Source organism: Nuphar pumila, chromosome 13 (assembly GCF_984573655.1).
Source record: "Nuphar pumila chromosome 13, dmNupPumi1.hap1.1, whole genome shotgun sequence".
Lineage (NCBI taxonomy): Eukaryota > Viridiplantae > Streptophyta > Magnoliopsida > Nymphaeales > Nymphaeaceae > Nuphar > Nuphar pumila.
In genome coordinates, this window is record NC_143261.1 from 75,052,836 (window position 1) to 75,124,924 (window position 72,089).

Sequence of the window (72,089 nt, forward strand, 5' to 3'; positions counted from 1 at the left end):
GCGGTTGCGGTTTTTCCGCGGGACACTGAGAACATGGCGTCCGCCGGGACAGCAAGCAGGGGGATCAGACCAGGTGATACTTCAGAAAAGCAATTTGTTTTTTGAAATCACCGCCGTCCCTTGATCTGACATCATCACTTTGGTAGGCTCCAACTCTTTGTACAATGAACGGTAGTGATGAAGGCTATGGACGGTGACGATTTCGAAACACAAAAAAATTCAGGTTTAAAATCCACGGGACGAAGGAATAAAACAGACTGTACTGCATCCAACGTTTGTATCGATTGTAAGCTAAAGCTGTGTTTCAAAGTTCAACGGTTGTTTTTGGTTGCGCGGAAAGCGTGGATACACATGTATATTGGATAGCAAAGCAGGTTATATGTTTCCCCCGAACAGGGCAGTTAGCTACATCTAATATCGGGGTCCCAAAGAGCACCACTTATGTAAGCATCTGCGTCTCGTATCCCCATGTTTGTCAGCATTAATTAGCGTTGGAGTTTGATGCGATTGCAAAGACTTAAGTACCCTCTCCTCCATTGGTGCAAAAAAAAAATGACGGTTCTTGAAAAGGAGTGGTTGTAAAGACTTAAGTGCCCCGAAGATGATTATTTAAGACCCAGTCTCTGCACTGCAGGATTATCCGAGAAAGAAATCTCCCCTGGAGGAGGCCATGAACATCAACTCTCTTACTCTCTCTCTCTCTTTTCTATTTCTGCTTCTGTGCACATCCATTAGAAGATCATACATTGCTCCATCAAGCACCGACTGACCTGCACAGGAAGAGGGTCTGGGGGCTCCTCTCAGCGTGGGTAGCATCACCAGTGTGGGTAGCATCATTCAACTTGAAGAGTTATGGAGTCTGATTCAGAGCTTTTACCCTTACAGAAGGGGGGTCTGAGGGCTCCTCCCAGCGTGTTCATGGCCTTTTGCCCTTACAGGAGGGGGGATTTACATTTCGTAGAACACCCGTTACCGGAACGATGGCTCCGCTGAGACCTTCTCGCTAGGGAGAGGAAGACGACGTGGTGGAGCTTCTGCTGGCCATCCTCAGCGCGACTGCACCGACTGGGTTGCTGTCAAGAAGGAGGGCGAGAACGGTGACTCTTAGCTTGGGCAATCTTTCTTTTGATGATTGTGGTTGTAATGTATCGTTGAAGTTAAAATGGGGAATGAAATGACAATAAAATTTGCTGAAAATTTACAAAAATAAACTAGACTCAATAACGAAGACCCCGCTTTTTACGGATTTGGAACATGACCTCTGGTTAGGGAGATATGGCCCTGACAAGTTGGTCCTAATTCGAGTAGCGATTTACAACGATTTGCTTACTGAATAACATTACAAATCGCTATAGCGATTTGCGGAAACACTACAAATCGCTATAGCGATTTGCGAAAGAATCTACAAATCGCTATAGCGATTCACGGAAGACACTACAAATCGCTATAGCGATTTGCGAAAGAATCTACAAATCGCTATAGCGATTCACGGAAGACACTACAAATCGCTATAGCGATTTGCGATTTGTAGTGTCTTCCGTAAATCGCTATAGCGATTTATAGTGTCTTCTGCAAATCACTATAGCGTTTCGTTGGAGACCCAAAAATACTACAAATTGTTGTAGGAAAGCCCGATAATACTACAAATCATTGTTGGAGATCCGCGCCGGGGGGGAGCCCCCGGACCCCCCTCCTGTAAGGGCAAAAACTCTAAATCAGACACATAAGTAAAGAGAGAAGGGAGAGAGAGTGAGAGGGTTGGTGTTCATGGCTTTCTCCAGGAGGAACCCTTTACCTCCCTTGATTTCTTCTCTAGAGAAAGAGAGGGTTTTACAGTGTTTTACGGAGAAGGAAGAAGAAGAAGATGACGATGGAGCAATGTAGGATCGTCTGTTGGATGTGCACAGAAGTAGAGAGAGAAGGGAGAGAGAGTGAGAGGGTTGATGTTCATGGCCTTCTGCAGGAAGAACTCTTTGTTTCCCTTGATTTCTTCTCTAGAGAGAGAGAGGGTTTTACAGTGTTTTACGGAGAAAGAAGAAGACATGTTTGTCCTTTTTTTGAACAGAAAAAGAAGAAGACTTTGAAGAGTCAATATCATCCTCGACTTTCTGGATGGAGGACATGTTTGTCCTTTTTTTGAACTGTTTGTTTTTTCTTTTTTGAATGAAGGGCATTTTTGTCATTTTCTCAAATCATTACTTTATGAGAAGAATAGCAAGAAAGGGTACTTAAGTCTTTGCAACAACACCAGAGTCTGATGCAAAGTTATGTCAACATACACGGGAATACGAGCCCCATGTGCTTGTATACGTGGTGCTCATTCAAAGCCCCGAACACAGACGTGGGATTCAGTGAATCATCGGGGGCGAACATACACAACCCTCTCATTGGATAGCATAACTTCCTTTTAGATTGTATGACTAGATTAGCTCAACCATACGAGTGTTTAACATGTTTATTATGAATTGTAATGTTAAAGATATAGATTTAGGATTGGATCTAAAAACTAAAAAAATATTTAAAATTCAAGTAATTTAAAAAAATTAAGAATTGATATTTTTTGATATATAAATGTTTTAATGGGTGTCATTGGATCTAATTATAAAAGTTTATAAAAAATATGGATTTTAGTCCCAAATATGGATCTCAAACTAGATCCAAGTATAAAAAAAGTTTAAATTTTGGGTAATTTGAGAAAAAATCATAATTTTTATATGTAAATACAAAAATCATAAATAAACCATAATTAAATTATAAGACCCTAAAATACAAGAAAATAAATCATAAATAAACCAAAAAACCTCTAAACTATAAGAACAATAAACTATAAATAAGTCATAAACTTAAAGAAATTATAAATAAATAATAATAATAGATATAAAAAATCTCAATAAAAAATAGCCCTAATCAAATACAAGAAAATCCTTAATCAAATTAACTATAAAAAACCATAAGTAAACCAAAAAAGCCTAAATTCAAACCCTAATCAAAGAAATTCAAAGAAAAATATCCATTATCAAATACAAGAAAATCCATAAACAAATTAACTATAAGAATTTCTAATTAAAAAATATATGATTCAAGCTCTAATCAAAGAAAATATTTGATTCAGGGTCCTAAGGCCATGTTAATTCGAATAGCATAATAAAAACAATCAATAATGTAGTAGTAAACAGGAAAATACACAATGGTATCACTACAAGAAAAATGCTAATTAGCGACGGATATTTGCGACGGAAAAAATCTGTCGCAAAGTAGCGACGGATTAGCGAAAGAAAACTATTTGTCGCTAACATTTGAAATATTTGCAAACGTAGCGACGGAAATATTTCCCTCGCTAAATCCGTCGCTACTTAGCGATGAATTAGCGACAAAAATTTTCTGTCGCCAAAACACTACAAAAAATACTAATTAGCGACGGATTTAGCGAGGGAATTTTTCCGTCGCTAATCCGTCGCTATTTAGCGATGGATTAGCGACGGAAAAATTCCCTCGCTAAATCCGTCGCTAATTTTCAATTTAAACCATCCCGCCTGAGGCGCGAAATTTTCCCTCCCTCCTTCCCCCCCGTTTGATTTAAATCGCCCTTCCTCTGACGATGCGCAACAACCCTCCGAGCGTCCTCCTCCTCCCGCTACCTCTCCCTCGCGCCGTCCTCCTCCTCCTCCCGGCGGTGCCCCTCGCCGGTCTCCACTGCCCGTCCTACCTCTCCCTCGCCTGAGGCCCTCCGAGCGTGACTGGCGTCGGCCCCCGAACCGTCCTCCTCCTCCCGCTACCTCTCCTCTGCGCGCCATCCTCCTCCTCCCGGCGGTGCCCCCTCGTCGGTCTCCATCGCCCGTCCTGCCTCTCCCTCACCTGAGGCCTTCCGATCGTGATTGGCGTTGGCCCCCGGACCGTCCTCCTCCTCCCGCTACCTCTCCCCCGCGTCGTTCTCTTCCTCCCGGCGGTGCCCCTCGTCGGTCTCCTCCTCCTCACGCTACCTCTCCCCCGTGCCATCCTCCTCCTCCCGGCGGTGTCCCTCGCCGGTCTCCTCCTCCTCACGCTACCTCTCCCCTGTGCCATCCTCCTCCTCCCGGCGGTGTCCCTCGCCGGTCTCCACCGCCCGTCCTGCCGCTTCCTCGCCTGAGGTCGTCCGCCGTGATTGGCTCGCTGCGGAAGAGCATCTCGACGCCGGAACCCGCCTGTGCAAAAAAAATTGTTTCCTGCCGGAGAACACGCCGGCAGAGAGCAATTTTTTTTTTAATTTTTTTTAAAAATTTAACGACGGATTAGCGACGGAAATTATCCATCGCTAATTTAAAATAGCGAAGGACTCGCGATGGATCATGACCGTCGCTAATCCGTCGCAAATTAGCGACGACAGTAGCGACGGATAAGTTCTGTCACTACTTAGCGTCGAAAAAATCGCGATGAAAGTTATTCATCGCTAATCCGACGCTAATCCGTCGCTAAACCGTTTAGCGACGAATTAGCGTCGGATTAGCGACGGATTTAGGTTGTCGCTAATCCACCGGTTTCTTGTAGTGTATGTCCATCAATTACAAAAAAATACAAATGAAAACATCACAATGGTTGGCAATCTTTTAGATGATTGGATTGAGCAATCCACATGCGCACAAGCAAATGGTGATGTTATTATACATCCATAATAGAGATAAGGCAATGCGAGCATATATGTATATCACATTCTGGTAGTATGAAATTTACAACTTTATAGTTTTTAAAATATCAACAACAATAAGAATAACTTACATGTACAAAAGAAGGTTGACAACAAAGCATATCTTACAAGAAATGATACAACCACAAAAGGCCCATCAACATCTCATAAGGATACGCCGAAACATTCCATGAAAAATCTCACAAAAGGAGGTTAACAACAATCCAATGAAACAATGCATAATAACTTCAAAAAGTAAGGAGAAAGTGCAAAATAACACTGACTAGAAGGGAACAATGGTAAGAGAAACATGTTTGAATAGTTGATGATAATGACTTGGGAGAAACCCATTGCAATAAAGCGGCAAAAGGCATAAGGACACAAAACCGGTAAAGCGTGCCTCCACAAAAACTAGTGTGTAGCTAACCAAAAGAGCAACTTTTTAAATTCTACTTTTATAAAAAAGGAGTTTCACCAAAAATATAGTTCTGCAGAAATTGAGTTTCTCTAAGGGCTGCAAGAGTTTCTCTCAAAATGAGTTCTGCTCAAAAGCTTACATTCATTGAAAAATTAAACATTGGAGAGTTCCGCTAAGTGGTGACTAAAAAAAAAGAGATTTGTTATTTCTACGTAAAGGCAAAGCTCATATCCACATAAAAGTAGAGCTTAACTTGTTTGTGACACCAAAAGCCACTGTATATATTTCAGTAGAAGGATGTCACCGTGATGATCCATAGTTTTGCTTTTTTATTCCCAAGATGAATCTTAGTTTCACTAGAAAGGAGTTTCATAAGAAAAGTTTAGGGGCGGAAGGATAAAATCGTTAGAAATACCCCCAACTTCAACGGAAATCAAGTTGGTGGTATTCGAGGAATATTGCAATATCTCGAGGCTATTCTATGAAATAATACTATTCTTACTGGTAGTATGGTTATTTTCTAAAAGCTTTTTTTTCACATTTTTCTTAAATATGGCTATATAGATGTGTTCTACATGCTTGAATTTATGTTAATCAACTCTTGGATCATCTGATTTTGACACACATATAGGTTTTTATAAGGTTTAAAATCATCGGTTTAAGATTTATCAAAATATCCATGGCTTAAAAAAACTTATTTTTTATCAAAAAAGCATGATCCAAGTATTGTTTCCTCAAATCGACCATGCCAAACACCTCTGTAGGGTCAGATTTATAAAAATCAACCTAAAAACATGCCCTTGTTGGTAGTAGGCTAGAAAAGTGGTGGGCAGGTACCACTTTTCCTATATATATATATATATATATATATATATATATATATATATATATATATATATATATATATATATATATATATGCCTGGCAGCTCAATAGGCCAAGCCAACCTAGCCCGCCATGCACTAGGTTTGGGTCAAGGTTTTAGGCCTAGGCCTGTTAGCTATCGGGCCAAAACCCAGCCCGTTATATAGTTGGCCACATTCGAGTCGGCCCACGGGTTACTGGGCTGGCCTGACGGGCATGAGCTATATATTAATTTTTAATAATAATAAAATACTTAATTGCATAGTAACTATTATTATTTACCTAATTAGTGGCATTAATTTTATGAAAACTAGAAAGATAATTAGTTGGGTACATAGGAACTTGTTATTTACCTAATTAGTTGCACTAATTAGTTGGGTTTGGACCGGTCCTGACCCGGTCCACTTCACATTGCCCATTGGGCTAATGGGTAGGGTCATGCTCTTCAAACCCGATCCCGTTAAGAACCGGGCCAAAGCCCAACCCATTAGTAAATGGGTTGGGCCATATCTGGGTCGGGCCACACTTAAAGCCTGGCGAGCCGAGCTCTAAATGGGTTTGGGCCAGCCTGATGCCCTCCCCTATGGTAAAGGGAAAGTACACATTGTCCAACCACTTTCAAAAATAGATTTCAAGTGTTTTTTGACAAATATTACCATATGAATGAGGGTTTCACCTGTGTGGTCAGTAGGGTGGTTGTGAGGGTGTTGAGATGAAGACATTGAATCAAACCCCAGTGGCGCATGGGTGTGTCCGTAGCTTTTAGAGGTGGGCCACATAAGGCAGGGTAGTCATGGGGCCGCACTCTGGGTTTTCCTCACTTCAAATAGGGGTTCCTCGTCATTTAAAAAAAGACAAATATTACCGTATCGATATGATCTCCATGGTAAAAAATCCTAAGTACTACTTCTAGCAAAATTTTTTGAACGTAGGATTTTATGATGTGCTAAGAGTCAACGGTGTGAAAATTTTGAAGTTTTCTAATTCACAAAAATCCAATCTATGCATCTAAAAAGTACACAATAGAAGTCAATACTTAGGTTTTTTATTATGTAAGATCACATTCATGTGGTCGGATTTGCCAAAAAAAAATATAATTTTTAAAAGTAGTTTGGACGGTTTTGGTTGGACGGTCCCTTTTCCGAATATATATATATATATATATATATATTACAAAATGAAAATAGTAAATAGTTTTTTGGAGAGTATTTTGTTTCTTTCTTAAATTCCGACCATACAGATGCAATCAACATGCTGGATTTCATGTGGATCTGTTCTTGAATTTTTCGATTCCTACACACTAATAGGTTTTTATAGAGTTTGAAAAATCAATGGCCTGAATCTTCGTAAATTTATGATGCTTAAAATATAAGTTTTTCACCAAAAAAATATGATCTAGGTGTTTATTCATTTGCAAATTTTCCTTGCTCAACACATCTATGAGGTTAGAATTGCCAAAAATGTGTGCATATATAGATAACTCCCATACCATTTATCTCTCCGACTATCCCAAACCCTTCTAAAAATGTGCTTGCATGTGTCCTTTTGCTTAGTCCAAACCTGTAGGTGTGTTTATCATTATTTATTCATTAAAAACCATGTTTTGGATAACATTCGTATGTTTGGATTGATTAAAATGCAGGTATTTTAAAAGGTGTTTCATAGAGAGATAAATGGTATAGAAGTTCTCTCTCCCATATATATATAGCGGTGGCAAAATCTGACACGACCCGCCAACCCGCTTCTTAGTCGGGTTCGGGTTTGGCTTAAACGAGTTCATGTCGTAAACGGGTCGACCCGCCTAACCCGTTTATTAAATGGGTCGGGTTTGTGTTAGGGGTATGCCAACCTACCCGGCTGACCCATTTAATAAACGGGTTAGGCGAGCGGGACCCAACCCGCCAAGCCGTTTACCCGATTCACCCACCAACCCATTTACTCAAACCCGACCCACCAACCTGTTTACCTGAACCCGACCCGCCAACCCGTTTACCCGACCCGTTTATTAAACGGGTTAACCGTGTCGTGTCGGGTTACCCGTTTAATAAATAGGTCGGGTTTGTGTTTGCCACAGCCGACCCGTTTAATAAGCGGATCGGGTTCGTGTTGAGGTAGCTGACCCGCCAACTCGACACGATTGCCACCCCTATATATATATATATATTTGGCTACTAATGAAGGAAAGGACTCTTTTCTTAAAAAATTTCTAGTTTTTTATAAATCTATGTTATGGATATGATCTACATGGTTTGTTTATTAGAAAACTTGTTATGAATTATAAAGGAGTCCAAAAATGAATGACCCACAAATGTGCCAACATTTCAAAACTCAAAAGATCACATTTTTACAACAGAAAAGCACGATCCAAGGTTTGATCATTAGCAAACAATCCATGTAGGATGCATTTATGTGGTCAGATTGAGTTGATGCAGTTTGAAACTATGATTTCTAATTCATAGTTTTGTACCGTCATTAATACCACATGGGTTAATATTGGGTTTTATTGAAAGCACATAATTATATGGAACTATTGAGCTGAAAATCACTGGGTTTTTATTTCTTTTGTAGATTAAATCCTATAAATGTGATTTATAAGTTTTGTTTTGTGGGAGATGAGTTTTGAATCATATGATTGCAACAGGTAATCAAGAATTGTAAGGGCTTCAAAAAATTTAGATAGGCAAACTGGGGTTAAGCAGACGCCCCCCCCTCCCCACCCCCCCACCCCCCAACTAGTTATACAACCATAACATTGGAATTTGAACCTGCAATGTGTGAAACACAAGGTGACATGCACTCATTGCTCCTACAAAACAAGCAGAGCCCCCATTGGTAAGGGCTTTAAAATTTAATGATCCACAATTTACTAAAATTTCATGACTTAAAAAGTCATTTTTTTATCAAAATAACACAATCCAAGGTTTGATCCTTAGCAAACAACCCATCTTGACCACATCTATTTGGACACATTGAGTTGATAAAGTTTGAACTTATGATTTCCACCTCTATAGTTTCATATAATTTTATGCTTTAAAATTTTTGAAATTCGTCCATTGTCCAAAACCGTAAATAAAAAACTTTGTAGGGCCTTTTTACCCTTCACACAAGCGAACCTCACAAAGTTCGTGCGATATATTTTTTTGCGGCATTTGTCCATCATCCAAGGAAAATCCTCACTTAAATGTATATTCGTACATTTTTATGCTATCATTAAGAAGCGCAAAAAATTATGTTATTTATGTGGTATTCTCTATTAATTGTAAAATTATAAATATCTTCAAAAAATCACATATTTTATACCAAAGTCATGGAAAACCTTGCGAACATCTTTTATCCTTTCTTTAACCATCACTTAAATATATGTGTGTACCTATTGTTTTGTGGTATTCATGAAGCACATAAATATAACTTATGTGAATCTTCTTATGATCGTAACTTCATAAATACCTTAGTAAAATCATATATTTTATACCAAAGTTGTTGGATACCATGTGAACCTCTTTTTTCCTTTTTATAACCCTTACTTAAATGTATGTTCTCACATTTTTTTTTTGTCTTCACGAAGTGTACAAATATAACTTATGTGAACCTCTTTTAATCATAACTTTATTGATTCAGCAACTATTTTATGCCACTCTTTTTTTACGATTCTTCAATGACACTTTATCATTGCATTCCAACGAGGTTACGACATCCTTCACATTGTCTTTTCTAGTTAGTTCAAAAGGTGAGTTTCATATTATGCATATTCTTTTATTTTTATTCTAAACTTTTTTTCTTTTCTGTAGAAATAGACATTATATAGGCTCATGTGTATTTGTGTGTGGTTGTTTTCTTATCTTGTGTTTTATTTAATATTTTTTACATGATTTATCGTTTAGGGTTTACTATGTTGTAAATGATTTATATGTATTTGTTTGTCCTTTAATTAATTTTTAGTGTTTATGTATTGATGTTATAGGGCTAGAATTGACTTTGTTGGTATAATGCATATTTGTTTTCTGTTTAGGTAGTTAATGATGGTCTCAATATTTGTTAAAGTATACTACCGCCTCACTGATAATAGTAACGGGTGATCTTTAGTGGACCCAAAAAACATTAGCTTTAAGGAATTTGTGGCTATGTTGTCTCATAAAACCAGATTTAATGAAGACAACCCCAAGTATACCTATTCTCTAAAGACAAGTGACGTAGAGATGTGGGTAAATATTTTTGAGGATGATGTAAAAGTGGTGTTATTTTCAAGGTTAATATTGAAAGTTATATTTGCACGCTTCATAAAAACCGTAAAAGAATAAGTACAAACATACATTTAAGTGAGAGTTATAGAAAGGAGAGAGAAGGTTTGCATGATATCCAATAACTTTGATATAAAATATGTGATTTTACTAAGGTATTTGCGAAGTTACAATCATAGATTCACATAACTTATATTTGCACTCATTATAAAGATTGCAAAAAATAGTTGTAAACATGCATTTAAGTGACGGTTAAAGAAAGAAGATAGTAGGTTCGCATGCTAAGATATTTATGATTTTACTATTAATAGAGAAGACCACATAAATAACATAAGTTTTTGTGCACTTCTTGAGGACTACAAAAAATATGTGCAAATATACATTTAGGTGAGGTTTTGCCTTGAACGACAAGCAGAATGATATATCGCACGAACTTTGTGAGGTTAGCTTTTGTGAAAGATAAGAAAAGTCCTGAAAAGTTTTTTATTTATGGCTTTGAATAGTGGACAAATCTCAAAAAATTTAAGTTATTTGGGAAAATGTGTCATATTTGTCGTACAATACGATTATTTATGCTTTTAACTAGGGATGCACACAGGCCGGACACTACCCGGGCTTGGCATGTACAAGCTTGGCTCGCCTAACCAATCCAATATACAAGCTTGACTCAAGTTCGGGCCGAGCCTGAAGTCTAGTGTTTAGGCTTGACTCGTGCTGAGTATCGAGCCGAGCTCTATGAGAGAGAGAGAGAGAGAACATTTGGGCCAGGGTAGGCAGTTTTGGCCTTGTCCCAAACCCTCTTTTTGTGGATTTCAAGGCCAGGGTAGAAAAAACAGTACGTGGTTCCACCGTTGCTTGCCCACTAGGGAGTACACTCAGCTTCAACCTTGGGGCAAGGGATGCCAACCTTGGGGCAAGGGATGCCATGGGTTTCAAATTTGTGACCTCTTGGGAGAACACGGATCCCATCATTTGAAATAGGATGGGTTCCATCCTACATTCAATCCTAGCCATCCAATCAACAGCTAGATGATTCTGCTGAATGGCTATAAGTCTCGAATAGTACGCCTATGAGGAAGTCTCGAACATCACAAACTCTTTCCAAAAACCAATAGCTGCCCTACTTCTATGACCAACAAGCGTGTTGCAAGTTCGAATCCCAATGACATTTGTTGTATAACTGGTAAGGGTCCGCCTAACCCCAGTTTTCCTTGAGGAGCATAAATTGTTCACCACATGATGCAGTTGGGACTTGAATAAAAGGAAAATATTTCCCCCGACAATGTTGAACTTGGATAATAATCCATATATGGTGGCCTATTGACTTAGGATCTGGATCTATGAAGAATCCAAAATGGCAGCCTGACCTGGATGGTTGAACCCACAAGTAGACCTCTCAGGCATCTTTGGATCATGGGTAAGTTCCAAGTTTAGTTAAGCCGAGAAAACATACATGGGCGAATAAATTCCGACAGCCTTCTTTCGTTTGTTGGGTTAAGAAAAATCCTGGTTTTGAGCTAGTAGAGAAGGGTTTGACCCGGACCCGACCCGTACATAGGGTCAAGGTTTGGTGACAAACAAGAAGGTCCAATTAGAATCCGGGTTCTACCCGAAGGGTTCGATTAATATATGGATCTGGGTATGGTTTGTGAAATTTCATACCAGACCCAGGCCCGACCCAAGTTCTGACTAAGATCTACAAATTTTCAATTTTAAAAAGATAAAAAAACATTATTTTACAAGATATGGTCCACATCTGGTTCATGGAATCCTTATATGGATCTGGGTATGGTTTGTAAAATTTCATACCAGACCCGGGCCCAACCCAAGTTCCGAATAAGATCCACAGATTTTCAATTTTAAAAAGATAAAAAAACATTATTTTACCAGATATGGTCTAGGTCTGGTTTCATGGAATCCTTATAGAACCCTGGTATGGTTTCTCTTACGGTGAGTCCAATTAGACCTGGTACCATAATCTCAAATCAGGTCTGGGTTTGGTTTCACCTGGATCCGAAACTGTTGACACCCCTACTTATATGTTATTTTTTGGAGCTTTGAAAGTAGAAGAGAGGAATTCCTAAATCCAAGTCATATTTTATAATATATTTAACGTATAATTTAATTGATATATGTATAACCATATTTTTATATATAATATACATAATATTTATATTAATATATTTCATATAATATATATAATTATATACAAAATATTATATATATATATATATATATATATATATATATATGACTCGGCCGAGTCAGCAAATGTTGAGAAATGAAAACATGAAACAACGCCTTATTTTCATCCATGTGAATGTAATGATATTTTGTTATTTTATCATTTTAGCATTAAAGTTAAGTAAGAACAACATTTTTCAGAAAAAGTAATTAAAATTTTTAAATTACACATACCTCAATTTAACAAAAAAGATTTCTTATCTAAAGGAAATGTATGGGAACCATGTTTTCATTAAAGTAGGATTCTCACTTGATGAGAAATGCGTGTCCTTTCACTAATTAATAGAATATCATTTTCACTTCATATTTCTCTCATTTTTTATTAAAAAATCTTAAAATCTGAAATCTAATTTCAAACCAGCTACAACCTACTCCACTAGCCTACGTTAACCCAGTTCAACCGAGCCCAACCTAGTCCACATTCTCTCAAACTAACTGTGCTTGGTTAGAAACTAACTTAGCTTGGTTAGTCTAACCAAGCACAGTTAGTCCAAGCCTCACCTACGTCCTTACCCCTCTAATCATAGAAGAACCCAAGCTTGAAACTGATGCACCTAACTAGCCTAGCCCATCTCAACAGCATGACTGACCTATCCTAGCTAGCCAACCTAACCTAACCAGCTTAGTGAACTTAGCTCCCTTTCTCTTAACCTACCCCTAACCCACCACGTCTCGCACTATCTCCTCTTGACTACCTAAGCAGCAGGGTAACACACTGTCACAAGAATAGACCATTTTGGCTATATATATCTATTATGACATGATAACATCGACACTTATCACGTATTAGTATCATTTTGAGTATTTTTAATAATTATAAAAGCTTAGTTTTATTAAAAATAAAAATATATGTCCTCATGTCCTATTTTTCAAGAATATTCGAATTTGTGCATCAAAACCCACATCCCGCGCATGTTGGGTGATGCCCACGTTCTCGTGGCCATAGTGACAAAAGATGAAAATGGCAAAATATCGGCAGTCAAAAACTTGCGAGAATTTGAACTTTTTTATAATCTTGCATTTTTTGGCAATAAAAAAAAGTAAAAATCTAAAATTAATTTTTATAAGAAAATATAAAGTAAAAATATTTAAAAGCAAGAACCTCACGTTTTTTCATGATGAACAGACACTAAAAACATAAATATCGTGTTTAAAATGTGATATTCATGTTTTTAACAATAAACTCATGAGAATTTGAAAATATCGTAAGAAACTACCACTTTTAACTTTCAAGTAATTTCTCGCAATATTTCATGATTTTTTCATAAATCTGGCAAGATTTGTTACTATTCTCGTAGTATAGGATCTACATTGTTTTTTATTTTAAACCATCTTTTGAATCGTGAGACTGAATCCTGTGCCCAAGCATTTTAAGAGCCTAAAGAATCGATGGCCCACAATATATCAAATTTTACTATTAAAACCACATTTTTACATTCATAAAAAAATAATTAATGGTGAAGCAAACAAAATCATGCTACCATGTGTTGAGTTAAAGTGAGTCAATAAAACTGACCAGCACACTGGGCTCCTGAAAGTTTGTTTGTTTGTTTTTCTCAAATTTGTGTTCTATATGATTAATTTTATAGGAATGAACTCTTGAATAGTCCAATTCTGACAGGTGAGTAGGTTTTTTTTTTTATAAAGTTTGAAAATCGGCAGTGTATAATTTTTATAAATATTCAAAATAAAAAGTTCATGTTTTTTCATAAAAATCATGATGCAAGTATCATTTTTAACAAATTAACCCTGCCAAACACATCTCATATATATATATATATATATATATATATATATATATATATATAGAGAGAGAGAGAGAGAGAGAGAGAGAGAGAGAGAAATGGGTGGGTGCCTGATGCTTTTTGTGACTACCACCAGTGGATAGGGGTTTCCTATTGTTTTTAAAAAAATTGACCTTATAGATGTGTTATGCATGATCTATTTGCTAGGAAATCACACTTGGATCATGTTTTTTGAGAAAAAGATGATTTTTAAGCATTATATTTTTTAAAATTGTACACCATTGATTTTTGAATCTTATAAAACCTAACTTGGTGCTGGAATTGGACGATCCAAAAGTCGATTCCTATAAAATTAAGCATGTAGATCACATCTGTATGGTCAGATTTTAGAAAAAATAGAAACAATCTTTCCAAAGCTTGATATATATATATATATATATATATATATATATATATATATATATATATATATATAGAGAGAGAGAGAGAGAGAGAGAGGTAGGTGAGAGGGATGCAAGCTTTTGGCAATCTCATACCAATACATTCACATTCGTGGCACATATTAGTATTACAGTTCTATTACAAACCATAGGCTCTGCCAGTGTTCTTACACATTAATGCCACACTGCTACTTTAGAGCCCTTGTCCCACTCCCCTCCCCTTTGGGGGATGAAGAACTCAACTATCAATTATTCAAGAGAGAGAGAGAGCATGGGATACCTTTGTATTCCAACGGGTACCCCCCTCTCCCTCAAAGGACCACCTACAACGACACATGCAATTACTAAAATACCCCGAGATTCTAAATCAAAGACAGGAATAGATTTCCCATCTGAAATTCCCAAACTAACCAAACGACCCCTTCAACTTTGTTGAGGGTCCAAACTTTAGGTAGGTGGGAGTATGACTCAAAGAAGAGAGGTGAACATAAAGCAGGTAAGCCAAGGTATTAGGGAAAGTTGGGGGTCAGAGGAAATTGAGGCGTGAGGTGTAGGTGGCCTTGGGAGACCAATTCCTGGGAATGACATCCCTAGCTGAGAGGGTCCTGTTGGTACTCAAAGTCTTGAGCTTCACTGAAAATGGACCCTGCAAAGGACCCCCAATAATGCACCAAATTGCTCCCCACAGGTGGTTCATCTGCAGCCACTCGCCCGAAGCAGCCTGTAATTAAAGGACAAAAGGGGGGATTAATGAAAATATCCTTTAAGACTCAAGGGTTCACTCAATTCAGTATCCAACTGCTTGTGCTGTAATTTTATGTACTTGCTACTAGATGAAGAACTCTCTTCACAGAAAAATCATGCACCCAACCCTAATTTTTTAAATTTCTTCAGGTTTTTTGGCCGATCAAGCACTGCAAGAATGATGTAATGGACCATGTCACTTGTGACATACATATAAGTTTTTTAAAATCTTTAAAATTCAAAAGCCGAGTACAAAAATTTCAAGACTTGAAAAAGCTTATTTTTACATCCAAAAATGATGATCTAAATCATGACACCTGTCAAATAAACTATGTTAATACATCTATAAAGTTTTACTGAGAAGATGCAACCTACATCCATGGTGTAGGTGTCTACATGCTCTTAGAGCAACTTATATATAGGGTGAATATCAGCTACTAATGATGGTACAAAACTAATGAGTTGAAATCACTTTTTTTTTTCAAAAAATTCTGATTTTTTTGTATATCAAATGTTACTTCTACATGGTTTTCTTTTGTAAAAAAATTATTTTGAATCATATGATCATGATAGGTAATTAGGTTTTTAAAGGGTTTCAAAAATCAATGGCCAACATTGTGTCAAAATTTCATAACTCAAAAGATCATATTTTTACTTCAGAAAAGCACAATTCAAGGCTTGATCCTTAACAAACCATGTTGAACATATTTATGTGGTTAGATTGAGTCTATACAACTTGCACCTGTAATTTCTAGCTCATTAGTTAGGTACCTTCATTAGTAGCTAATATATAAAGATAAATATTGGCTACTAATGAAGGTAAGAAACTAATAAGTAGAAATCACTCTTTCCTTCAAAAGTTTTTAATTTTTTCTAGATCAAATGTCACATATGTGATATAAACTTATTCTGAATCATGTGATTACAACGACTAATTAGGTTTTTAAAGGGGTCCAAAATCAACAGCTCACAATATGCCAAAATTTCATTGCTCAAAAGATCACATTTTTACATCAGAAAAGCATGATCGAACGCTTAATCCTTAGCAAACAAAATATGCTGAACACAACTTGCACCTATGATTTTTAGCTCCATTACCTTCATTAGTAGCAAAAAAAATCATATATATATATATATATATGAAAGCACTTAGGTGCATGATCACTTTTGAACATGACAAAAATGAACTCGTGCGGAGTGTACCATAGCACGCATGATGGATGCTCCAGGTGTGGTTCTGCCAAAGAAGACCTTTAGCGGTGATAAAAGTTGCCGCTAAAGGCCTTTACAAGACTTTTGTTGCGTATGAGACATTTAGTGGTGACTTTTGTTGCCGCTAAAGTTCTTGTCCAGCATCCATCACGCGTGCGATGGACGCTCCACGCGAGTTCGTTTTGGTCATGTTCAAAAGTGATTATATATATATATATATATAAACACTGCTATGTCAAACAAAACAAGTATACCATTTTGTTTATCCTATCTGAATTCAAAATAGCCTTATAAATCCACATATTTGCTTCTAACTGAACCTAAAGACTAGTTCTTTTAACGAGGAAAACCACCGAAGTTTTGTGCCTTTCAAAAAAAAAAACACTAAGTTTTGTGAACGTGCCAAACTTCGCCACTTACTCGGAGCTATTGTTCTCTTGGGATCATCACATGGGTCTTGATATGTGACTCAACGGGTCGGGTTTACCCAGACCAAACCCTATAACTACGTAATTGTTTTTAAATATGACACATTTAGAAATTTTTATTATTTTATTGATTAAAAATAATTTTTAGTATTGATCATATAAAGATAATATATATTACTAAAAACATTACAAAAATTACTAAAGAATGCCATGTTTTGTGCTTATACCTATAGGGGTGTCAATGGATCAGATTTGGTTCCGACCTAGATGGAACCAAATCCAGACCTGATTCGAGATGATGGTACCGGGTCCGGAATAGAACCCACCATAAGAGAAACCATACTTGGATTCTATAAGGATTACATGAACCAGACCTGGACCATACCCGATAAAATAATAATTTTTATCTTTTTACATTGAAAATTTGCAAATCTTAGATGGAACTCGGGTCAGGCCAGAGTCTAGTACAAAATTTCACAAACCATACATGGCTCCATATATTTAACGGACCCTTCAGGTCTGACCCGAATTCTAATCGGACCTTCTTATTTATCACCAAACCATGACCATATAGGGTTTGATATATACGGGTAGGGTACAAGTCAAAACCTAACCCATTGACACCGCTACCTATACCCAAGAGAAAAATGGCGTGGTCATGTGACATAGGTCTACGTTCAGAAATTATTGCTAGTTTCGCATTGTGGCTTTCCAGAAACTAGAATTGGGAAAGCAAGGATAGAATAAACCCAACAAAAAAGTACCGGTCTGATTTGCATGGATCCAAGGTCTCCATCTCCATCTTCGAACTCGACCAGAAGAGACAGCCAGTAATCCGTGGAACCCTCGTTCACATGGAAGGCTATGTTCTTGCCTGGGTACTTGCAAAGAGTCCTGCACACACATATTTCTTGTTAGAAACCTCAATAACACTATTTCTTGACAAAACTCATAGAATATCTTTCTTTTTTTAATAATCCAAGGGAAAACTACCCATCACCTACTGGTTGATAAAACCCTTAAGGTTTCCACTGGAGTACACCCAGCTTGGACCTTGTGGCAAAGGATGCCGCCATTAGGTTTCGAACTTGTGACGTCCCCTCAACTTAGTGACATTCACAAGTCTGCCCCTACATGATGAGCAAAGCCCTGGTGGGCAACTCATAGAATATCTTAAGTGTTACTTTCTTAAACAAATCAGAACGTATCATTAAGTCCAGAGTAGTGGGTAGGTGCCTGACCACGGACTCGTGCTGAGCGTCCATCACGTGCGCATGATGGACGTGCAGCGCTCGAGTGTTGTGTGTTCTTCCTCGAAGATGTGTTTACTACAGTGCATGTTCGGGGGTCCGAATGAGTGCTACATATATAAGCACATGGGGCTCGTATTCCCGTGTGTGTCGGCATCACTTAGCATCGGAGTTTGGTACGGTTGCAAAGACTTAAGTACCCTTTCTTGCTATTTTCGCCAAGAAATGACGGTTCAAGAAAATGACAAAAATATCTTCCATTCAAAAAAAGATAAATGACAATTCAAAAAAAAGTCAAAAATATCCTTCATCCAGAAAGTCAAGGATGATGTTAACTCTTCAAAGCCCAAACAGCGAAACAAACTTGAAACACTCTCTCTTTCTTTTCCATTTGAACTTTCTGTCGTTATCTTCTTCTTCTTCCTTCTCCGTGAACCACTGTAACCCCCCCCCCTCTCTCTCTCTCTCTCTCTAGAAGAAATTAAGGGAGGCAAAGAGCCGACGATCCGATGGTGATCGTTGTCCTCTTTATGCTAGCAGTGGTCGAAATGCTGCCTTCGTCCAGTGGGCAACCGACTGCGGCAGCCCCTCTGACGCCTTCGAGGGACACCTACAACGGAATTGTCCTCCAGTACACCTACAATGAAGTCTTTCAAAGTACAATCCATCTACCCCTACGTTGGCAATACTTTCGATGAGGGCTATGCCTTCCAGGCCACCCTGACGTTGCTCAACATGGGTGTTCGCACCCTCAAGTCTTGACGAGAATTCATCAGGTTTTGGCACCGCAAGGTCCTCATCTCGACCTCCGGCGTCGTGCTCTCCGACCGGACCCACCTCTCTGCCAACGTCGAGAATGACACATTCCTCTCTGACTTCCCCATTACGGACCTTAAGACTGCCATCGAGACAGTTGGTGACTACAACCTGATCATGGCGAAAATCGTGCTCAAGGAGGCGAAGTTTGGCATTGTGATTTACGAAAATCGCATAGCGAAAAAAAATGGCAAATCTCTAAATCGAGTAGCGATTTATGAAAATCGCGTAGCGAAAAAAAATAAATGGCAAATTGCTATGCGATTTTCGTAAATCGCTATATCGAGTAGCGATTTACAAAAATCGCATAGCGAAAAAAAATGACAAATCGCTAAATCGAGTAGCGATTTATGAAAACCGTGTAGCAAAAAAAATATAAAATCGTTAAATCGAATAGCGATTTATGAAAATCGCGTAGCAAAAAAAAATAATAAAAAATCACGGGAAAGGGTGTTTCAAAAAACGCAAGCAAGAAACAACCGAAGGAAACAATAAACAAGAACGATCAAACAAAACATTTTATTGCTCTTTTTCGACAATTACAAGAGAGAAAGAAAAGAAACAATTTATACAAGGCCCAAGAAAAAATCTTTCGAGGGGCGCTGCCCCCCTACGAACCCCCGTCAGGGGCGGCCCCCCGGAGCGAGACCCGCACCGGGGGGAGCCCTCGATCCCTTCTCCTGTAAGGGCAAAAACTCTGAATCAGGCTCCACAGCTCATCAAGTTAAACCATGCTACAGTCAGTGTGCAGGTCAGCCGGTGCTTGATGGAGCAGTGTAGGATCGTTTGCTGGATGTGCACAGAGGCAGAAAGAGAAGGGAGAGAGAGAGAGGGTTGATGTTCATGGCCTTCTTAAGGGGGATTCCTTTCTCGGATAATCTTGTAGTGCAGGGACTGGGTCTTAAATAACCATCTTTGGGGTACTTAAGTCTTTGCAACCACTCTTTTTCTAGAATCGTCATTTTATGGCACCAATGACGGGAAGGGTACTTAAGTCTTTGCAACCGCACTGGACTCCAATGCTAATGGAAGATACTGACAAACATGGGGATACGAGCCCCACGAGCTTATATATGTGATGTTCATTGGAACCCCGAACACGCATTGTGGCTAACGGTCGTCTTCAGGAAAAGGGCATATAACTTGCTTCGCTCATCCAACATACAAAATGGCCTTTAACGACACTTTTGAAGCACCGCTAAAGGTCTGGGTGAAAAAGTTGGCCTTTAGCTAAAGATCTTGGTGGAAAAATGACCTTTGACAGTGCTTCAAAACCGCCATGCAAAAGCACGCTGAGCATCCATCACACGTGGGCGATGGACACTCAGTGGCCGTCCGTTTTGGTCAGGCTCAAAAGTGGTCTGGCACTAATACATTAGCAAACAAATCAATCGAACCGAACATGGCATGTTTGAGCTTAGCTCGTTTACCAGTGAACTGAGCTCGTGACTCGGCTCATACTCGTGTTTAGCCGAGCCGATTGCAAGGTTGGCTTGTCCTTGAATGATATGAGCTAAACTAAAGCTGACTCGTATAAAAACTTCCATGTCATTTATACATGAAATATATACATATTTTTCATGTATTACACTTAGACGTATACATTTTATATATTATATGTATATGAACCGTTCACAGATGAGTTTATGGCAAGTCAAATCGAGCCGAGTCACAAGCTGCTCGTTCGTATACCAGCCTTTGCTATGCGGGGTCACTCATGAAAGGCCAATTGAAGAAAAAAAATCGAATCCAAAATACGTGTATCTATACCAAGAGACATGCGTTGTCATTATTTTTCTTCGGAAGCAGATCAGGTAATGCTGAACATGAGCGTTTTTGCTCATGCCGACATCGTGGCCGTCTGTTTACATTTTGGATGAATGCCACGTGGTTTTGTTGACTTTTGAGCTTTTTAAAATGCAAATCGGATGGCCACGATGTGGGCATGAGCAAAAACGCTCATATTCAGCATGACCTGATCTGCTTCCTTTTCCCATCTTCATGAAAAAAAAAAACAAGCAGGGAGGAGGTCAAACTCCTTAAAAAAATACTGCAAGACAATTAAAATATACCAAGTGTATGGTTTATTTATCCTTCCAATAAGGGTCCAAGCTAATGGCCCCTAAGCGTCTAGGAACAGCATTGCCTATTGTGATCCTTAAGTGAGCTCCTAGGGTCCACGGTAGGGATGCAAACTGTGGACGGTCGGAACAGCTAAATACACGAGGGAGTCCAATCCGATCCGTTTCAAAACAGCCAAAAATTTGCAAAACCTCCATCCTGGATCAGACCCATTTGCATCCCCTAGTTCACAGCCATGAAGTACCAAAATAGGAAACTTCATCAACCAATCCGTACAGAAAAATGTGCCCAACGTGGACCATATGTCAATGGAACTAATGGATCCTGGATCTAAAATGAAGCACATGCAGGATGCATCAGCAAATTATTTTCCTAATTTGACAACATGCTAAGATTCTGTCAATCAAAACCAACCAAAAAACTAAAAAATATGATCTATGATCCAAGTCCAAACATTGATCCAACATAGAAATATGATTTAAATCAAATACCAACTAAAATGTCCGATTTGATGAATCCAACTCCCATCCGTTTACACAATTCAGATCTTACTTTAAGATTCATTCCCCAGGAGGTGTCAGATGCAGTAAAATTGCATGTCTTTTAGCTATTGATCCTTTTAGCCCTAATCACAAAGGGATTAAGCACTATATACCAATAAGATCAAGGAAGGAACGTAGGGTTGCAAAGGGTTCGGATTCACGATGGGTTTTTTGCAAATTTTGGCTGTCCTGAATCCGATCCGACTCCCTAATGTATTTTTTGATCTGAAATCCGAACCGTTTGCATCTTCATGAATTGAATAGCATCTCTTAACATCCCCGTTTATCCACCTCATCCCCAGCCCAAATGGGATCTTGTAGGGTCCGGAAACAAGCCTAATTGCATGTGGAGTGAGCAATAGGTACTCGGATCCAAATCAAGGTAAATCACATGGCACAAAATTTGTGCATTAGGCCTTGGGCCCCAAAGATGAAGGGTGATCAAGTGTTTAATCCACAAATATTTGTGCAATCGTATTGCACCTAATCTTTTCACCTCGACTCCACTCGACTCATATAAGCTCGTTATATAGTAAAAAATATATTTTAAATATAGTGTTATATACTTTTATAATTCTATTTTTTCAGCAAAAAAATAACATATCTTTCCTATAAACAAGCCAGCTCAAACTGGGCTCGCTTAACTCGAGCTGATCATCAGCTTGACTCTGTTCAAGAATGGGCTAAGCTTGAACACTTGAAGCTCGTACCAGTCCAAGCCCGACTTAAAGTCTGAAAGAGACCAAAGTACCCTCGCAGTTTGTACAATTTACTGTCGGTGAGGGGCAGTTTTGTCCTCTAAAATGTCAAGCGTGGTCAATGTCAAAAGCCACCACCCATTTCCCCACACCAGCCGAACCCTAACAGCGAATTTCGAAATGACTAAAATACCCCAACCCCCCCCCCCCCCCACTGCTTTTAAAAAAAGCATAACCGCCTATCACCGTCCAATCTCAAAGATTGGACGTTCCACAGCGTCCTTCTCATTTAGTACCACCCCTAGAGAAAGTAAATGACGAAAACACCCCTAGAGAAAGCGAGGAGAGGCCTACCGTCGGTAGATGACCTGGAGCTCGCCACGGTCTCGGAGCTGGGACCCGAACCCGGAGACGGCCATGCGGCCGAAAGCGGCACCGCTGAGGTCGAAGTGGGTGCGTCCGTTGGCGCAGTAACCCCCGGGGCACTCGTCCGTCACGATGATGGTCACCGCCCGCCTCGAGCAGATCTCCTCGTCGTTGCACTTCACCTTGTAGCAGGCGCCGCACCCTTCCCCGCCCCTGAACAGCACCGGGCTCACCGCACCCACCCTCGCCCTCAGCGGCCGGACGTCCACCAGCGACCCGTACCCGCACGCCCCACCTGCATTTCTCATTCATTAAACCACCACCCTACTAGCAAACGTTCGCCGGAAGAACGGATCAAAGGGGATAAAAAAGAGACAGAGAAACGTACCGTCGCTACCGTCTCCGTCGGGGTTGCCGTACCAGGTGGCAGTGGCGGGGTGCCATTGGTAGTCTACATGTGGAGGAGCGAGCGAATCGGCGGAGAGCAGCCAGCAGAGGAGGAGCAAACCAGCAGCGTATCGGCCGCGAACAGGCATTTTTCCGGCGAGAGAGAGAAGGAGAGAGAAAGAGAGCTACTGAACGTCCTTCCGGCGCGCAATGAAGGAAAGTGAGGGAAGAAAAACGAAGAATAAGGAGGAGGAGAAGAAGGGTAGAGGTTTTCCTCCGCAATTATTTTCCCTCATCCCCGATTCTACATTAAATGAAAGGAAGGCAACGAGGGAGGGAGAGAGAGTGCGAGAGAAATGGCCGTTACTTTTTGGCTTTGTCAGTATACCATAAATGCCCATAAGATTGTCGCCATTTTACAAAGACGTCGGGCAGAGAGGTGAGTTCCTGTTGGTCTCCTTGTCCTTACCGTTAGTGTGAACACATATTGGTTCTGTTCTTTTTTGTCAAGTCCATTTATCCGAATGTTTGATGGAGAACGAACGAAAGAAGAAGAAATCCTAATAAAATTAAACAAAACCCCTTAATCTAAGAAAATCCTCGTGTAAAAACCTAAAAATGCCTTAAAAATATTTGATTCAAACCTAAATAATAAAAAAAAACAAAGAAGTAAAAAAAGGAAGAATCTCATCGTTGGCTTCATCATCGATGGCCTTGCATTGCCTCAATCGATGGCCTCGCATCGCCTCAGTGCTGCCTCATCCTCGGCATCGGTGACCCCCTGACCGCAAAGGAGAGAGAGCGAAGCAGGTTATATGTTCCTCCTCGAAAACACATTGTTTGCTAGAGTGCATGTTTGGGGGTCCAAATGAGCGCCACTTATATAAGCTCATAGAGCTCGTATCCCTGTATGTGTCGACATCACTTAGCATCGGAGTTTGGTGCGATTGCAAAGACTTAAGTACCTTTTCTCGTCATAAAACAACGGTTCGAGAAAAGGACAAAAATGTCCTCCATCTAGAAAAGTGAAACGATAGTTCAAGAACCACTATCTAGAAAAGTGAACGCCGGTTCAAGAATGATGTTAACTCTTTAAAGTCCAAACATTCTGTCTTCGCCCTAATTAGTAAACTTTTGCACCATCTGCTGTAACATGAGCTCCATTTGACGTCGTCTACTCCCACCAGACCCTCCTTTGAAGTCGCCTGCTTCCACCGGAGCACCCTTTGTCGTTGTCTGCTGTCGTCGGAGCACCTTTTATCATCATCTACGTAGTGGCAGCATCTACCTTCTGGGTGTTTCTCCTCCACTGTCAGATTACCAAAACTCGTATCATTTCGGTGAGTTTCGTGTAAGGTTTTGTTATGCAAACAAATCGATTTGTAAATCTGAATGCTAAATCTTACAACTGGTTTTACTATTCATGTTAAATAACACATGTTTTCATACTGAAACAAATCAATTTGTACCTATCCACCTTTTGGGCATCAAAAAACAGTTAGCACGATTTATTCTTATAAAGCAACAACGATTTATACGTTTGAAGCGGTAACGATTTAATGAAATTACCATGATTTATACTTAAGTTTGATAAATCATACAACAATGTTTACGCATGAAGCCCAAACGTTACAACGATATGTACTTACTTATGAAGGTTGTGATTGCTACAACGATTTGTAAGTTTGAAGCAACAACGATCTATACATTTAAAGCAGTAGTGATGTGTATTTATGAAGTTACCTTGATTTGTACTTAAGCTTGCTAAATCTTACAATAATGTTTACTTATGAAGCTAAATATTGTGATAATTTGTAATGTTGGTGATTGTTTAATGAATAGGATAATTTGTAATATTATATACTTGGGGAGGCGGTTGTAACATATAATGATGCGGTTAAATTTATATGTTATGCAGGTTAGCAATATCTAAAGCTCGTCAAACAAGAAATCCCTTGTCGTTCGATTTCATGAGACTTAATGAAATGATCTGCCATTCTCATCTATATGAGCGTTATGAAGGGTACCAAACTATAATGAAGATTGAGAATGATAAAAAAAAGGATAAAGTATTGGAATTGTATTATGTGGAGCAATATCCATCAGATATTGAGGCTAAAGATCAAAGAAAATATGAGGAAGAACTAAAGATGAAGAAGAAGAAGAAGAAGAAGGATGACGAAGAGAAGGAAAAGCAAAGGAAGAAGGAGGAGAATAAAAAGCAAAGGCAAATGAAGAATGAGGAGGAGAGGGAAAGGCAAAGGAAGGAGGAGGAGGAGAGGGAAAGGCAAAGAAAGAAGGAGGAGAGGGAAAGGCAAATAAATGAGGAGGAGGAGAGGAAAAAGCAAAGAAAGAATAAGGAGGAGGAGGAGGAGAAGGAAAGGCAAAGGAAGGAGAAGGAGGACGAGGAAGAGGAAGAGAAGGAAAGACAAAGGAAGGAAAAGGAGGACGAGAAAGAGAAGGAAAGGCAAAAGAAGGAGAAGGACGGGGAAGATAAGGAAAGAGAAAGGAAGAAGGGGGAGGAAGATAAAGGAAAAAGCAGGAGGAGGAAGAGAATGAAAGGGAAAGGAAGAAGCATGAGGAAGAGAAGGAAATGGAAATGAAGGAAGAAATTGAAAAGCATAGTAGGGAGTCGAAGGAGCGAAGGAAGGAAGAAGAAAGGCATAGGATGAAGGAAGGGGATGAAGAGGAGAAAAGTGTGACCAAAGTACGTAAATTGATCTTGTCTGTCATGATTTATTGTGATACTTATTACTATTTATAGCTATTAATGTGATAGTGATTACTGTAAACGATTTACTATGATAGTGATTACTGTGAATGATTTATTGTTATAGGTATGATTATGTATAACGATTACTGTGAGCGATTTCTTGTTATAGGTATGATTATGTATAACGATTATTGTGAATGATTTACTGTGATAGCGATTACTGTGAACGATTTACTGTTATAGGTATGATTATTTATAGTGATTACTGTGATAGCGATTACTATGTATAGCGAATATGCAATGATTATTATTTATAGTGATTACTATGTACAACGACGTGTAGAAGTACAAATGAGACTATTTTTGATTTGATAAGAATAATATGATATTTTGTGTTATATGAAGGTCACAAGAAAAGTAGAGAACCAGGTGAAAAGCTCAGAGGGCATTGTCAATGGTTTGTAGTTCTGTCGTGGTATGGACAAATGAGCGAATATCAGAAGAATCGATTGCGAAATCTGCACTTCGACGGCCTTCTGGACCAGCATTCTTTTGAAACATGCTAGAACACCATGACCCACATGGTGAATAAGTAGAATAATAAGATGAATACATTCTAGTTTGATTCTTTTAAGATCACCATGACCCTAGAAGATATGGTGTGGATTACAAGCTTTAAGTGTCATGGAAGTGTTGTCCTATTACGGGATTCAAACTATACCGCAAGGGACAAGTGAATGGCCCTTCTAGAAATGTCGATAGAGGAATGGAGGCAATGTATTTCTGGTAGAAGCAATTTCACATCAATGAAAGTTTATTCTTTCCATAATAAATGGGAAGGTCGGTCCGCTACATGTGCATCTGAAAGAGCTAACCAAGAGTTGCGCGGCTTTTTTCTTTATTTTTTTGGTCTTACTTTATTTTTTGATTTGTCTGGTTCGCGGATAAGTTACTTATGGCTGCAATTCTTGGAAGACTTAGATATAGTTGACAACTATGCATGGGGTGTTGCTATGCTCGTACACTTGTACAATCAACTTTACCGTGCAAGTAATGGTACAAAAACCATCGCAGGGTTTTGGCCATTTGTCCAGGTAATTGTTTATTATATATTTTGTAGTTGTAGACTAAGATAGTTAAAGGTTATAGTCTTACTAATATATATGATTTTGTAGGCCTAGTTGTGGGAGCATATTGTCACCTTGCGTCCTCAGTGTGGCCCTGCGATTTATGGTTTTCCAAAGATCGGCTGGTGGGCTAGAATAAATGTAAAGCAAGATAATGCTAAGTTCATTTTAGATGGTCTGCAATTAAATGAGGTAAATGGTTTAAAATCATTTACAATCGTTTCAACATTTATCATTCATTAGTATAAATCATTGAAATGTTTAGCATTCTTAAGTAATCATCGTTGCAGGATTTTCACTTCGTTAGTACAAATCGTTCTAATGTTTAACATTCTTAAGTGATGATCGTTGCAAGATTTTGTATTCCTTATTACAAATCGTTATCGTTTTAGCATTTAACTTTCATTAGTGTAAATCATTATAATCGTTAGCTTTTTTAAGTAATGATCATTGCATGATTATTTCTTCGTTAGTACAAAGTGTTATCATTTTAGCATTTAGCATTCATTATTGTCAATCGTTGTAATATGTAGCATTCATTAGTGTAAATCATTTTAATACAAAGTACTCATTAGTATCAATCGTTATAATATATTTAGCACTCGTTATTATAAAACATTTTAATATTTAGCATTCATTAGCATGAATAATTTTGTCTATACCTAAATTATAATCTCCAATGTACAGGTTGTGTGGATACCGTATGGAGATGGAGAGGACGATGACCAAGAGATTGTTGATGAGGCTACAAGACTATCTGACTATGATATTTGGTTGTTTAGCAATTATAAAGCTGAGTTGCAACATGATAGTCAAGTTCTCTTATAAGCTGGCTTGGGACAGTCTACCCCAAATCAACCTGTGGAAGTGAGAAGGAAGATGAAAAGTAGTGGGGCCAGGAACATGAATTGGCGCAATCGCTTCAGGGAATAATTGGATAGCTGGAACAAATGAGGTGTTCGTGCCATAGCGTATGATTATAAAGAACGATGCGTCGAAATTTGAAGATTGAGAATAAGGAACATGGAAATGTTGGGAACCCATGTGTCCCTCTTGTCTCCCATCATGTCGTCTCCCAGCATAGAAAATATGTCTATTGTATCCCTTCGGCTATAACAATGATTCCCTCAATTGCAGTACACGATGAGGAGTGAACACAACTCACAAAAAAGAAGGTAGTCTCCGCCACAAGGTTTGAGATGCTGGAGAGGAAGAATAATGAGTTACGGAATCTGGTGAAGAATTTAAGGAGACAAATGCGATGACTGGTAGAGTTGATTACCAGTGGTTTTAATAAGATCACGGAAACCAAGACCCCACCGAGGAAAGAGAGTCCACCAAGAAAAAGAAAGAGACGATTTGTATGTCAAAGTCCATCTAAGTCGTTAAGTGCCACTGAATAAACATTTTATAATTTTTTTATCTCGATATTTATTTGTTGTAATTTTATAATTCTTTTTTGTAAAGTGACATTCTATAAATGTATGATTCTTTCTTTAATAAGCGTAATACACAAGTGCCACTGAACAAATTATTATAATGATCGACCTTCATAAAAAAAATTTGAAGAAGTGTTTTAGCGTTGTGTACTGCGCAAATTATGAATTGCTTTTACGAGTTTTCTTCATATCTCAATTTATTCAAACATTGATAAAATGATGAAACAATTTATACATATGAAGACTACGTACTATCACGATTTGCTATATCACTATCTGTACAGCCATGCCACCAAAACCCATCAAATAATCAAACCAAATCCATTTGAATATCCTATTGTGATTTGCCTTTATGAGCTTTGTCTAAGCGAATGATACGTTTCATTGCGATTTACACAATGACATTCATATATGGCGAAAAAGAAAACTAAACAAATCGACACGATGTTTAGACTTAGTAAAGAACAAATCGAGTTAACTTTAAATATACAAATCTACTTAGAAACATAATTCTTTAAGTATTAAATTATAATAATATTTTTCCTCTAACGATTTGCTTTTACGAGCTATGTCTATGTGAACGATATGTCCATCGTGATTTATACAATGACTGATTCATAAAAGGCAGAAAAGAAAAATAATAAATAAATCGACTCGATGTTTAGACTTAGTAAACTATAAATCCTAAAATAGTAGCAAATTGATTTCACTGTAACGATACTTGCTATAGCAATTTGCTTGATACCGATTGTTCTCGCAAATTAATTTTATGAGCTTTGTATATGTGAACAACATGTCCTACCACGACTTACGCAATGACTGATTCATAAAAAGGGGAAAGAAAAAACAATAAAAAAATCAACGCGATGTTTAGACTCAGTAAACTATAAATCGAGTTAACTTCAACGATACATTACAACCACATTCATTTACAAAATATATGAGTATTTAGTTACAATACATGACCATCATCATCAAAGAAAATAGATATCATCATCAACAACAACATCAACCCCACGTTCAAATAGTTATGTGCTTCGAGTGCAATCCAGGTGCGCATGAAATTCAACTTACTTTCAGGCAGAACTAAAGTATATCGAAGGTATGAATTGCAATAGGCAGAGAAGATACAACCCATACAACTAGCACCTTCAGTTTACTGAGTGGCCTTCGGTAGTCACTAGGAATGATAGAAGGCAAATCTATCTACCAATGGAGGTCCTTATCTCTTTGCATGTGTTTTTTGCTGCACATGGTGATAATTTCAGTTGTTAGCGTCATTTCCTGTGTGAACCTCTTGATTATGCATAGACTTGTTCTCATGTGTTCCTCCTGCTGCAAAAAGATTCTATATGCAGCTGAGGATACATCGACTTCAAGAAAATGAGCTCATTAGTAATGGCAGTCCACTGCACCATTTTATCATGAAGTATATTGAACAGTAGGCAGATATTTTTCCAACTGCGAAGTATGGTTTGCGAATAATGGAGGGACCAGCAGTAGGAATAGATCAAATAGATGGACATCAACATCACCTCATGTCTATCATGCAGAATATTTGTGTTTGCTTCGGTATGGCGGCAACGATTGAAGATGATTATGGTTGTTATATTCTGCGTAAGCTTCGATATACTTCACGACAAATACATCACAATCGTATGTGTCATGAATATATCGATGTATACATAGAAGATAACCACCATAATCATCATCGAAGATTATACAAATCTTTTCTCACAGCATGAAACAATTACGTTATTAGCATCAAACCACATCTATTAAGCACAGGTAGAAGGAACACAGAAGACCAAAGAAGAAAAAAAATACAAGGAAGAAGGAGAAGAAGAAGAAGATGAAGGCGGAGGAGAAAAAAGAAGAAGAAGAAGAAGTTGTGATGCCACAAAAAAGAGGAAGAGAGGTTAAATAGATTAAGGTTTTAGACCTGGACAACGGGTCGGGTTGGGTCAGGTTTTACATAGAATAGGGTTTTTATCCACGTGTACACAAATCAACACACCATTTAGACTTAGTAAAGTACAAATTGATTTACAACTTGATATAAATATTTAAGTAAAAGATGCAAATCGCTATCACTATTTTATAGAAGGCGTTCTATCATGATCTGTACAACAACAGACATAAAGCAGAATTGACTTGTCCTATCGAGATTTGCGTTTATGAGCTTTGTCTATATGAATAATGTCCTATCGCGATTTACACAATGCTATATTAGTAAGAACCCATTATTATTAATCATCATCTCATGTTTAGCACTCATAAACAAAAATCATGATTTACACAATAATACTATATTAGTAAGAATCAGGATTAGGGTTTGTTGTTCTATCATGATTTGCTTTTACGAGCATTTTCTACATAAACGATATGTCGTATCGCGATTTACACAATGACTGATTCATAAAAGGCGAAAAGAAAAAACAATAAACAAATTGACACGATGTTTAGACTTAGTAAACTATAAATCGAGGTGACTTCATAAATACAAATCGATGTAACTTCATAAATACAAATCAACAACGTTCACAAAGTCAAACAAAGACATCATTATCGCGGTAACTTCATAACTACAAATCGATGTGATTTACAACCACATTCATAACTACATATCATTGTCTCTGTTACGAGCTTTATCAATGTGAACGATATGTCAAAAAAATCATGAGACAAATCGAAATGATGTGTAGACACAGTAAACTATAAATCGAGACCTAGTTGTAAATCGATTTCACTATAATGATATGTGCTAACGCGATTTGCTTGATACGTCCTATCGCGTTGACTAGTTCTGTAATAGGCAGATAAAACAATATTTTTTAATTTAATTAATGTGCAATGCAATTTATTTGTGCGTGGTTTTTAAAAATGGGTGGTATGTGAAATGGTGTTTCCTTTATATATGAATGACACATTACACAAGTTCATGAGGGTGTCGCTTCGCTTTGCTTCATAATTAAGGAACAGACGAACAGACGTTTCTTTTATAAACGACATGTTCATGAATCGAACATATAACCTTCTTCATCGCAAAGGGGGTATCGATATCGAGAAAGGAGACGACGATAGCTACACGGCCAGCGATGGCGAGGAACTTCATAAATACAAATCAACATAACTTTATAAATACAAATTGACATCATTCACAAAGACAAACAAAGACATATCGTTGTCGCGGTAACTTCATAACTATAAATCGATGTGATTTAGGTTTTAGGTTTAAGTTTTAGGATTTAGGTTTAGGGTTTAGGTTTTTGGGTTTAGGTTTTTGGGATTAGGGTTTAGGGTTTAGGGTTTACGTTTTAGGTTTTAGGGTTTAGGTTTAGTGTTTTAGGTTTTAGGTTTTAGGGTTTAGGATTTAGGGTTTAGGTTTTGGGGATTAGGGTTTAGGGTGTACAGTTTAGCGTTCAGGATTTAGGGTTTAGGGTTTAGATTTTAGGATTTAGGTTTAGCGTTTTAGGGTTTAGGGTTTAGATAACAATCGATTTGTATTTATAATAATATTTTTGATAAATGAATGTGGTTGTAAATAACATTGATTTGTATTTAAGAAGCTACCACGACAATGATATATCTTTGTTTGTCTTTGTGAACGATATCAATATATAATATCGTGATTGATGAGCTTTGTGTTTTAGGTTTATGGGTTTTTGGTTTAGGAATTGAGGTTTAGGGTTTAGGGTGATGAGCTTTGTCTATGTGAACAATATATCCTATCGCGATTTACATAATAATTGATTAATAAAAGGCGGAAAACTAAAACAATAAAAAAATCGAGATGATGTTTAGAATAGATAAAGTAAAAATCGAGGTTACTTCTTAAATACAAATCGATTTACAACTTGATACCGATTTAATTCACAGTTGTAAATCGATTTTGCTACAACGATTTGTCCTATCGTGATTTGCTTTAACGAGCTTTGTCTATATTAACGATTTTCTTATCGTGATTTACACAATGACTGCTAAAAGACAAAAAAGTGGATGAAAAAACAAATCGACATGATACGTGCTATCACGATTTGATTGATACGTCCTATCACATTGACTAATTTTGTAAAAGGCAGATGAAATGACATTTTTTAATTTAATTAATGCATAATAAAATGTATTTGTTTGTGCTTTTTGAAAATTGGTGGTATTTTTTAAAAACTGGTGGTATGTGAAACGGCGTTTCCTTTATATATAAATGACACGTCGCACAAGTTCAGGATGATATCGCTTCACTTTGCTTCATGAACAAGGAACAAACAAATTGATGGTTCTTTTATAAACAACGTGTTCGTGAATCAAACATATAACCTGCTTCATCACAAAGGGGGTGTCGATGTCGAGGAAGGAGAAGACGACAGCTATATGACCAGCAATGACGAATCAGGTGTATATTGTCTAAACCTCATATCGAGTTTCTTCAAAATTTGTCTCTTCTATGGCGTATATTTGATTTGTATTGTGTATTGTAGAAAGGAATTTCAATATCGTTTCTTGAATATTCTACTAATGTCATTGGAACATCCATAAAAAGCGGCTCTCAAAAACTTAGCAAAGAGCTCCAAGATAACATCAAACGACTGCAAAACGAATTTGTAGATGGAAACACTATCAGTAATTTTGTACGTATGAAACCACTATCAGTTATATATTACGTATGTCATGGGTATGTATGTTAACACATGCATATTTATTGCAAACAAACTATATCCAATTTTATCATGTATATTCAAAGCAATGCAACAACCAATACTAGACACATCGTCATCTCTTATTTCATGGTATATTGGTTCTCTTATATGTTTATTTTTTATTATTATTATTCTTGTTGCTTCGTGTTTTAACCTTACTATTATCATTGTTTTTATCAAACAGAGTTTCGTCTGCCGATTGCCATACTCCGTTAGATTTCAAGATGGACTACCATACTGGGGTAACGATGATCACTGCGGAGGCTTTTGGTCAAGTGAAAAGGTAAGTGAAGAAACCTCTTGTCCAAGGTTTAGGCATAAGAGTCCTAACACAATTTGTACTATCGATTTACAGATATTGATTCCTACACTCTGGCAAACTGCTCAGCATTGGGTCTTATATGTGATGGATTTACAGAAAAAACTAATATGGTGCTACAACTCATTGGACTTACACACTGGTGTACATCGTGACATTTTGTATTTGGTAAGTTTCCATCTATAAGGGTATCGTATCATGTACGGTGTCCAGGAATTTATTTTCTTTTGCATTAACCACAGGTGGGATTCGTCAAAGACGTTTTGGGTGTCGACATTGACGACTGGAGGTTTCCTCAATACACGATGCTCCTTTACAAAATAATGGCGTCGATTATGGCATATTTGTAATGAAGTATATTGAAGCAATATACAATAGATGAGAACCTGATTTTGACACTGTATGCTTTTTATTATCCTCTATTATTAGGGACTCAATTTATATATTGTTGTCACATTACATTTTTCTTGCAGGATGATCTACCTGGATTCTGCACAGAGTTATCCAAAAAATTGATGGAGTTTCTAATTGCGGAAGAGAAAAAAACTCAGTCGGCAAGAATACTTAGAAAGCAATAAACGATGTGCCCCCCCCAGAGGTAATATGATGTACATCGACTTCTAACATATTTTATAGACTGTACAACCAAATTTTGTATACAAATTTTATAATACTGTGTATACAAATTATGTAAATCTCTCTTGGTTAAAATAAATAAAGTTTCAAATTTACTAAACACACCAATAAGTTGTACTGTTATGTGTAGTAAAGGCAAATTGTTGTTATGTTCGCCCTTCGTAAATAAAAATCGTAAAAATGATTAGTGTTGTGTACAGTGAAAATAAGTTGTTTTCTTTAAAGTGACATTCTATAAGTGTATAAATCTATTTTAATCAGTATAGCACACAAATGTCATTGAACAAATCGTTCTAATGATCAACCTTCGTAAATTAAAATCAAACAAGCGTTTATATAAGGCTGAAACGATTTGCACAAACATTGATAAACGGCTGAAATGATTTGCACAAACATTGGCCGTGCACTTTTACCCCTATTTGTACTCATGCGCAGTGTGATTTTCATCCAGTTGTGGCCGACATAGACATCATTGTGTAAATCATTATACCATCACGATTTACACAATGACGTTTGTCTTTTAGACAATGAGCTTTGTCTAAGTAAATGATATGTACCATCGCGATTTACACAATGACGTATGAAGGCTATGTGCTATCGCGATTTGCTTTTACAGGCTATGTCTATGTCAACGATATTTCATAATCGCTTTTACGGACGATTGGGGTTTAGGGTTTAGGTTTTGGGGTTTGTGTTTAAGGATTTTGAGTTTTACTTCAACAATACAAAATGAGTTAACTTCTTAAATACAAATCAATTTTGTTCATAAAGACAAACAAAAATATATCGTTCTTGCCGTAACTTCGTAACTACAAATCTATATGATTTACAACCATATTCATCTACAAAAAATATTAGTAATTAGTTACAATATTTATGGGAGGACATTTTCCGTCAAACATATATCTATCTTTTAGAGACTCCCATTTTTACAGAAGAGATCACCAAAACATCCATATCATTCATCGTCGAGTTTATTTTCTGCTGCAAAACGATTCTATGTGCAGCTGAGGATACATCCTCTCTAAGAAAATGAGCTCATTAGTAATGACAACCCACTGTACCATTTTTCTCGGACTGAGGCTGATTTTTAGAGACTCTAGCAATAGTACACTCTTGAGAATATGCTTTACAAACTTCAGCTCAGGCATTGTCCCCTTGAAGGAGTTTATGGGCTACATGATAAATCACTTTTATGTATTTGTCATGAAGTATATCGAAGATTATGCACATATTTTTCTAACTATGAAGTATGGTTTACAAACAATGGAGGGTCTGACAGAAAGAATAGATCAAATAGATGGACATCAGCATCACCCTTATCATGCAGAATATTTGTGCTTGCTTCAGTATGGCGGCAACGATTGAAGATGATTATGGTCATTATACAAATTTTTCCTCACGACGTGAAACAACTATGTTATCAGCATCAAACCCCATTTATCAAGCACAGGTAGAAGAAACACAGAAGAACAAAAAAGAAAGAAAAATACAAGGAAGAAGAAGAAGAAAGAGAAGAAGAAGGTGGAGAAGAAAAAAGAAGAAGAAGAAGAAGTTGTGCTGTCGTAGAAAAGAAAGAGGAAGAGAGGTTAAATAGATTAGGGTTTTAGACCTAGACAACGGGTCGGGTCGTGTAGGGTAGGGTTTTATATATAGATCTATATTAGGGTTTTACATTTTGCAGAGTTTTACGCACGTGTACACAAATTGACACGATGTTTTGACTTAGTAAAGTACAAATCAATTAATGTAATAGTTGCAAAACGTTATGAGTAAATCACGATATTACATATTGATATCGTTCACATAGACAAATAAAGACATATCGTTGTCGCAGTTACTTCATAAATACAAATAGACGTCCTGATAATTACCTACGTAACATATGCTTCTTGCCTTTTCAGATGCTCTTCGCACTCCCATACAATATGGTATTTGTGCATATTCTCGTTTTACATGCATCCTTCTATGTTGAAATTCATGACCTGTATAACCTCCTTCTTAATCCATTCAAATCTGCAGGTCGCATCAATATTTTCATGCCCAAAGTTAGAGGACGAGTATTGAAGAATTTCACATCTTGTTCAAGCTCATTCTGTCTAAGACCGTCTATAAATAATTTATATTGTTCCATAAAGTGAAACATTATTAAACATAAATATAGGGTTTTCTTTAGTGTAACATGCATAAATTCAGCTCTTTGTGTGCTTATCATACATGCACAAAAGTATTGTCTTCCATATGCCAATGCCCACTTCTTTTTTTCTGCATATAAATTTTGTAACCGCAGACAGTCTTCAAGGTCGTATATCTGAATCATTGTCTCCCAATCAAAAATAAATGTGACCTCATCTACGCTCTCAAGTACACACCTTGTAAACTTTTTTGTCAAACTCTGTCTTATGATTAAATATGTGTCCTATGTTCTTTGTTGCATTTTGAAAAATATGCCACAAACATAGGCAATGATGTGTATCTGGCCACACATGAGACACTGCAGCCGTAATTGCGTGATCATTATCTGTAAGTACAGTTTTAGGTTGCTTCTCTTTCATTGCCTGTGTAAATACTCTGAACAACCACTCAAAGCTTTCCTTGGTCTGATCATACAAAAAAGTGTTGCCTAATACGCAACTTTGTGAGTGATGGTTCACTCTGACAAACTGCGCAAATGGCCACTGTTCAGTATTAATCTTTATTGTCGTATAAAAAATAAGCACGTCATTGAAGCATTCATAATCAATTCTTGACTTTGAATCTGCCCAAAACATATTCACAGCATATCGATCTTCATCCAGTTGCATTGCACTAAAGAAACCAGGGTTAATGCTTGATTTCTTTTGTAAGTAATCAACCAAAGAACATATTTCTTCATTCTTCATGTTATCTGTCCTTTTTCTTCTCAAGTGGTTTCTTAGATCCATAAGTGTGAATGGCACATTCTCGCGACCACCGTCTATGTGTGTGCATAAATTATGTCTTCCTTGGTGCAATGCTGGCGCTATCAGCTATTTCAGTAATTGCAGCATGCGCTTCAGTTACTTTACGATGTGACCTTAACATGGGAGTCATAAATGAAGCTGCTAAATCATGGTTATGATCATTGATTAAAGTACGAACTACATATTTCACATTCAGAAGTCTTCTTAACATCATTCTCGTTGGATATCCATATCTTGAATCTGGTTTGCTCCTTGTTGGATTTCCACTTGACTTCTTTCAACCTTCCTTAGGACAAACATGTCTTTCTCATCACGATACCCTGTGCATTTTTTGACCAAGAATATCCTCTAACACTGAAGCCAAGTTTTAAGGCATAATCATTATAAAATTTATATGCAGCTTCCTCATTATTAAACTATATTTCTTCTACGAAAATAGAGTCAAGTGTACTATCATGTATATTCCTAGTGCCTGTACATTTATCAAGTGTATTGTCATGATCGTCTATCTCATTATCGATTTGCATTTCTTCTGCCGGAACATTCAAGTCAAGAGTGAATCCAATGCCTGCACCCTTCTTATCATGTGCATCATTAGTGCACATGTTCACTTCTCTATAACTTTCCAATGATTGAGATATATCATCTTCACTACAACCACGTGATAAGCTCACCAATGTCATAAGCAAGATATCATTTTGCGTTAAACAGATACCGATAAGGTTAAGCAAGTCAAAGAAACGATTGAATGAATCACAATATAAAAGCAAGAGTGATTTCTTGGTTGCTTATACTATGCATCGAGTTGTTACTTACCATGCCAATAAAAGAAATGATTTGTCGTATATTTGTGTTTACGATAGTGATTCACGTGACAACGATTTAATTATATCTATAACATTGTGAAGCGATTTCAATAGAAATCATTAAATGAGCAGTGATTTGAATACAAAAATCACCACCACAAGCACGCAATAATGTATTTTCGCATGCACACATTTCAAAAATTTTTGTACAAATATCTTACAAATTGATACTAAAAAATACATAATATCTTATAAATTGATATACATAACACATAATATATTACAAATCGATACAGTAATTCAACATAATAGCTTACAAATTGACACTACAGAACACATAATATCTTACAAATTGATATACATATCACAAAATATATTACAAATCGATACAAGAATTCAGCATAATAGCTTACAAATCGCTACTACAAAACATAATATCTTACAAATTGATATACATATCGCAAATATATTTCAAATTGATGTGAAAATTCAGTATAATAGCTTACAAATCGATATGAATAAACAAAATAATATCTCACAAATCGGTAGTATGTTACTACAACCGCGATTTATGATATATTGCATATACTGAGTGAATGGACGATACTGAATGGGGTAGAGGCCCTTCCTTGCATCTGTAAACAAGCATTCTTGTCAACAGGTCTCAGCATCTTACAAATATCTTTGAGTTTCCAACCGTTGAAAGGACAAGATCCACCTGCAATAACAAAACAACACTTTAATGGCACTCACAGTGACATACGTTCTTCAACAATAGCATGATGACATGGAAAGGTACTCACGATGCCTTAATGGCACTTGTTGGAATGTTTGTGCGTCATTGCTTTCTTCCATACTGCTTAACGACAACGAAAAAGAAGAGAAGACTGTAAAAAGATATGGCCGACAAATACCCCTATGACGCTCACCAATGATCGAACCAGTCGATCGCGAACCTGAGAATATTTTGTAACACAAGGCAAGAACAAGAAGGCGGCAATGTGTTGTAACATAAGCTAAAAACCAAGGTGAGAACCTGGACTCGAGACGATGGCAAAGGCTGCTTCGACGACAGCAGATGACGGTAAAGGGTGTGTTGTCAAAGGGAGCTCCTGTTACAGCAGATGGTGCAAAAATTTACTGCTTAGGGCAAAAATAGAACGTTTGGACTTTAAAGCGTTAACATCATCCTCGACTTTCTGGATGGAGGATATTTTTGTCCTTTTCTCGAATCATCGTTTTCCTTTTTTAAATAGAGGACATTTTTATCCTTTTTTCAAACCGTCATTTCATTGCAAGAATAGTAAGAAAGGGTACTTAAGTCTTTGCAACTACACCGGAGATTCGATGCTAAGTGATGCCCATGCACACGGAAATACGAGCTCCATGTGCTTATATACGTGGCGCTCATTCAGACCCCAAACATGCATGGTAGTAAATAGTGCATCTTTCGGGGGACAACACGCAACACCTTCCCGAGAGAGAGAGTCGAGGGATCCCTAGATTCCCTACCCCTGACTTTTTTTTTTAACTGTATTTCCTGGGTCCTAATTTTTTTAAGTAACGGGAAAAGGGGTGTTAAAAAAATAACACATTTTTAAAGACACAGTGAAAGTCGTTCCAAACATCCACCACATCCAAAGTTTGTTGAAATCACGGTCCCCAGCATTCATGTCGTCCCATTTTGGGCAGGGGATAATGATTTAAACGTACACTCAAGTCTCGGCGTCCTCGTTGTCTCGTGGAGAAGAGGAGGGCTATCCGTGGAATTTTTATTATTTGCAGTCGTAATTATTAAAAAATCGTTTTAGGAGCATGATTGGGCCACTTGATTTTTACAATAATTCGTAAGGTCTTCTTTTTTTAACATGTGAAACATTTGTTTCATGTGAGGTAAGTAACTTAAATTACAATCCTGTCCTTAAAAGCATGAAGGATGCAAGCACTTTCTCTAGAAAATATCTTCATTTTTTTTAAAGAAAAATAAAATAAAAAGCCTTTGTTTCTAAACGATGAGCAACACGTAAAGGATATTTATCTAAAAAAAACATAAAAGATATAAATCCTCATGCGTGTGAATGCGTTTGTATAGGTTAAGTTTTTGGCACACACATTCCTAAAGTATCAATGACTTAAAACTCATATGATCTGACACCATAGATGCGATCTACATGTTCTGTTTAATGAGGATTGGCCTTTGGATCACTAGATTCGGATATTTAAACAAGTTTTTTTGGTAAATTGAAAATTCGATAAATTTTCAGCTCAAAACCATATTTTTTCATAAAAAAAAAAAACAAATTATCCAAGGGTCTAAACAACTTGCAACGATACTTTCAATTGATTGGTACCATATAGACGTTGTGGGTACGGTAACAATGAGTTGAAACTCATAAGTGCGAGTTGTTTTGACTCAATATGACCATGCATTGTATTCAACATAGTTGATTTGTTAGAAATAAAACCATGATCGTGTTTTTTGGCAAGAAATTTTTTCTTTTAAGTTGTAAAAATTTAGTACATTTATGACTGATGATTTTTCAATCACTAAAAAAAACTGGAGACACATTATAGATTATATCTATAAGGTTAGATTAACTTAAAAACGCATGAGCAATAATGTATTGTCCTTTTTTTGAATTGTTTGTTTTTTCTTTTTTGAATGAAGGGCATTTTTGTCATTTTTTCAAACCATCATTTTATGAGAAGAATAGGGGTACTTAAGTCTTTGCAACAACACCAGAGTCCGATGCAAAGTTATGTCAACATACATGGGAATACGAGCCCCATGTGCTTGTATACGTGGTGCTCATTCAAAGCCCCGAACACAGACGTGGGATTCAGTGAATCATCGGGGGCGAACATACACCACCCTCTCTATTGACACCTTATGCACATCCACGAGACTTATCATATATATATATATATATAGAGAGAGAGAGAGCAAATTTCAACATTTTTGTTATTTCTTTTTTTTAGAATCTAACCTTATAGATTTGATCTATATACTCTGTTTTAATAGAAATAGGCTTTTGGATCATCTGATTATAATATGTGAGCGGGTATTTAATTATAAGGCTTCAAAATTTGATGGTTAAGAATTTTCATAATTTTAAAAACCCACAAAATCATTTTTTTATTGAAAAAAGATAATCCAACAATTGGTCCCTAGCAAATGAAACATGCTGAACACATCTGTAAGGTCAGATTTACCGAACATGACCTGAAACAACAAAATCTAGCATTGTGGACGATTAGGCAGAACCAATTTTCATATATATATATATATATATATATATATATATATATATATAAAGAGAGAGAGAGAGAGATTGCTCTCTGGATCTTATACTTTGACCTAAAAAAATAATTTATTGAATAGTAAAATTTTGGTTTTTTCGTGTACCATTGATTTTTTATGATCTTGGAAAAACTTGCTTACACGTCACAAATTGCATTGATGCAATGTTTTCCACTAAACAGAACCGCATAGGTCATGTTTACGTTGATGCAAGATGATTGAAGGCTCAATTTATTGGCATAATTGGGCTGCTTTTAATTATCGATCTTCGTTAATAACTGGATAATTTTTTGAGCATGAGACACTTGAATGACTAGGCTTTGTATTGTACTATGTAAGGATGTGTACAATGGGGGTGCTGTATGTTTTGAACTACCCCGGACTTGTTTCATAGCTCTCAACTGAGCGGCAGACTCGACGCGACTGACAGATGAGCCCACGTTAATAGCAGGTCCAATTCCGCGATAAAAAAGCTCTTTTTCCGAACAGATTTGTTCATCTGTAATGGGGATATATATAGGCCGATACATCTCTTGCTTGTGTTTTATTGACGGTCAAGCTACCCGCACCTGTCTGGTCTGATCATTTAGCGGCTCTTTCTAAGAGACAGGAATGTAAACAGAAAACATCCCGGCAGGAGCAGTCAGTGCACATCACCTTGTGTTGGGACGTTGCAAGTTCGAATCCCAATGGTATAACTGGTAGGGGTCTGCCTAATCCCAGCTTTCTCTGTCGAAAAAAAAAGTATGTGCAGTAAGCCAATTAACAAGTTCTAAAAGGGCAATCTATTGGCAATGGAATTGTCAAGATATTTTCATTTTTTTTTTATTGCGTCTTCGGACAGACTTAGGAGAAAATAAATGTGTTTAAAACTTTAAAATAGAAATCAAAACTAGAACTATATGAGAATCAAATAAAAGTGCTTCTCATAAAATTTTGCAGACAGCAACAAAATTGCATATTTCATGATAAGATCATGGCATTTTTCAGAATATATGATTTTAGTGGTGTTTTCAAACATTTATTCAAGAACTATGTCACAGTAACTCACCACTAATTTAGGTACCATTTGGATAACACCCCAAAGCAGGTTTCTAACCCAGGTAGCATGCAAAAACCAAGTTTTTGGCTTGCAGAAACCAAGTTTTTGGCATGTTTGGCTGCCAAAAACTTGGTTTCATCAATGGTGCCCAAGTTGGGCAACACTAGACTGGCCAAATCTCGATTGATGTCTGGTCGAAAAATGGCCAACCTTATTTTTTATAATTTTTTTCTTTTAATTTTGGCCAACCAGGCTTTTGTCACTCAAACCGCCTTTTAAACAAAACCCCAGTTTCTTAAACCCATATTTTGGCCCTTGTCATTCAAACGGGGCCTTAAAGTTCATACCGTGGTTGACACCAGTTAGACACGCTATGATACACTGCTGTGACCTTGGTACATATGGACATTATTTTAATAATTTATAATATTATTAAATAAATATTATATTAAAAACATATTTGTATATACTAAAATATCAAAAAATAGTTTTTATTGAATAAAAAGTCACGCTCTCATGTCTTTTATTGAAAAGTTTTTGAATTTGAGTAGCAAGTGAGTCGTACTCGTGTCTTTGTAACATTGAGCAAGATATCACTCTTTTTTTTTTTCAAAACTTATCATGATATTTGTCACTTTGATGTTCATTTGGGGGTGTCAACGGTTGGGTTTGGTTCAGACCCAGTCTGAAATCTGACTTGGACCCGATTTTCGGGTATGGTATCAGGTCTCAACTCAAGTCTAATCGAGTCTACTATAAAAAAAACCATACCCGGACTGGATAAAAACTACATGAACCAAACCCGGACCATACCCGGTAAAATCATATTTTTTATCATTTTTATAATGAAAATTTGCAGGTTTTAATTGGAACTCGGGTCGGGTCCGAGTCTGGTATAAAATTTTACAAACTATACCGGGATCCATGTATTAATAGGACCTTCAAATCCGGACTTGGGTCTTAATCAGGTCTTTTTATTTATCACCATACCCGTTTGGTTCAGATCGGATCCCAAAAAACCAGGCCCGTTGACACCCCTAATAAAAACCCTTTAACTAATATACTTTAATAAACTTTTTAAAGCGCCTCACAAAAAAATATGATGACGATGACAACTTAAATTTCTATTTCTGTTTTTTTCTCATTGGATGGTTATTCTGGAAATGCTAACTAATAGTTGGGGGCGTTTTCGTAACTTAGTGCTCCTGGCTCCTTTCCCCTTCTTAATTCTTAAAAGCGTGCGAAATTCACGCGTGTGAAAGCCCACGTGGCAAACAGGGCACGATGGAAAGCATGAAAAAGTCAGAGAAGCTGTGTGGCATTGTCTGACCCCTCGCACGTGCCAGTCTGAATCTCGGTATCCGGCTAGAAGGGATCCAGTGATCTCTTAAGTGATTCCCTATGTGCCACCAGCCAACCACTCGAGAGAAGTCTATGGGCCCCCAACTGTGACAGAACGTAGATTCCACTCAAAATGTAATTTGCTGTGGCACATAAGGGATCACTTAAGAGATCTTCTGATCTCAAGTTATCGTCGAACCCAACGTTATCAAAAAAAACAAAATGGATATCAAAACAAGTGTTAAAAAGTAATATGAAGCGGGAAGGGGGAAGCGAGATACCTGTGAAATGATTTTTTCTACAAAAGTTGTGAAATGATTATACAAGCAGATAAAGAAAAGAAAGGAAAATGCATAGAAAGCTATATGAAGTGAGAATAAAAGCAAATAAAAAGTATTACTAAAATGAGTAAAAACATATACAAAGTCGACATACAATCCCATTATAAAAAGATATTTTTTAATATAAAAAACATAAGGAGGAAGTAAGTGGGAAGTGACATGAAGCAAGAGGAAAAACTAAGGAGAATTGAGTTGAGAAGCAAAGAGAGAAGGGGACTTTCTACTAAAAGAAAGCGAGTTTCCCATATTTAGGAAGCGGGATTCTCAAAGCTTCATCTTTTTTTTTTAAAGAAATGAGAAATTTTCTTCTTTTTCGGAAAAGCAAGCTTTCCCTTAAAGCAAGAAGCTTCGGATAACTATGGTCCAACCACGATTCCAATTGAAAAGTCAGGTATATAAGGTTACCAATAGATCAAATACTTGGCCCATAATGGTGCAGCTGAACCATCGCATATAACTTGTATTCAGTTTTGTGTTCGAGTTATCACGAAAAATGGAATGGGTTATGCTGATCTAGTGACAAAAATTGAACTCAAAACCCGCCTCATGTAATTTAAAGAATGTTTAATCATGTGTTTTGGCTTAAAAATACATATAATATACTAAGGTCCATTTCATTTTTCTTTTTTTGTGGCTAGGCCAAGAGAAAAGCCTTCATCACCAACCACACATTGGCTGGCCTCTGGTTAGTAAAATCCACGAAGTTTTCTTTCTACCCATACTCTCATGGGTTTTGAACTCATGATATTCTAATTTGGTAACAGAGCTGTTATGGGTGTCAGGTCCGTTTCATGTTGGATCTCTAACAGCTAGTCCATTAGGCTCGGGGAAAGACCTGACCGCTAACCCCAAATTAACTGGTTGATTAAGGCTGGTCTCGTGCAGTTTCACAATGGGTTTGACTGTGTTATTGAAAATGAATTTGTCAGTGTGCCCATAATCGGGTAAAATACTACCGCTTAACTAGGGTCCACATGAATGTTGTTTTATCATGGTTAGGGATGGGTGGTCTGTCTTCTTCCCTGAGTTTTTCCTCATAGAGAGATGGGCTCATTAAGTGACCTAGTTCTCGGTGAGGTTTTCCTTTGTCTTTAAAAAAAAAAAAAAAAACTCAACATGAACTACTTTAAACAACCTCTTGGCTAGGATAAAACGATCTAGGTTTGAATTAGGTATGGATCTCAGATTCAGATATAGGTATGGATGTTGTATGCAAGTAGGTATGAATCCAGATTGTAAGTGGGTATGGGTCTTAGGTATAGGACTGAACTGCATGCAGATATAAATCCAAATGACTATCAAAGAATCCTAAAAGTCAATTGAATTTGGATCCTAAAAGAATTTCAAAAGAGGAGAGAGAGTGTTCATGAGAAAAGAGGAAAGATGAGAGAGAGAGAGAAGATAAGAGAGCTAAGGGATGAAAAAAATGAGAGAGGGTTGTGGTTTATATAGGTCCCAGCCCGGCAACTATCAATAAAGGCCATAAAGAGCTTTGAATAGGCCCAAACGGTTCAACAATAATAGGTCATGGTAGGTCAAATAGTCATCCATAAATGCCCAAATGGTTGGCCAAAGAGAGGCACCAAAAGGGGCAAAACAGGGTCCAAAATGACCGTAGTAGAATAAAAAATGTTGGCTAGTAGATTGTTAAAGTCTCATATAAAAGCCCAAGATCTAATGCCCTTGAGGGTCTTGCCTTTCAAGGCAACACCCCTCTATATAAAGATAAGAAAAGTTTTTAGAACTTTCAATATGAGACTAAACTTGTAGGAAAGGTGAAACCCAAAAACTTAGGAAAATAAAAAAATTAGGAATAATTTTGAGCCAAAAACCCCAACAATTCTTCACGTGGATCAAAACTATATAAGATGTCTCAAGAGGTTGTTCGCAAAGATCCAATGCATAAATGAAAGTACCTTTTATGTTTAATCCTCCATATTATTGTTACTTAGTCATAGTCAATTTGGAACCCCAATAGCGTTGGCTTTGAATTGAGAATCCTAATTGATCTGCCAAGTTTTTACATATTCAATTGAGATTACTCCTTGTTTGAGCAAATTATTTACATAATTATGCTTTAGACTGATATGTCTAGATTTTCCACTATATATATTATTTCTTCATTTATATATAGTTGTTTGACTATCACAACGCATATCTCTCAAGGGTACAACACTACAAGAAACTTGTGGATTAGCGACGACCTAAATTCGTCGCTAATCCATCTCTAATTCGTCGCTAAACAGTTTAGCGACAGATTAGCGTCGGATTAGAGACGAATAGCTTTCATCCCGATTTTTTCGACGCTAAGTAGCGACAAAACTTATCCGTCGCTAATTTGCGATGGATTAGCGACGGAAATGATCTGTCGCGAGTCTGTCACTATTTTAAATTAGCGATGGATAATATCCGTCGCGAGTCCTTCGCTATTTTAAATTAGCGATGAATAATATCTGTCACTAATTCATCGCTAAATTTAAAAAAAAATATTTTGCTCGCTGCCGGGAGGTATTTCGGCAGCAATAGGTCAGACTTGGAGCGATTTGTCGGCGGCGACGGAGGAGGAGGACGACCCACCACCGGATCCCAGCAAGTCATACTCCCTCGACCCCAAGATCTCTGATTGGGTCTCGCAGAGGTCGGAATGGACCGATCTCGTTGTTGACGGCCATGACGGAGACGAGGCCGGTGTCGGGGCGGATGGCGTCGCGGAGGCGGTCGAGGTCGAGGAGGTCGTCAGAGCCGACGGGGAGGTAGGTGGCGTGGAAGTGACCTGCTCCCTGGCACGCTCGATCGCCTCGTCCGACTCCCAGCCGTAGAGGTGAGTGCAGGAATGGGGGTTGCTGAAGTGGCCAGTGAAGAAGGGCAGCATCGCATCTAGCACCCGCGAGTCCACCGGCGACGTCGGCTGCCCCGTGATCCGCACGCCCTTCATCGAGATTCCTCTGCCCTCCTCTGCTGCGTCAGAGTTGGGCGACGGCAGTCCCGACGGTCGACATCGTCCAGCAAGATCGTCCGGTGAGCCTTACTGCGGCGAGCATGAGGCTCGGCTTCATCGACCAGCGGGAGCACGAGGCTCGGTTTAAATCGAACATCAGTTTAAATTTCGAACGGGGGAGAGAGGGAAAATTTCGCGCCTTAGGTGGGACAGTTTAAATCGAAAATTAGCGACGGAATTAGCGAGGGAATTTTTTCGTCGCTAATCCGTCGCTATTTAGTGACGGATTAGCGACAGAAAAATTCCCTCGCTAAATCCGTCGCTAATTTCCTACACTTTTGCAGTGAAATTTTTTTGTCGTCGATCTGTCGATAATTAGCGACGGAATTGAGACGGAATTTATATCGTCGCTAATTTCAAAAATATTTCAAAGATTGGCGACGGATAATGTTCTCTCGCTAAGTCCGTCGCTAATTTGCGACGGAAAAAATCCATCACAAAGATCTGTCGCTAATAAGGGTTTTCCTTGTAGTGCAAATTTATCTTCTAATGGTATCTTCACTAAGAAATTTTTTAGTCACCCAGCTTTCATATTTACTGATGCTAGTGCTATCAAGTCTACTTTAATTATAGAATGTGTTATCACAATTTACTTTTTAGATCTCCAAAGAATTGCTCTAGATCAAAGAGTAAATATCCAACCACTTATAGATAATGACTCATTGGAATCAAAATTTTAATTTGCATTATTATACTCTTTAAGTACAATGAGTTCTTTCTTATAGAATATCTCATAATATAAAGTTTCTCTCAAGTACTTCAGGACTCGATAGATAGCATCTCAATACTCTTATCTTGGATTACTAGTATATCGGCTCAATTTGCTCGTGTTAAAAGCTATCTCTGATCTAATTTCATTTATAGCATACATGATGATGTAAATGATGTTTGCATACTCTAATTATAGACTTATTATCATAATGATTATATTTTTTAAAATTTTCTCAATCTAGTGAGTTGAGTTAATGCATAATCATTCTCATGTCTAATCAACTTAATAGCAAGTATAACATTGGCTAAGCTCATGCCTTTCATGTCAAATTTGGATAAAATAAAACTTTTAGTATTATTTATGCATTCTACATTATTGCTCATAATTAGCATGTTATCCCCATAAAGATAAATAATTATAACATGACTACTTTCTATTTTACTATGTATGTCTTATCAAAGTCATCAATTCTAAATCCGTGTGAAATTATTATTTCATCAAAGTTCTCATGTCATTATTTAGGTGATTGTTTCAAACCATATAAGGACCTTAACATTTTGCAAAGTTTTTTTCTTGACTTGGTATTATATATCCTTCAGGTTGTTACATATAGATTTTTTCTTCTAAGACACTATTCAAAAAGACAGTTTTAACATCTGTTTGATGAATTTCAAGATTGTAAATTGATGTTAAAGCAATCATAATTCTAGTAGATGCAATCCAGTTTACTGGAGCATAGGTATAAAAATAATCAAGTGTAAGTTTTTGTTTGAAACTTTTAACTATAAGTCAAGCTTTAAATTTTTTAATAGGCCATCAGTTCGAAGTTTTCTTTTGAAAGTGTTTGCATCCCAAGGGTTTAAAACCAATAGATAAATCATTCAAAATCAAAGTTTTATTTTCTATAATAAAATCTATTTCGCTATTCATAGTTTTTTTCCAAGAAAGGACACTTAGAGATGTCATAGCTTTCGAAAAAGAAATAGGGTGTCTATCTATTGTGTAGAAATGAAAATCAACATTAAAATCTTTTGGTTTTCTAGATCTTTTACTTTTTTGAATTTCGTGATTTTCAGACTCAGAAATTCTTTTCCTTGGATCATTTTAATTTTAAAGTTAAATCTTCTTTTAATTACAGATTCTAAAATCACTTTGATTTCAATATCTATAAATCTATATATCTTACTATTTTGAGAATACCCAATAAAAATGAATGCTCTAATTTTTAGACTAAGTTTGATTAATTTTGGTTAAGTAAGTTTTACATAAGCAATACAACCTAAACTTTTAAATATTTTAAAATTAGTTTTCTACCTTTCTAAAGTTTATAAGGTGTAGTGTTAGACTTAAAATATAGAATCATATTTAAGATATGGCATGAACTAAGCAATGCATCACCCCCATAGATTATAATATATACTAGAACTTATAAACATTGAATTAATCACATATGTTAGAGTTATATTCTTACGGTCAGCTACTTTATTATGTTGAGGAGTATATGGACCTGTGTTTTGTCTATGTATCCCATGAATCTTACAAAATTTAATGAATCCATTTGAAATATATTCACCACTTTTATCAGATTTAAAATACTTTATTTTGCAATTATAAAACTTTTTAACCTCTGCGATGAAAACTTTAAAATTTTCAAATTATTCATCTTTTGTTTTCATAAGATAGACATAAGCATATTTTGAAAAATCGTCAATAAAATAATTGTTACCCCCATGAGTTGGAGTATTTTTTAAATCACTTATATCACTATGTATTTCTTTCAACACTTAGAAAAGACTTTTGCAAACTTTACTTGAATACAAACATCACATTTTGTAACATACTCAGTTTTATATTTAGGAACAAGTCTTAAGTTATCAATGTTTCTTAATGACTTATTATTAACATGTCATAATCTAGCATGCCATAAATTATATAAGTCAAGCATATAAACATGAGCAGAATCAATTTTGTTGATCAAATTAAGCTTAAACAGCCTAATGGTGGAGCAGTCTTTGCCTACAAACTTATGATTATTTGACAGTATAATACAAATGGATTCTATTACAACTTTGAAACCATGAGTTGTAAACACACAGGCAGATACAAGATTCTTCATGATGGTAGGTACGTGATACACATTTTGGAGAGTTAAGCATTTTTCGGAGGTGAAGTGAAGCTCTACACTCCATTTTTTATGACCCTTAGCTTCATGTTTATCTCTCATGTAGATTTTATGGTCTTTTCTGGCAGTTTTGTATGTTTTGAATATACTTCTATCATTGCATGAATGGACCATTGATCTAGAATTCACGCACCACCCTTTATCTGAATTAATCATGAATACCTCACTAACTACAACCACCAGGTTGTCATCATGTTTACTAGCTTTATTGTTTTAGAAAAAAAAAATTTGTGTCGGCATTCTCTTGCATAGTAATCTGATTTACCACAAGTATAGCAAAAAATATAATCTATTTTTTAGCAATGAACTTGGATTTCTTGTTCTTATTTTTGAGTTCGAGTTTGAACCTTGGTTTCTGTTCAACCATGTTTACTTTCATACAAACTTTTTTTACTTTATCTTTCTTGTCTTGAAATCGAGCTTCCTCTTCGATTTTAAGATGTTGAAAAAAGTTGTTTTAAGGTAAACTCTTTAATTTTATGTTTTAATTCATTTTTATATTTTTTTCAAGATGAGGGCAATTTGCCAATGATTGCAATTATGTAGAATGATTCATCAAGATTCATACCCTTAGATTTAATTTGCATCTCATATACTTGAGGTAGCAATGACTTATCATCGAAAAATTTAAAATCCATATACTTATTAACCAAAAACTTATAATTTTTTGCGGCCTTCATTTTGTACTTGCTCTAAAAGGTCTGCCACAATTTCTTTGTTGTGCTGACTTTTAAGTAAAGGCCGAGTAAAATGTCTGCAAGAGCATTCAATATATGTTTGTGACATATGAAATCTTCCTTATTTCACTTTCGATTTTCAACGATAGTCTTGTCCTCTCATTCTTCTAGACATTTCCCCACAAGCATATACATTATATTTGCCATAGTGAGTAAGATTAGCACATTGTGTTGACACATTTTGAAATTGATGTAATCAAAATAGGACAACCCTTATCAGGTTTGTTCACCTTATTTATCAGCCCTAATCTTGGCAGTGGAACCAAAAGAGAGGAGATCAAGTGATCTGCGAAATCACTTTTTGGCATCCTCACCATCCACAATGTACACAAGGACCACCAGGTAGGTCCATTTGGGATGAAGCAATGGACGGTGAAGATATCAAATCACTTTCTTAAAGTGATTTGACAGATCACCTAATGTGCTCTCGAAACAAAGCCGACAAACGCTAGACCAAGATAGCTGGCCTAAGTAAAGAAACATAAAGTTACTTTTATTTCACTTTAAAATAAAATGGAACATGAAAAAGCCAGGTTAAATGCTTCAAATTTTATAAAATATAGGCTCCTTTTAACACAAACATGCACGTACACACCTACACGTAGAGGCATCTGAACGTTTATACATAAAGAAATAAAAGTTTGTGCTTAGTCTTAAACTAGCCAGCCCTGTTATTCAATGTAAGAGCATTCATGTTATTATTGCGTCCGCAAATCATGGTTGCGTCTTCACTCAAGCTAATAGGACTGCGCACTTACTAAAGTTAGGGTGGGACCTTTCTGTCCAAGCCGGACACCAATTAACCCTGTCCCATGGAAACCTTTCTCAATAAAAAAAAAATGAAGATGTTAAACTTTGCTTATTTATTAATGACTTCCTTTTTTTTAATTCAGAGGAACCCTCACTGAACCAGGCCACTTAATGGTCCCCTGAGCTAGACAAACCTCAGGTGGGGCCACCCTGCCTTTTTTTTTTTTGATAATTCAAGGGAAAATTTCCTACATCATCAACCGCACCTTGGCTGGCCTTCTGTTGGTAAAACCCTTAAGGTCCCCCTGCCCACCGGGGAGTACACACAGCTTCGACCTTGCGGCAAGGGACGTCACCTGTGGGTTTTGAACTTGTGACATCCCGTCAACTTGGTGACATTTACAAGTCAACCTTACCGGATGAGCGGAGCCCTTGTGGGCCACAACCACCCTGCCTTGCTTAGCTCATTTTTGAAAGGTACAGACACACTCATGCATCAACTGGGTTTGATCTAGCATCTTCAATTCAACACTTTCGCAACCACTTCGCTGCGAGCGACGCCCACAGTGGTCATTAGCTTCAAATTTGATCTTTAGGTTGTAACTAACATGTCTAATTAAAGGATCCAATAACGAAGCAACATGGTCATCAAAACTCTCTTTTTTTTTTTAATGAGCTGTTCTTCAAAACTTTGCCTACATATGTAACACCCACAATAGATGTAGATGTGCTGAAGCGGCAGCCGTTAAGGCCTGCTGTCCATAGCAACTGAGGTATATGATGAGTATATGGCAATATTGTCAGTATCGGCATCGGCCCTGGATCGTTTGGCCAATGATTCAGGTGAATCGGTACTCAAGTGAATCGGTCAAAAAATAATTAAAAAATATTGTGTATCAATCAGAACGTGACACATGTTAAATCAATTAAAATAATAAAAAAAATATTACAAATAATTTAGTATTTTTTATTTATTGAAATAACCGATTAAAGAGTAAAACGTATCGGTTTTTTACAGATAAAATAACTGATACAGGCCAATTCGCTCCGATACTGACAACATTGGTATATGGTACAAAAGTTGTTCCCACCCATTCATTAGGATTATGTTAATGAAGGTTCCAACCTAGCCAGAAGAGTTTTTTTTTTTTTTTTGTTAGGCAACCCTACCAGATATCTCTTAAGCCTCATGTGGCAGAGGGATTCGAACCTGGGCCTTCAGCTTGGCACAGGACCCCGCTTAACACATGGGATACCACCTCGGTGGTAGCGATAGTCAGAAGAGTTCTTTAGAGGGATGGTTGTTGAGAGTCCACCAGAAGAATTAGTTGCCAAGGTGGATAATGGAGGAGTCCGGATAGAGTGCAATCACATGGCACAAAATTTGTGCATTAAGCACCTGATCACCCTCCATCAGGCCTTGGGCCCCGCAACAGACAGCCCTGTCCTTAAGATGGAGGGTGATCAGGCTTAGACATCCCATTATAGTCCAAGAGGTGACATGTTGGCCTCATAACGGGGTTAGTGTTAAACTCTACGAGTACTTGTCCCCTGCCCACTGGAGTAGTGTCCCTATTGTGGGCAGAAAATACTTTTAGTGAAATTGAAAGTCCACCTTTCATGTTAAAATATATTTTCCTCATTAAACACACACACACAACATATATATATATATATATATTGTTTTTTAAAAATCCAACCCTATAGATGTGTTCTGCATAATCGATTTACTAGGAAATCACAATTGGGTCATGTTTTTTTGAGAAAATTTGATTTTTTAAGCATGGATTATTTTTTGAAAATGTAGACCATTGATTTTTTTAATCTTATAAAAACCTAACGGTTTATAATTTAGCCATGAACTCATAAAATATTATGTTCATAATTAGAAAATTCATGATATTAAACTTATTTTGTCAAGCAAATACCATAGAAATAGAAATGAAAAACAATCAATTTTTAACTTATTACAACTAAAACTAAGATCAATGAGGCAAACTGCAAACTCTGAGCACTTTTCTATAATTTCAAAAAAGTTAGACATGAAAACTGAAAAAAAATTAAAACTTAAAAAAATAAAACTTTAAAGAAAATAGGAGGTTTTATGCAAAATCTCACAAAATATAACCTTGTTTTGGATATATGTTCAAGTTTCTTTCTAAAAATTACTAGAAATTAAAGACATGTTCTGTAAAGTAAGGGATACAAACATCAAATATAAAAATAACAGGGGTAGAAATGTAACTTTATTACAGCAGGATATAACAGACATTAACATAAAAGAACAGGGGCTAAAAGGTAAATGAATCGAGCAAGGACTTGACCGGTATTAGTGGAATTGACTAGGGGTATTTTAGTTTCCTGTTTAACCGTATAAAAGCAACCGAACATTCGAGAATTCTGAAAATTCAAAAAAAAATCAGAGCTTCGTTCTTATGCTGTGAAGAATTTTTTTTTCTTTTGTTCCCCTTCTGCAAAAAAACCCTTTAAGGGTTCGATCCTCCACCACAGGCTGCTAGATTGGCTTGTCGGTTGGGTTGTCGAAAAAGGGTAGCAACAGAGGTGGGCGACACGGCGGTGACGAGAGAGAAAAAAATGGTATTCTTCCCCTTCTGCACTCTTTTGTTTTTTTGTTTTTCAGAAACCAGGGGTCGTCGGATACTAGTGACCCACTACAATCTTTTTCATTTTTTTTGTTATCTGTTAACGAAAAAGAGAAAAAAAACTTTCTTATCCTCTTTCAAAAATGGCATTCACCGCCGGCAACTCAAGGGCAGCGACTGGAGCAGTCCGGTGCCGACGTTTGAAGATTGAGATGTTTTTTTTTTTTCAGGCGACAAAAAAACAAAAAGGTTTTCCTTTTTTGGTGACTCTCCAGAGACTGGACGCAGACCCCGATACGGGGTCTGTGTTATTTATTTTATTATTTTTTTAAGGTAAACTAATGGGACCCTAGAAACGCAAAGGGTTTCATTACAGAGGTTTTTTCAAATAAAAAAAATCCCACGAAAGAAAAAAAAATCCCTTTTCTGTTTCAAATAGACCTGATTCAAGGTCTCCTTTATTTTCGAAAAATAGAACAAAAAAATAAAAGAAGTTTAGCTTTCAGCGAGGTAGGTCACCGAAATCTGGTGACCATCCTGTCTTTCTCATAAGAAAAAAAATGATCCAGTTAAATCTGACGACCTACCTTATTATTATTATTATTATTATTATTATTATTATTATTATTATTATTATTATTATATATTCTCTGATTGGCGGATTTCCATCGACTGAGGTTGGAAATCTGATGACAGGGAATGCAGGGTCACTAAATTTGACTCGGTTAGGCCCTTCCAAATACAACAACCCTTAAACTAAAGGGAAATGGGCACTAATCTTCCTCATGTTTGTTTTTTCAGTGATTGTTGATTGGTCTTTTGTGGCTTCAAGCATCAAACGATGATTCAAAACCCGGATTCGAAGATGGCACTGCGCACACCATGAACCTAGCTTTGATACCACTGAAGAGAAGAAAATGAGCCTAAGTGCGCAAAAATAAAAAGGTACATAACAGGCCTTCTTCAGGAGGGAGTCTTCTCTCACTTTTTTGTATATTATGTTTCTGAGTGAGAACCTCTTCCTTATAAGGAAGAGATGTGTTGGTTATTTTCACCCTCTTGGGTAGCCGTTACCCAGCTGTTGGGACTTACCGATTTTCTCTTTAAGGAGAGAAAATCAATAACCATTTTTGCCTTATGCTTCTCCAAATAAAGTACGTTCAAATATGCTTTATTTGGATAAGGCCCTCTTATCGAGTGGTTTTATATGTTGGAGAGAGAGTGGGCCCACCTCTTTCCTCAACGCATAAACCCGTGCATGAAAACATGGGCACTGCAGTCATGTTTGACCAACATGCTGAACATTTAAATGAGGCACTCAGTGGTAATTGAGAACCTTTGATTGAATTGTTTTTCTCAGTTTGATGATTGATTGCTAGTTATGCCAAATAGTGGCAGGTTTGCTTCAAGGCATAATTATAGAGAAATTTGAGATCTAACTAGTTAAGATGAATGTGTACCAGATTGAGCATGGTGTAAATGTCTATTTATCTATTTAGAGACCAAAATAGTGATTACATCCATGTTCTATTTGTTCTCAGTCAACACAGATCCCATTGTGTAATTTTTCTTTTCTATTTCCTAACTAAGGATAGACTGAAAGAACAATGCAGTCATCCTTAAAGCCATTTATTGTCATTGCCTAATCCATTGTCTTTTTAAGTCGAATATGAAGACTCATCAATTTCAATTAATGGAGATCACAATGTGTGCTGAATGCCATGGCATTTGCGTCCCACTTAAGCAGGCAATCAGTATACTCATAAAATATCAGATTTGACCCACTCGTAGGATGCAATTTTGGTGGCTCATATAGTGCAAGTATATATGTCAGATGTGTAGTTGGTGGTAGTTAACAATTTCATTGGTGGGCTGATGATGGTGCAATGTGGACCATAAATTTTGTCATTCATTAGAAACTACCTTAACATCGGGATGACCTAGTCGGTCCTATTTTTTATTCAGATTTGTATTTTTGTAATAACAACAGAAGTTTCAAGTTGGACCTATTTGTTAAGATGCACATTGAACCAGGACTCTCTCATAAGGATCGACCAGAAGGAGTCTCTACTGATGCAAAACTCTCTCAACAGGACCAGCTATCTAGAAGAGTCCAGATCAAAACTCAAGAGACCTAAGATAATGATAAATTTAATCTCAACGTACAAAGAAGTCCAAAGTAATTGAAGAGCTCAAAGATGAGAGTCAAAAAGAGGACTCCTTCAGGAAAAAATTGTGTGATCCTCAAGGTTCCTCAAATAATATTTTGTAATCACTATAAATAAGAAATAAAGATCTATAGCTCTCACATTGAGTGTGAGAGTGAGAGCCTTTTGCTCGTGGATATAGGCACTTCAAAGTGACCGAACCACGTTATATTTTGTGTCTTGTGTGTTCTTTTATGGTAACAAAGCCATCCATATTAGACACCCTCTGATCTGCGGATACTTATGGTGATAGACCATAGCTCAAGCTCGACATTATGATCTTCCTTCACTACAGTTGGTATAGTTCTCAATGCGATCTTTATGTCAATGCCTAGTAATGTTCACCATTATTTTGCCATCAAACTGAACTCGGAGAATTATCTTCTCTGGGAATCTCAATTCATCCCTATTTTGCATACCTATAATTTGATGGGTTACGTTGATGGTAGCAAACCTATGCCTCTTAAGCTCATGAAAAACTCTATGGATCTAAATCTTGATTATATATAATGGTTAAAATATGATCAACTTATTTTAAGTTGGATCATATCTTCTTTATCTGAACCCATTCATACATAAAATCGTGGGTCTCTAGTCAACTTATGTTGTATGGTCTGCTTTAAAGAGAACTTATGCTACTCAAACCAGATCTTGCATCATGCAACCTAAGTCAGTTGCAGGATTTAAAGAAAGGAAGTAAATTTGTTGGTGAATGCTTTCAGCAAACTAAAGTCATTACTCATTTACTGAATGTGGCCTCTAAGCTGGTCGATGAAGAAGACAAGATCCTCTAAATCTTGAGAGGTCTGCCAAATGAATACCTGGCATTTAAGACATCTATAGAAACTTGAAAAGAGTCCATTACCCTGGATGAATTGCAGAGTTTACTCTTGGTTCATGAAGCATGAATAAAAGAATTTGAGGAGTCTACCTACGACATGTCTGGACCCTTGACAAATTTCTCTGTCAGACAACCTAGTTGTGGCAAAAGCGGTCGTGGGAATAATAGAGGTCATGGTAGGTCTGGTGGCAAGTTTAATAACAATAATCAAGTAGACAGGCCATGTGTTGTATGTCAATATTATAATAAGTCTGGTCAATGAGCATGTCAGTGTTATCATATTGAAAATATGTCAAAAAATCAGTCTACCTCTCCTCCTTCGGTTACTCTTCATGTTGTGCCTCACTCAAATTCAATCTCTTATAGTGATGAAGGGTGGTACCTAGATATAGGAGTTACTCATCATGTCACCAATGACATCAACAATTTATCCATTTACAATGAATTTCAAGGCCCTGATTTTGTGAAGATTGGTGATAGTTTAGGTTTGCAAATCAATCATATTGGTTCTTCTAAATTTCAAGATGATTTACTTATGAAGGATATTTTACATGTGCCAAGCATTACAAAAAATCTTTTATCTGTCCAAAGATTCTGCAAGGATAATAATGTCTTCTTTGAATTTTATGCTAATCGTTGTTATGCAAAGGATCTTTGCACCATGAACTTCATTCTTCAAAGAACAAGTAAAAAAAGTCTTTACAAGATCAATATTAGGAAGACACTGAAAGAAACTCATGTTAGTGAGAGGGCGTTCATTGGTCAGTGGCATAAAAGATTTGGGCACTCAGCTTTGCGTGTGGTTCAACAGATATTAGCCAAGTTTGATTTGCCATATAAAAAACTTTCTAGTAGTAATGTTTGTGAAGCATGCTTAAAAGGCAAAATTCATAATTTACCTTTTGAGTGATCCTCTCACACTCATTTTGAACCTTTAGATATTATTTATTCTGATGTGTGGGGTCCTGCCCCAGTAATTGGTAATAATGGTGCTAAATATTATATTACTTTAATTGGTGGGTACTCAAAATTAACTTGGCTTTATCTACTTAAGCACAAATTTGAAGTTGCTAATGGTTTCAAAATTTTCAAAATTCTTGTTGAAAATCTGGTGGAAAGAAAAATAAAGTATTTTCATATTGATTGGGGTGGAGAATATCAGGCACTCTTCAAAGTTTTAGTTGAGTATAGAATAGATCACAGAACATCTTGTCCATACACTCATGAGTAGAATGGAGTTGCTGAACAAAAGCATTGACATATTGTCGATACTGGATTGGCCATGATGGCACATGGCTGGAATACCAACCAAGTACTGTATGTTTGCTTTTAATATTGTAGTTTATCTCATTAATTGTATCCCTCTAAGACTGGTTTTGGTATTTCACCTTTGAAAAAATCATTCAATTATGATCCTGATTATAATTTTTTAAAGGTTTTTTTATATGCTTGTTATCCCAATCTTAGACCAAACAAGAACCATAAACTTTATTTTAAGCTTGAAAAATGTGTGTTTATGGGTTATGCTCCTCGACATCATGAATATTATTGCCTTAGCTTATCCTCTGGCAAAATGTATACATCACGCCATGTCATATTTGATGAATATTTGTATCTTTTTCAGAGCCCAAAATCCAATGTCTCAAGAAAAGAGTTTTATTTCTTGTATCCATTCTCAAAACCCTATTACTATTACCTCATCAACCCTCTCTGATAAAAATGTTCCACTAGAATCCCCATATACGTGAACCTTTATCCAATCCATATTAATAGGGTCTCACACCCCTATCTCCTATTTCAAGTGATTCATCTCAGTGTTGTAATCATGAACCAGCACCACAAACCCAATAACTAGAACCCACCTAATGATGACATGATTCCAAGATGAGACATCAAAACCCAAGGTTTTTCAGGCCTTTAAATACCCTATACCTTTAGCCCTCCTTACTCTCCTACAAGAACAAAAACCTATCTCCTTCAAACAGGTCTTTCAGGATACTAAATGGAGTAATGCTATGCAAAAAGAATATGATGCTCTCATCCATAACAATACATAGACTCTAGTGTTAGTAGATAGTGCGCCACATATTGTAGGATGTAAATGGATTTATAAAATTAAACTCAAAGCGGATGGTACTTTAGAATGATATAAAGTCTGACTTGTTGCAAAAGGATACAGTTAACAAGCAGGTCTAGACTATTTTGAAACCTTCAGCTATGTCGTTAAGCTGGTCACCATAAGATTGATCTTCTCTCTTGCTATTAATCATGGATGGCCTATCAAACAATTGGATGTCCAAAATGCCTTTTTGCATGGATGTCTTTCTGAAGATGTGTATATGCAGCATCTGCCTGGTTTTGAAAGTTCTCAATTCTTTGCAAATGTTTATAAGCTCCAAAAGCCTTGTATGGCATCAAGCACTCTCCTAAAGCTTGGTTTGCTAGGTTAAGTTCTTGTCTTCAGACACTTGGGTTCATTGGTGCCAAGACTAAAACATCCTTTCGTATGATTGATCAAGGTACAACCTATGTTCTTATATATGTGGATGACATTATTGTTAGGAGCAGCTCCTCGGCTATGATTAAAGGTCTTATTTCAAAACTCAATAATTAATTTGCTATCAAAGATCTAGGACCTCTATATTTTTTCTTGGGCATTGAAGCTATGTTTAGCAAGCATGGGCTTGTAAAATCACAAATAAAATACATTCTTCATCTACTTGTCATGACATCTATGTAGGGCATCAAACCTATCTCCATGCATGTGGCATTATCTCCTATTTTATCTGCTAATACTAGTACAAAATTCAATGATCCTACCCTTTACAGGAGCATCATAGGAGTGTTACAATATGTTACTTTGACTCATCCGGATATATCTTTTGTTGTCAACAAGGTTTGTCGATTTATGCATGCTCCAACTGATATCCATTGAGCATCTTTTAAACAGACCATTCACAACAGTTTTCTCTTAGCACCATCCTCTGATCAGGTGCTCTCAACCTACTCTGATGCGGATTGGGTCGGTTGTCTTGATGATGGTCGGTCTACCAATGGCTATACTATTTTCTTTGGATCTAGTTTAATTTCATGGAGTTCTAAAAAACATGCTATTGTATCCAAATTCAACACTAAATCCAAATATCGAGCCATTGCTAATGTCACTGTAGAGTTAACACAAGTCAAATATCTACTGCAAGAACTTCTATTCTCATGCCCATATTCGCCCACATTGTGGTGTGATAATGTTGGAGCCACATAGTTAGTAGCTTATTCTGTGTTTCATAGTCGCAGTAAATATATTGAAATTGACCTTCATTTTATTAGAGAAAAGAGTGCTCAACATATTCTTTGCATTAAGTATATCTCTACCCAAGATCAAATTGCAAACATTTTGACTAAACATCTCTCTTTCATGTGTCATCACCAGTAGACCTGCAAGCTCAATGTGCTTCCTACCCTATTGAACTTGATAGGGGTTGTTAAGATACACATTGAACCAAGACTCTCTCAGAATGATCAACCAGAAGGAGTCTCTGCTGATGCAGAACTCTCTCAATAGAATTAGCTATCTGAGAGTCTCAACACCCAAGAGACCCAAGATAATAATAAGATTGAATCCCAATGTAGAGAGAAGTCTAATGTAATTAAAGAGCTCAAATATTAGAGTCACAGAGAGGACTCCAGGAAAAAATGTGTGATCTTGAAGGTTCCTCAAATAATATCTTGTAATCACTATAAATAAGAAATAAGGAAGATCTATAGCTCTCACGTTGAGTGTGAGAGTGCAAGCCTTTTGCCAGTGGAAGTAGGCACTTCAAAGTGATTGAACCACGTTATATTTTGTGTCTTGTGTATGCTTTTATTGTTGGTATTTCTGTTGGTGATGATCTTTGGGTTGCTAGCTTGAGGTATCCAGAATTGCTTGTGTGATTAAGTTATAGTTTTTTCTTTATTTTTTCTAGTGTCCATCTTTTCTTCTGCAATGTACTTATGTCACCCTCAATCATAATCCAATATTTTATGTTCTAGTGGCAAATGCTAGAGTAAGATCCGAAACTATATTCAAATCAGACTTGGATTTACAAACTTGAATTATTTTCAGATTTAGACCAGATGTGGATCAATGTTTTATGTATCTAATCCAACCCTCTTGTACCTTGTATATGTAAAATTAAACCTTGATTTTGGTTTAAACTTCTTTTATATAGAGAATACTCAGAGCATCTTATTCCTATGCAGAAAAGAATAACGTGGATTTCAGCCACGCAACTAAGCAAGTAAGCAAATAAGTACACAAAAATTTATACATTTTTGTTGCTGAGTTGCTTGGTCGGCCGATGTTGCTTGGTTGAAAGCAGGTGTGGCTGTTTTAGATGTTGATCTGGCAGAGAACAAACTGCTGACTGAAAGCAGGTGTGGCCGATGTTGCTTGGCTGAAAGTTCAATGTATGTGGTTCAAGATGTTTGTTGTGAGGGCATTGTCATGAATAATATGTTCTTCGGAGCTTGTAAGCATTTGAATAAAATTATTATTTTTTTGTGGTGTCTGTGTGCACACGTTCGTGTGGACATGCATGTGTTTGTGTGTAACATTGATCAATTCATTTTCTTTTAAGATGAAAGTCCTCATGTGTCCGTGCATGTGGACATGTGTGCTATTTATGTAAATACATTTATCTATTAATGTAAACACAAAAATTTAAACAGATTTAAAATAAATATAAAATATATAACTAAAATCTTCTTTTTCATATAAAAAACTATTAGTGATGGTTGAAACCGTCACCATTGGTAAAGTGTTGTTTTTCAAAGCAAAGACATACAATGATAGCCAAAGCCATTGTTGTAGGTACCCTCTTGTGACGAAAAGTAAATGTCGCTAGAGATTTTATTTAGTGATGTTTGACATGTTGCTAATACATTTAGTGACAGTTCTTTGGACTTTTAGTTATAGATCTTGGGGCCTTTAGTGAAGAAAAAGTCTGTCACTAAAAGTCTATTTTATTGTAGTGCACACCGGGTTATCACCTTAGAAGCAAGGCAACATGTACTCGCACGCTTTTTATGGATATTCACCACAGAGCAAGGCAGGATTCTTGGAGAAACGAAGACTTGATCTCTATGGTGAAGGATAAAGAATAGTTGCTTAAAGAAGTTGAATAAAGTTTAGAGAGAGTATCTAACCTAGCCTCAAGAACAAATCACTTTTGATGGGGGAGTGAAATGATACATGCACGCTCCTACCAGAAGTCGTGTGCTTGTAAGTTCGGACTTCTTGTACTTGGGCATACTTGTATTGGGTCCATGTAGGAATGAGTGAATCCACATGAGTATACTTAGCCTAGCTCACCATACTATAAATAGGTGTAGGCCATCGTATTTCGGCATCTCTTTGTAATTGAAGTTGCATCTTGAAGAGCTTTCTCATAGTGAGCTCTTGAAAGGATCCCTACCTTCAAATAGTGATTTGGCTCCTAGACTCTAGATTCATCTAATATTTAAGAGAATAAACTACATCTATCTACTTCAATCTCATCAACCATAGTGTCCTAGCCCTCCATCTAGTTAGTCAACCTCCCTAAGCTTCATCCTCCAAAAAACCATTCAATTTCACTACAAGTGATCTCTATCACCCCCGGAACCCTATCAACAAGGCCTTCTTATTAAGTTCCAATTATGGTTTAGGAGGGTTCTTTGAGAGGTTTTTTTTACGAAAAATGATTGTACTCTATGGAAAAAATGATGTGTTTTTCAAAAAACCCTATATTTTTTAAAATCTACTCGATATCCAAAACTGTACATATATGGCTTTAAAGGTCCATTTTAACCTTCGTACGAGCGGACCTCCTGAGGTTCGCGCAATATATCGGTCTGCTCATCAGCTATAGCAAACACTTACTTAAATGTAGATTCATACAATTTTTTTTTAACCTCACGAAGTTCGCATAACCAAATTTGTGAACCTCCTGTAACTCAAACCTGTCGAAGTTCGCAAATGTTTCACTAAATTCACATATATTGTACAAAGTTCTCATAACCAAATATGTGAACTTTCAGTAACTGAAATATTAGAAACTTCACAAATATTCTACTAAATTCACATATCTTGTATAAAGTTTGCATGACCAAACATGCGAACTTTCAATAACTGAAACCTTAGAAACTTCACAAATATTCTACAGAATTCACATATATAGTACAAAGTTCACATAGGGTCATGCTGATCTCATTTAAGCAACTGATAAGATCTGCAAATAAGTAACGATCTGTGAATATAATACATTACAAAGTTTCATAAAATTTGCATGCTCATTAAATCATATATAAAGTCATTTTGTTCATTTTATTTCTTTCGCTTGGAAAAAACCCTAACTCTTTTTTCTCTAGAACCCTTAGCATTTTTCTTCTTTCTTTACAATGATTCTCGTGAAATTTTTTGTTGCATTTCGATGAAGTTGTGGTATCCTTCACATCGAGTTCTCAGGTTAGGTCAAAACTTGAGTTCCATAGCCCCTTGCGTATTTGTGTTATTTTATTTTAAACTTTTTATTTTGTTTGTAAGAATGCAATTTTATCAAGCCCTAGTCCTTCAGAGTTCAAGCCTTAATGGCGACCATTAGACCTAACATAAATGCCTTAAGACCTAATATCATATCTTTATAGCTATTTATTAAAAACCAAGGTAAAATTAGAGGAGAAAATTTTCAGTGAAGCCAAGTGTCGCTATCTTAGACCAACCTAAAAGGAAAAAAATCTAAAGTGTAGAAATCTCAAATGTAGGAATCAACTTGTTAGGCAGGTTCTAATTTTGAGAAGAAAAAAAAGAAAGCAAAAACCTTTGACTTTATATGATCAAGCATTTATGGTTGTCTATAAATGCATGTCATATTGCGTATCATAGTCACTGAATTTATTGTGTAATGTTTATTATGTTTAAGGATTTTTTTATAGTATCTTAGGTAGTTTGCGATGAATACTTATAAATATTAATCTAAATGTGCCAACAAAAAGAGATCTAAAACCCCATCTCAACCCCCAAGCAAGGACCTAGTTGTAGTGCCTAAGGTATAATCAATGTGTCGAGTCATATGTATATACAACCAATGGTACAATTTTATGTATGTATTTATATTCATTTTTCAATTGGTGATGAGAATATGTTATTGACATAGAAAGCAAAAGGCATCAGCCACCATAATCGAAAGAACATGAATTTTACAAACTTTGTTGGCAAGTGACATAAGTGTTAGGTTTGCACGTTCTTTTGTTTGTTCCTTTCTTACGTTTGTATGTACACTCATTTGAATATAACAAGAATGTATTACATATTGCTCTTATGTAACATCTAGCAAGATTTATAGAAAGACTACAAGTGGCTCACAAGAAGAACATGACAGACAAAATGAAACTGTCAAAAACCATTTACCTTACCTCATATTTCTCTGTGAGTCTTAAAAGTGGAATTTCTCATGTTTTCAACTAACTAATAGAAACTAACTAGTAAACATTAATTGTTCACAGCAAATGGTCAAAACTAATGAGAAGCAAGATGGGGGCTCATGGATGCTTAGAGACCGGCTAATTGTCATATTTGTTTAATGAAGCTGACAAGGTATCCACTCTATAACTTTGCATAATTACAAAACATAAATTTGCACTTGCACAACAACTTTAAACTCGATTTATATTATAGATCTTAATTCTTGTCAATTGGGGCAACCAACACTGGATTTTTTGAGAAATAAATGTGAATGTGAAAGAGTTCAAACTGTATAATTCTATGAGCAACACAACTAATGCAGATAAGAACATAAAAAATATAATACAATATTATTACTTATTCAATAATGTGTTTATTGCTCTCTTGTACTTGGTAGATTTAATGTTGGCATTACAGGTTCATTTTTTTGCAATGTAGTTTGGCTACGACTGTTACAATGATTGGATGGTCTGACTCATGGATGGTATTCCCCAACAAAAAATAGGTAATTTGCATATTTTTGTTTATTCAATTTGTACATGTACATGTTCTTGATTTAGTATATAATTTTTATAGGTATGATTATGGTATATTTATTGTACTGTACATGCACGAATTGGGTAGAAACAATGAATTAAATGTTACGCAAGTATGTGTTTATGTGTTATTTTGTTAAGTTTTTTAAATATAATCTATAATTATTTGTTTGTTAATAACTTTTTTTTCAGAATGATATAACAAAAATCAAGAAGCATATGATTCAATTCTATAAACTCATGAGAAATAAGACAACTTCAGAGGATGCCAAAAAGAAGGCTGAGGAGGAGGCAAAAAACCAAAAAGGACAGCAACAGAACAAAAAATGTTCAAAGGGTAAATAAAAGGTATGGAATGAAACATCTGATAATCAGGTGCTAGAGGATGAGACATCAAACAATGAGGTGTCGGAGGACAAGACATTAGAAGTTGAGTTGTGGGCAATTCTCGAGACTATACGTTGATTACTATTATAAAACATTGGATGTAAATTTGATATATTATTAAATATAAATTTGACAAATTTTTTTATGTTTATAAATTATTGATATTCTTTTAATATTCAATGTTATGTATGTTATTAATTGTAAGTTTGAATTTGAATTATGTCAATGTATTGGACTTTGTTCTCTAGCTGTAAATTTGAATTTGTAAGTTCTGAATGTTCTAATTTGTGAAGATGAGGAAGTCTGCAAAAAAATATTTGTAAAAAACAATAAATATTTGTGAGAATGAGAAAGTCCATAAAAAATATTTGCAAAAAGTAACAAATATTTGTGAACAATAGGGCATTTACGAGGATGCGGAAGTCTGAAAAAAAGATTTGTGAAAATGACCAATATTTGCAAGGATAAAGAAGTCTGCAAATCTTTTTGTGAACTACCTCATCCTCGCAAATATTGATCCTATTGTTTGTAAATTATTTTTTGCATACTTCCTCACCCTCACAAATCTTGGTCATTTTTCACAAATTTTTTTGTGGACTTCCTCATCCTCGCTAATCTTGGTCATTTTTTTTTTCAGACTTCCTCATCCTCGCAAATTGACAACTTTACTTGTTCAATTCAAATTTATAGCATTTACATAATTCACATGTTACAATCAAACTTACCTGCTTAATTCAAATTTACAGCATTTTACACAATTTACTTGTTACATTCAAATTCACCTGCTCAATTCAAATTAAACCTAGAATGAAATTAAACATACAAACATGTTTAAAGAATATCTCAAACTTATAAAACATAATGTACAAAATATCCAAAATAGATAAGTAACAATGTACAAAACATCTAGAACTTACAAAACATAATATACAAAACATCCAAAACTTACAAAACATCGAATATTAAAAGAACATCAAAAAAATATCAAATTTACATCTAAAGATTTACAATAGTAATCAAATTTATAATGAATCATTGTTATATATATATATATATATATATATATATAAAATCAAAGATGAAAGATATTTTTGTGGATACATCAGACGCTCGTAGGTCTTCGATGACCCGATCCTTATTAGTGATAAGGTTGGCTTGAGTTAGTATAATGAACTCATTTGCTTGAAGCATCTCTTTCAGCATATGGATTTCAACCAACGAAGAGTCGATTGGTCATTTTCTCCACTTGTCGTCCTTACGTGCTTCATACCCCTCGCCCTAAGTTTCTCCTCCTCAATGACCCACTTTGCAAAGGGACTGCTTGTAAACTTGAGGTTGGCAGCAACTACATCTTCATCATCACAGGCACGTACCATGAATGACAAGTCGATATCTTGACCACCTTTGCACCAGTCTTCAAGTTTCGAAGAGAAAGATTGTGAAGTAATCCTTTGTCTGGTTCTTCATTGTGCACAAGCCTGTTTTGTTGACTGCATAAGGGTGATTTGGTGAATGTTGAACAAAACCAAACTGTCAGACCACTCGGCTGGCCATTTGATGCACAACTTTATTCATATTGTGCAACTAAATATCCCTAATCACGATATCTTTTGCTTGCACAACTACATATGAATGGCCGTCTTCCTCCACATCTTCATAAGGGCACCATGTTATCTTCAGACCAAAGTTTTATTCATGGTTAGTCTTATATCACATTATTTATAAAAAATATAGGACATTATTTAAAGAATACTTGCATGTGCATTGATCAGCCCGAGCAATAATGCAGCGCAATGGTCCCTTCTCACGAGAGGACTCAACGTTCTTCTATCATAACCCTTTTGTTCATTGTATGGTTGACTCTATATTGCAACACGTAGAAATTCAGGAAAACGGTCACGTCTAAGGGGCCTTCCAATAGATGTGTTTTAATATCCAAACATACAAAGATTAATATAAGAATTAATACAGATTAATACACAGTATGGTAGATCAATAATGTTATAATGTTTGAGTACAATAAAAGAATAAATACCTCTAACAAAAAAATATGTCGTTCATGTTTCTTCTTCCATGCCTCGCACTACTCAAACTTTCATATAGAGCGAGACTATTGTGGAAAAAAGAGAGCGAGAAAGGGAAAGAGAAAGAAAGTGAAAATGGAAAGGAGAAGTGAGAAATGAAAAAGGAAAAGAAAGAGCAAAATAGGGATAGGTAAGCGGGGTGGGGTGGGGTGGGGTGAGGCGGGACAGGTCCGAAATGCTCAAAAAAACTTAACCTGGTATTATCGAGCCTTATCAAGCACAGTAGGCCGATCAAGCTCGGTTTGTTTGCTCAGTCCGAGCCTCAAAGCTAGTACAAGCTCAGCTCACGTGACGAGCTCGACTCATTACAGCATGAGCCGAGCTCAGCTCATTGTGTATCCCTATGGGTAGGCGATTATCTAGTACTAGTAGTATCTAAAGGGGTATTTAGGAAACATTAAGGGGCTAATAACGCTTATCCCCAATGGTCTATTATAGGGGCTAGACACCCCATTTGTAACAAGGTGGTATCAATCATAAAGGCATCTCTCTCTCTCTCTCTCTCTCTCTCTCTCTCTCTCTCTCTCTCTCTCTCTCCTTTGCCACGCATGCGCCCAGTCGAAATCAAAGGGATCACGTAACCAAATCGGTTCCATACATCCCTCAAGTCATCCTTGTGTTCGTACACCTCCTTGGGATTTCATCAATGCCAGTTGTTTTGATCAAAATCAGACTCCATAGATGTGTTTACATCTTCCATTTAGTGAAAATTGATATATAAATCACCAAAAACTGACTTATGTATACGATTTTTTGGCCATTCAAAAATCAACAGTTGACTAAACACAATATCTTGTGATTTAAAAAACATGTTTTTTTGTTGAAAAAATACTATCCAAGAGTTTATTTTTATTAAATCGCCCATGTTGAATTCATTGAACCTATCTATAAGGACAGATTTGACCAAAACGATTTGCATCATAAGATTTGTGGAACTGAACTGGTGGGTCTTGGATTCTCTCAGTCAAATATGCACTGTGCATTGTAAGAAATATGTTTTTTTCATTAAGCAATCTAACCCTATGGTTCGAACCTGAGACCTGTTGGTTGTGATAATTGACCTGAAAATCCAGCTATCTCTTTTGATCTTTGTGAGAAATTCTGTTATCTACATGGTTATTGTTGTGTAAAACGCAAGTCGGCTCATCCAAAAATATCTTGAGAAGTGCATATATGTATTGGAGCCTGGTTCTGTTGCACCACCTTGTTAGATTATTTTGCTGACAAATGACCTCATCAGTACTTATCTGGGTGTTGAATGAAGGTGAAAAAATATATACCCCAAGAGTGTATTGGATGGATCATTTTAAAGCTTATTAAATACATCAGAGTGCCTAATAAAAAAAAAATAATCCCAAAAATGCATCAGGGTTCTCCTTATGCTTTTTTTTTTTTATGATGAAGAATCCTTGCAAAAGTAAGGAAAAATACATGAGAGTCCCCACTTCCACCCTGCCTTATGTGGCCCACCTTTGAAAGATACTGGCACACCTGTGCACCAGTAGGGTTTGATCTAGTGTCTTCATCTCAGCACCCTCACAACCACCCCACCAGCCACGGGGCGACCCCTGCTGTGGTATTTTAAGCCTCTGATTCGTTTTGACCAACAGCTAAAAACGAGGTGTGAAGATGAATAAACGACAGAGAAGGGCGACGATGGTGGCATGATTTTAGGGTTTTCCTTTTTTCCTTTTTCTAAAATTAAAATATATATATATATATTTTTAAAAAGCTTATAAAATATCAACTTTGACTGCATCCAACCTGAAAGTGCCCCCATGACTTGGGCTATATGGCATACCCTAAACATAAGAATGAATTGGATCCAACAAGAGCCCGCTTGGGTGACAATCATGTCAGTGTCAGTTCACGTGGTTTTCATTCAAATCTACCATGAACTTCCTACTCAAGTGGACTTTGCCAAAGCTTACTTGAGTCTTGACCAAATTTTTTTTTAGACAGAGAAAGCTGGGGTTAGTCTGACCCCTACCAGTTATACAACTATACCATTGGGATACACAATGTGACGTGCACTAACTGCTCCTGCCAGACAAGCTGATAAAAAGAAATAGCTGCACAAGTAAGTTACTGCAAAAAGGTGTCATGAATGGGAGCGGGCACTTGGGGGAGTAGGTGCCTACAAAAGTTAGGTGCTTACCATGAGAACAAGCAAGGGTTTTAGTTTTAGGGGTGTTTTTCACAAATCTAACTACAAAATATGTTTGGCATAGTCGACTTGCTAAAAAATAATACTTAATTATATTTTTTCAATGAAAAAACATGATTGTTTATGCTTGAATACTTGTAAAAGTTTTAAGCCATTGATTTTCAAACCTTAAAAGAAACTACCCTTGTATTGGAATGGGACGATTCAATAATGCATTAGTATAAAATCAAAATGGAGAACACATCTATGTGGCCATATTTGAGAAAAACATGAAGGTTGTCTTTCTTTAATTCATAAACCTGGCTTACTGGCAGTAAGCACAGAACGGAGTAGGCAGCTACCCCTTATTCTCATAGATAGCACAAATCCGTTGTGTACGTATTTACTTAGCTAGAATTGTAATTGGTATGTCTGGATTTTGAAAATGGGTCCTATATCATATCTGGATCTGATCCGTATCATATAGTGTACTCTTGGATCTGTCGATGGAATGGGACCCTGCAGCAGTAGATTCACTGCAAACTGGTAGTAAAATACATTGTTGCTCAATAGGTAACGCAATATTCGTCTGGTTGCGCCCTGTTTCAACCTGGATCCAAACATGTTTATTTTGCCCAAATTCAACCTGGATCCAAATATACACCACCACATCTGTATCTAAATCCATTCCGGATTCAGCTATTAGAAGTGCCAACTGCTAGACCAAAGGAGTTTGGTGTAGCAGGATGGGCCTAGACCATTTGATGGACAGTCTAGGTTGAAATCCCATGGGCATCAACCCCTGCATAAGCCGAAGTTTGGCGGCTCCCTAAGGCAGAGGGTTAAGCCCTTGAAGTTTTACGCCGACATGAATAGAGACCGTAGTACGGCAGACTGAGCCAGCGCGGTTAGGTCTCTTCACCTGGGGCGGTTTCTCTGAGTAAAAAAAAAGTGGCAACTGCCAATCATTCGACCAGATCGGATCCCAGCCCGACCCAACCCGACCCACTCCAGCCCGAGGAATAAGCTCCACCGATCATTTTCCTAGAACCATGGGCACCTTACTTTTCAGAGATGGAGGATCAGGTGCAACGTAATCGCACTCTTTTACCGTGCTTCTGAACCTGATCTCCCTCCATCATTTGTTTGGGCCCCACAACAGACAGGCTGCATCTCTGGAGGGTGATCAGGTGTAGGAGCACACTAAAATCGTGCGATCACGTTGCACCTGATCCCTCTCCCTTTCAGCCAATCCAAAAAAAGGAGGCTATTTCCGTAAATTTCCGAAGTACTCTCTATACTAATACCACCACAACGAACGTTTCCCGTGCGGTTGCCTCCTGTTCTTCTCCTTCCTCCTCCTCTTCCTCCGTTTTTCTCGCAAGGAGAAGAAGAGGAAGGAAAAGGAAGAAATCTTCATTTCTGATGGAGAAGGGGGAAGAGGGAGTGATGGCGACCGACTTCTTCTGGTCCTACACAGACGAGCCTCACGCCTCCAGGAGGCGGCAGATCCTCGCCATCTACCCACAGATCAAGCAACTCTTCGGCCCCGATCCCTCCGCTCTTCCAAAGGTAACCATCTGTAAAGGAAAAACAATAATGGTCATCGATCTTCGATCTTTTTCTGCTGCTTCTTTTTTGTTTTTTCCCTGTTCTCCTTTCTCTGCTTTTGTTTTTCACGGAATCAGAAATGTTGATTCTTCAGTGTTTCCATGTCCCAAACGATGAGGTTTTCTGCTTCTTTCGGGCTTTCGTTACTCCATGATGAAAATCTTCCGGAATTATCTCACGTTTGCGTGGGCACATATCCAGATCCAAACATGGTATTGGAACCGTACGTCTAGAAATTGATGTTCTTGTTGGAGGTGTCCTGTTATTCGGCCACCATTTTCTTTCTTTTTTTCATAACAATAATGCCGCCATCTGATCATCGGCGACTGTATATTAATAGTTAGGTGCTAAATGATACCGAAATATGGTATATTAACATCGGCGACTGTATATCATCGATGTCCTGTATATATTAAGCCTCATTTTCTTATTCATCTGAACTGTTAGATGTGTTTAACAGGCTCGATTTATGAGAATCGACTCTTGGATCATGTATTTTCAATAAAAAAAAAATGTATTTTTATGAGCCAAAAAAGTTGATGCCTTTATAGCCATTGATTTTGGATCGCTGGAAAAACTTATATACAGGTCGGATTCCACTCAACAAAACCTATAGATTACATATATGGTGTTAGATGTAAGAAAAAACGTAAAAAAAAAATACAATTTTTGAAGGCCTCTTGTGAGGGCAGCACCAACAAATTACTTTCATATATATATATATATATATATATATATATATATATATATATATATATATATATATATATATTTATTTATTTATTTATTTATTTATTTATTTATTTATTTATTTATTTATTTATTGGAAGTTGCTCACACGTTAGGTGCTAAATGATACGTACTAAATGGGTTTTTCTGCCCTTTCGGTATTTTTCGCAGTTCCAACCCCATATACACATGGTCGATTTATGAAGAATCCACACCTCAATCATGCGTTTTCGATGAAAAAATGA

At 36.8% G+C, this 72,089-nt stretch overlaps 2 protein-coding genes and 1 long non-coding RNA gene across 4 annotated transcripts in view; 2 read left to right on the plus strand and 1 right to left on the minus strand.

The window, feature by feature from the left end:
* Positions 1 to 14,688: 14,688 nt before the first annotated feature.
* On the minus strand, positions 14,689 to 23,804 carry LOC149818736 (expansin-B16-like). Its single transcript, XM_089984357.1, has 4 exons — positions 23,136 to 23,804; positions 22,736 to 23,042; positions 17,758 to 17,887; positions 14,689 to 15,330 (listed from the first exon to the last, which is right to left on the minus strand). The coding sequence occupies exons 1-4, from the start codon at positions 23,281 to 23,283 to the stop codon at positions 15,136 to 15,138; spliced, it is 780 nt and encodes a 259-aa protein (XP_089840483.1). The 5' UTR covers positions 23,284 to 23,804; the 3' UTR covers positions 14,689 to 15,135.
* A 29,842-nt stretch (positions 23,805 to 53,646) lies between these two features.
* LOC149818737 (uncharacterized) lies at positions 53,647 to 65,529 on the plus strand. 2 transcript variants are annotated; one of them, XR_016427287.1, is made up of 5 exons: positions 53,647 to 53,815; positions 54,622 to 54,765; positions 64,393 to 64,483; positions 64,769 to 64,856; positions 65,080 to 65,529. It is a non-coding gene; the product is annotated as an uncharacterized LOC149818737 (long non-coding RNA). The 2 variants fall into 2 exon arrangements; XR_016427288.1 differs by lacking the exon at positions 64,393 to 64,483.
* Positions 65,530 to 70,929: 5,400 nt separating this feature from the next.
* Positions 70,930 to 72,089, plus strand: part of LOC149818738 (sphingolipid delta(4)-desaturase DES1-like) — a 3,107-nt gene continuing 1,947 nt past the window's right edge. Inside the window, exon 1 of the mRNA XM_089985114.1 lies at positions 70,930 to 71,076. Coding sequence (XP_089841240.1) covers positions 70,930 to 71,076 — 147 coding nt within the window. The remainder of the gene's footprint in view (positions 71,077 to 72,089) is intronic.

What these genes read in the sequence shown, in the direction of transcription:
- LOC149818736 (XM_089984357.1), bottom strand. Translation starts at nt 23,283, where the DNA reads ATGCCTGTTCGCGGCCGATACGCTGCTGGTTTGCTCCTCCTCTGCTGG. An exon ending in CGACGGAGACGGTAGCGACG is followed by an intron (nt 23,043 to 23,135) that starts GTACGTTTCTCT and finishes TGAGAAATGCAG; the next exon opens with GTGGGGCGTGCGGGTACGGG. An exon ending in GATCCATGCAAATCAGACCG is followed by an intron (nt 15,331 to 17,757) that starts GTACTTTTTTGT and finishes CTTTAATTACAG; the next exon opens with GCTGCTTCGGGCGAGTGGCT.